At 53.1% G+C, this 55,536-nt stretch overlaps 2 protein-coding genes across 2 annotated transcripts; one reads left to right on the top strand and one right to left on the bottom strand.

The window, feature by feature from the left end:
- Positions 1 to 12,241: 12,241 nt before the first annotated feature.
- Positions 12,242 to 24,712, bottom strand: LOC130017158 (zinc finger protein PLAGL2). Its single transcript, XM_056107869.1, has 3 exons — positions 24,568 to 24,712; positions 18,483 to 18,856; positions 12,242 to 13,596 (listed from the first exon to the last, which is right to left on the bottom strand). Exons 2-3 carry the CDS (start codon positions 18,740 to 18,742, stop codon positions 12,363 to 12,365), a joined length of 1,494 nt encoding a protein of 497 aa, XP_055963844.1. The 5' UTR covers positions 18,743 to 18,856; positions 24,568 to 24,712; the 3' UTR covers positions 12,242 to 12,362.
- A 162-nt stretch (positions 24,713 to 24,874) lies between these two features.
- On the top strand, positions 24,875 to 48,788 carry LOC130017156 (GDP-fucose protein O-fucosyltransferase 1). The gene is made up of 7 exons (XM_056107867.1): positions 24,875 to 25,055; positions 27,045 to 27,166; positions 33,536 to 33,718; positions 35,949 to 36,061; positions 42,902 to 43,094; positions 44,713 to 44,955; positions 48,473 to 48,788. Exons 1-7 carry the CDS (start codon positions 24,896 to 24,898, stop codon positions 48,659 to 48,661), a joined length of 1,203 nt encoding a protein of 400 aa, XP_055963842.1. The 5' UTR covers positions 24,875 to 24,895; the 3' UTR covers positions 48,662 to 48,788.
- The last annotated feature ends 6,748 nt before the right edge of the window (positions 48,789 to 55,536 follow it).

The following is a 55,536-nucleotide window of genomic DNA, read 5'->3' as shown; positions in this document are numbered from 1 at the left end:
ATGGGAACGAACGGGGCAGGCCTGGCTCCTACATCGATAACCCTGGCCGCCCCCCACCCCACCATCCCCCTCACCCCAAGGATATCCACTCTTCAGTGGCCAGCCATCAAACCCACCATGGGATGAGGGTTGAAGGAACAGCCACACGGCCTGGCTCCAGCAGCTTTGGGATTCCTACCACGAGACAGAGCCAGGAACACTCACGCCCTTCACCCCCAACCCAGCGTCTGCCCCAGGCCCCACCGACTGCACCAATCAGACCAGTGAACTCCGCCTCACCACGGTCACGCCGCAGCGCCAGGTGGCACCCAGGAATCCGGCGGCAGGAAAGGGACCCTGCGCCGATGATGAGTTCTTTTGTTCGTTCCAATCGTGGGTTTTTTTTTTTTCCCGAAGAGATTCTCTTGTGGGGGTTTGTGGGGGAAATGGACTCATAAAGAGTTCGATTATCATCCATTTTTCTGACTTTTTAAATCATCGTTATTATTTTTAATTAAGAAAAATGCCTGTATGCCTTTTTTTGATCCCGTTGTAAATAAATATGCCATTGTCCTATTGCCCGGTGTCTTGCATCTCTTGCTGTGGTTCGGAATCGGACATGAGGCGGCTTCCTCAAGCGGGTGAAGCTGCCTGTGTCTCGCCAGCTTAGTCCTACCTCAAGCCTTTCAAGGCTCAGTCCGCTGTTGCTGGCCTGCTTCGGGCCGTCCACAGCAGCTGCCTCCCAGCTGCTCAGCTCCTGCAGTTGCATTTAGAAGTGTTTGCCCAGGACTGGAGCCATAGTACAGCGGTTAGGGCGTTTGCCTTGCATGTGACTGACCCGGGGTTCGATTCCCAGCATCCCGTATGGTCCCCGAGCACTGCCAGGAGTAATTCCTGAGTGCAGAGCCAGGAATTCCTGTGCATCGCCGGGTGTGACCCCAAAAGACTGTCACTGTCACTGTCCTCCTGTTGTTCATCAATTTGCTCGAGTGGGCCCAGTAACGTCTCCGTTGTAACACTTGTTACTGTGTTTGGCATATCAAATAGGTCACGGGGAGCTTGCCAGGCTTTGCCATGCAGGCGAGATACTCTCGGTAGCTTGCCGTGCTCTCCGAGAGGGGCGGAGGAATCAAACTCGGGTTGGCCATGATGGCTGCATGCAAGGCAAATGCCCTACCGCTGTGCTATCACTCTATCCCACCCAAAAAGGGGGGAAAAAAAGAAGCATTTGCCCCTGGGACCCCAAAGTAGGAAACAGCTGGCAAGTGTAGATTTTGTTAGCAGTGAAACCTAGGATCTTATTTTCTCAGCTCCAGTACATCACTGTCAACTCATTTTCCCTCTCTGTCCTCACTCCTACAATACCTAGAAATAGGACAGAATACCTAGAAATAGGACCAGAGAGCTAGTACAGTGGGTAGGGCACTTGCCTTGCATGCAGTCAACCCAGGTTCAATCCCCAGCACCCCATATTGTCCTCTGAGCCCAGCAGGAGTGATGTCTGAGCACAGCACCAGAAGTAAGCACCATTGGTGTGGCCCCAAAATATAAAACCCCCAAAAGGAAAAGGACAGGCGAGAATTCACGGGCTTAAACGTCATCAAGGAAAGGAGCAGTTAGATCTCGAGTCTGGGTGTGTCCAGGGGCTCTGGCTGAGCTGCTCCTGTCCCTGTTAACTGTCAGTGGTCTTCGCTGTGCGGGAAAGGACACATAGTCACAGCAGTTTGGAAAACCCTGAGGGGAGGGGGGGAGCTTGGGTTCCTGTACTGCCACATACTCAAGGGGCATTAGAGATAGTTTCAGCACCCGCAGCATCGCTGGGAATGAGAATGAGGCGGGAACAGTGGGGAGTGGGAGGGGCGCAGAGGAAACAAGTGCTGCTCATGGAAGGGACTGTTCAAGCACTTTCCCGTGTTAGCCCACCGCATCGGGGCTCTGAGACCCTGGGCAGCCTCTGGAATCCATCCCCTTTTACAGACGAGGTAGCTGGAGTGGCCTGCTGTCACATGGAAGAGCTCAACACCACTGCCTCTCAGACCTGTACCTGATGCTCTCTCTCCCTACTCCTCCCTCCCTCTTTCCCTCCCTCCCTCCCTCCCTCCCTCCTTCCCTCCCTCCCTCCCTCCCTTCCTTCCTTCCTTCCTTCCTTTCTTCCTTGCCACACTCAGCAGTTCTGCAGGCTTATTCCTGGTTCTGCCCTTAGGGATCACTCTTGGCAATGTTCAGTGGACTAATGGGGTTCTGGAGATCGAACCCAGGTCAGGTCCATGCGAGACAAGCACCTTATGTGCTGCACTATCACTCCGACGCCTAAACTTGATATTTTTCTTTCTTTTTTTTTTTTTGTTTGTTTTTGGGCCACGCCTGGCGCGATGCTCAGGGTTTATTCCTGGCTCTGTACCCAGGAATTACTCCTGGTGGTGCTCAGGGGACCATATGGGATGCTGGGGGTTGAACCTGGGTCAGCCCTATAAATCTGATTTTCTAGTCACTGCTGCTTTGTTTTCATTCTGCACGGAAAGCCATCCCTCTTTTCTGTGTCAGTACTCCATTCCTTTCCTCTCTAAGCAGTATTCCAGTGACTAGCCAGACCATCATTTGTCTATCTGCAGCTAGTCCCTAAGGCAAGGGTACAAGTCCCAGGCTCTGCCTAAGTGAGCAGTGGTTGCCTCATACAGGAGTGGTTGCCTCCACTCTCAGGCTCGAGACCAAAGGGTTTGAATCATCTCTTATTTCCAGTACCAATTTGAGAGTTCCTGTTCACTTCATGACGATCAGTGTGCCTCACAGGTGCGTAACAATATTGCATAATGATTTTAGTATATATTTCCCTGGGGGCTGGAGGGAGGACCGGCAATAAGGTGCTTGCCTTGCATGCAGCCCACCCCTCTTCCATCCCCGGCACCAGATATGGCCCCCCACCAGGTGTCACTCCTGAGCTCTCAGAGCCAGGAGTCACCACTGAGCATTATTGTCTAAGAGCCCATATATATATATATATATATATATATATATATATATATATATACACACACACACACACACACATATTTTTTTTCCCTAGAGACACATGTTAGACATCCACGCGCTATTTGTCATCTATCTATGGCAAATCATCTGCCCCAATATTTTGCCTTTTTGGGTTGGGGCAGAGGAGCGGAGGTATTTGGCTGCACCTGGACATCTGCAGGGTATCCCTGGCGCTGTGCTCAGGAGTGACCCCTGGCAATACTTGGAGGACCATATGCAGTGTGGGAGATGGAATCGGATACCACCGCGTGAAAGGGAAGCGCCTGAACCCCCTCTGCTGTCCCTTCTACCCCATCTTTTGCCCCATTTTGAGTGCTAGGGTTTCTGGGCTTTGAATTTGTTGTGGTGCTCCCCAGTGGTGCTTGGGTGCTCAAGGATGTGAGCAGTGATGGACGTTAAACCCAGGACTCCCAAATGCAAGAGCTGAACCCTTCCTGGCCTGCTTTGTTGGCTAAAATCGCAATTTTCAGAGTGCTTCATATAGTCTGCTATTCAAGTCTTCTATTCTGTTTTCATTCTCTACGGTGTCTTTTGAATGAATTTTTTTTTAATTTTGAAAAAGTTCCACGTATCTGATTCTTTTATGGATTTTGTTTTTGGTATCCTACCTGCAACATCATTACCTAACTTAAGATCTCAGTTATTTGTGATAGTTTCATGATCAATGTTTAAATCTTACAAGTTTTCATTCCTGGTCTTGTTTTGGGGCCACCCCTGGTGGTGCTCATGGCATAACTCCTGGCCCTCCTGGTGGACTCAGGGGATCATCTGCTCTGCCGCTATACTTAGCTCTCTAGCCCCTAGATTTTATGGCTTTTCTTCTGATTTTTAAAATTATTTTTCTGTCGTTTTGGGAGTGCAGATGTTGGGGAAAGTGTGTGTGTGTGTGTGTGTGTGTGTGTGTGTGTGTGTGGCGGGGGGGGGGGGGGCGGGTCGCAGTTGTCCATAGCAACTGGATTATTTAGTTTGTCTTGGGGCTACGTCCGGCAGTGCTCAGGGTTGGCAGGTGCCCTCCCCCACTGTATTATCTCTCTGTCCCTCATGTAGTGCGGATTTGTTTCTGGCAGCTTCTTTCTGTTTTAGCAGACCTTTGATTTCTCTGAGTGTACATCTTACTAGGTTCTACCAAGACACCTGTGGAATTACAGTTGGCTTTATGTTAAATCTACAGATTGGTTTGGAAACAGTTGACATCTTTGCAATAGAGCCCTCAACAACACTGAAAATATGAGATCCAAACCGCAACCACCAGGCTTTAAAATGTGCCTGTTCATAATGGAATGGAAGCCAGAGGAATGCCTGAGGGTGATCTTTTCCGGACCATTCCAGTTGCTTCTGTGGGTATTGCTTTGCAGAAGCCCATGCCAAGATCGAGGGACTCAGAGGCTATTGCACCAGCTCCCACTTCTGTTATGGTTGTTCATACATTAACAACTGCTCTACTTGGTTCCTCGTGTTTGCAATACTGAGTTCTATCTTCAAGTCTGATGTATAGTAGGATGAAATATGTCACAGAGTGCTGAGAGTATGAAGATTTCCCGTAGTGTCATCCAGGTCACTGTTTCTCCTGTCTGTGAATTTTGTATCTTTGTATTTTTGCTCGTGGTATTGTAGTCATCTGCTGCTGTCTGGCTCTGCACTCAGACCTGGCTCTGCACTCAGGAGTCACTCCTGGCAGGGCACCTGTGACCGTATTGGATGCCAGGGATCAAACCCAGGTCGACCATGTGTAAGGCAAACGCCCTACCTGCTGTACTATTGCTCCAGCCCCAGTGATGCAATATCTTACAATTTCTAGTATTTAGGACTTCTTGCCTTTGGTCAGATTTCTTTTCCTTCAGCCCTTTCCCCCTTCAGCCCTTCCTCCCGTCGCCCTTTTACCTTCCCTTTCCCTTTCTTCCTTTCCTTTCCATTTACTTTTTTTGTTGTGTTCTGTTTGGGGGATTTTTTCGCAGTGCCCAGGACTGAACCGGGTTCTCTACCTCTCACGTGCAAGGCGAGTGCTCTGTTGCTGAGCCACATCCCAGCCCTGACAGTTCATGCCTTTGCTGCCATGTTAAATGATCCGTTTCTGTTTCTTATTTTTGACTCAATGTAGAATTACAATTTGTATTGATTCATCTTATTTCTGTAAAGCTTGCTAAATCCACTTTCATAGTGTTTTAGTTTACAGCAGATTTCTACATAGATGCTCATGTTGCCTGTGCATAGAGTTACACTTCTTTCCAATATGGGCACCTTCTGTTTTCCTTTATTGTACAGGTCATACCTTCCAATAAAGGGCTGAACAGGGACAGTTCTGCCTCTAAGGTGCTCCATTCTGTGTCATTTTTGAGCCCTGCCCAGCAGTTCTCAGGTCTGTTCCTAGTCAGTGCTTTAGAATATCTTGCTTTAAAAAAAAAATCCAATCTTACAATCTGCATTTTAATTGGAATACTTAAGGCCATTCAGGGGTGGCAGTGGGGACCCAGTGGCGCTCAGGGTCACTCCTGGCTGTGCTCAGGTACAGAATAGACTAACTCTTCAGGTGACCAGAAGTATCTCAGCCATCATTTGTTGGAGTGACTGACCCCAAATGGGTCAGAGTATTTGTTCTGGACTCAGATATAACAAAGGGCAGGTTGGAGTGCCTGTGCCTTCAGTGGGGCAGAGAAGGGAGTGGGCAAGGAAGGGTGACCAGCCCATCTCTCACCCAGCTGGAGTATCTCTGGGGGAGAAGGGCGCTGCTAATTACACCAGGACAGGAAGCACAACCTGGGGCCAGAGGTTCAGTGGGTTGGACACTCGCTGTGCACGTGGCTGTCCAGGCTGGATAGCACAAACTATGCATGCCCTTAGGGACCAGCGCTGTCACTGTGTTGAAGATCCTGAGCCGTGACAAAGGGGGTGGGGCGGGGGACCAGAGGGGACTGAGAGTGTCTCTCAGCTCGGCACCAACCCCCTCTCCTTGGGTGCACCAAGCCCATCTCCTCAGCTGCTTGGCCTCTTCAATTTATTTTCTGTTTCTGAGCAACCACTTTAGAGAAGAGAGAAAGGAAAGGGAAAGATCTGGCAGATATGCCCAGAACAAGCTCCAGAACCCCTCCCCGCCAAAAAAAAAAAAAAACCACCAAAGGGAGAGTGAGGGCACTGGATTGTGAGAGTGTGACAGGCTCAGGGAGGGAAGCTTCTGGAAGGGCCGGATCCACAGCAGGATGTGCAGAGTCCCTGGGGGACCGCAGACTCCTGCGCACAGACAGCTCTGAAGAGTCTTGTAGGTGTGGGGCAGGCAACAGGACTTGGAGCAGAAGTCAAGGTGGCGACAAGCAGGATGTGTAGCAGGCGGTCGCCTGAGCTAGGGCGGATGGCATGGTGGCGCTTCACACCCAACCTTGGGGACTCAAAACATTCCTGCTGCTTCGCCTCACCTCTGCCCGGCAGTCATGTGCTGTCCATGTGCCGTTCTGTCAGGGGTAAGGGGTTCCCAGCACTGCGGGGGGCAGCCTGGCTGTGGTCCAGGAGCACTGGAATGCCCCCGACTGGCTGACCACCTCCGAGGAATGCGAAGCCTGAGCTTCTGCCCTGTCTCCAGACGGAGGGGCAACGCTGCAGCGAGAACTGGACCTTGTGTCCATCCCTGCCAAGACTGGGAACCCTCACCTCCAGACCTATCAGGTGGCTCCCCACGGGGGCTGGCCGTGGGTGACAGATGTGGGCTGTGACCCACAAAACAGGAAGACAGAGGGTGAAGTTGGCGCTGGGTGCCCATGTGCCCATCTGGGGTCTAGGCCTCAGAGCCCACAGGATGGTTCCCGGGCTGTGCCCCTCCCTCCACCTTCTCCCTTGGCTCCACGTCCCCCTGGAAGGCCATTTTCCCGGCTTTGGTCGGTGGACTCCAGAGGCCGCTTCCCAACACCCTGAGCAGGCGAGCCGGTCCCAGGGTCAGCGCCTGCCCCCTTGCATGGGCGCTCAAAATATCTGAGATAATACAGTTGAAGGGGCTTGGCACGTGGCCCACCCAGGTCCAACTCCTGGCACCGAGTGTGGGTCCGCTGAGCCCCACTGGGAATGACCCCATACTCCATTCTTCCTGCCTCCCATATATGGAAGATAAGTAAGGTTGGAGTAGACAAATCTGGGGACAGTATTAAACTGAGCCAGGACAAACAGACACGTACCCTCCCAGCCCCCCCCCCCAAAGGTGCTGAATGTCCCTGAGCTACTGCAGCTACCCTGTCTAGGACCTCAGGGTAACATCTCGCTCTGTAGGACTTCGAGGGACCAGTGATAGTTCAGCAGGGAAGGCATTTGCCTTGCATGCAGCCGACCTGGGTTCGATCCTCAGCATCCCACATGGTCCCCCAAACACCGCCAGGAGTAATTCCTGAGTGCAGAGCCAGGAGTAACCCTGAGCATCGTCAGGAGTGACCCAAAAAACCAAACCAAACCCAAATGGGACCCCAAGTCTCAAGTGGGGGTCTGACCAGCCCCTGAAACCCCTCCCCCACCCTGCACCCACACACATGGGGTCTCCCTCCCAAACTCCTGGGGGCATCAATGCCCCCTCCCCCTCCACGTAGTGCCACCCCACCCTGAGCATCAGAACCAGTCACGAGGCCCCCTAGAGGGCAGAGTGGAGCCCCTTGGGGCCAGTGCTAGAGAGCTGACCCACTGGGGAACATTTTTCAAGCAAATGGAAGAGATGAAGGCCGAGCCTTTCTTTGTATACATATTAACACTTGTTAGTTCCCCCCAGTTCGTGGGCCAGACCAGCGACTGGCTTTGCTGGCTGCAGATCAGAGAAAGGCCAGGTGGATCTGAGGCCTGGATGGGAGGGTCTCGGGACCACAGCCTCGGCTAAGGCTGGCGGGCCAGGGCCACCCTGAGAGCGGCCTGGCAGCAGACCTCGCAACAGTCTGTTGGAGCCTTAGCAGCAGCACAGTGTGGGCACGGCCAGAGCCTCACTCTTACCAACTATGGCTCTGGGACGAGCTTCCCTTTCTCGTCCTAAGTTAGCCCGGATTTCCTTTGCGACACCCTGCCCCCTGCCTTGTCATCACTGGCTTATCGTGATCAGCCGTGGGGTAGCACAGACGCCCATGGAGGCCGCGAAGTGCCGCTGGGGCTTCTGTGGAGAGCTGGGCAGGGGTCCCCTTCCCCGGGACAGCTGTGTGCGGACAGGCCCCCAGTGGGGGCGGTTCCTTCCCATATTGGGGTCCAGCCACTTTTGTAGAGCCTGAGGGCATCACAAGCAGCCAAAGCAGGCAGAGGAGGAGGAGGAGGAGGAGGAGGCGGAGGAGGGATGCTAACCCAACTGTGCTTGAGACACTGCATTCACCCCAGATTGCTCCTACTTCCGGCATCTTCTGAGGTGAAATTTCACTGAGTCCATCTGCGTTTTCTGACCTTTGTAATCAAGATGACCAGTGAGAGAATGCCACTTACCTCCAACGCATTCAAGTCTTTCATCTCGAAGCAGGGAGCGAATCTTCGCGAGGCTGTGCCCTGCCCACCCCCGTGGAGACGAGAGATTCCTAGAGGTCCCAATTCCTCCCTCGGGCCCTGCCCCAGACAGGCGCACGGCTTCCACACACATCATTCAGAAGTTTTTAATAAACAACTTCATTATAAAAACTTTTGAAAATGTAATTCTGTAAAACATTGAAAAATCTACTTTAACAAAGATATGCCCTGTGCATTTTCTAATGGCACTTATACTTTACAATTAAAAACCTTGTTTTATATAAAGCCAAAAAATACTCCAAGAGGTTATTCACTGTGTTTACAAAGTGCTAGAAGGTTTTGTCTTGTATTTTTTTTTCTCTTTAAATAATCTGGCGTTACGAAAGAATGGCTCCAAAGCCGCAACCACTGTGGGGTCGGAGTGGGGCGGGAGAGGCGGCGCTTCGGGGGGGCCTAGTGCACTGGACAGTCGCCTGGACAGGTGGGGGCGCTCTTGCGGGAGGGCAGCGCTGCACTGCAGGGAAGGACCCCTGAGCTGCTCCCCCGCCCCCCGCGGAGGCACTGGATTATTGGGGGGCTCCTCCTGCCAGAGCCCTACACACTCTTTCCCTCGCCACACCCCCACTCTCCAGCGGGGCCGGCCACGGCCAACTTCTTCCACAGCAGGTTCAGAGTTCCAGGAGAGGCCAGGCTGGGGACCCCGAGACCGGGGCTGTTCTGGCCAACACCCGCCTAAGGCAAATTTTCTTATTACATAAATATCCTTGTTAAAAAGCAAAATATTGATCCTGTACAATATAAACTGTTAAAAAAAATCGTGCTTAAAAACAGCTCCTAGATAAGAGGGGAAGGTGGAGGGGGGCAGGGGTGGAGAAACACTACCTACCAAAAGGGAGGGGCCAGGCTTCAGGGGCAGTGGGGGGATTTCGGCTTAGGGTAATATCTACGAGCGAAAGAGTAATCACACCTGCGTCCCGGAATTTCCTAACAAAATGCCGTTTGTCAAAGGGGGGGAAGTCACAGGGGCGCCCTTCCCGCCCTCCCGGCCTTGGAGAGGAGTGCGGCTGAGGCGCTGTGCAGGGTGGAGGGCCAGCCCTGGGCAGGGCAGCTCACTGCCCACAGGGACTGCAGGGGTGCGAGGGAAGAGACCACACCCCTTCCTCCTGGTTCCCGTCTGGTCTCTGCCGAAGTGTCTTGGCTCCTGTGGTGGGTGGAAGCCCCTTTAGGTCTGTAGCCTTCCTAAGGGGCAGCAAGTGGATTTGGTACTGCATGGAGGACAAAGCTATTCTTCTCCTTTGAAAACTCAGGCCAATAAGCCTTTTTTTTTCCTTTTTTCTTAAATTTTGGGAAGGGAAGTTTAAGAAAGATCTGGGTAGCTATGGTCCCCAAAAATAAAAAAAGAAGAAGAAGAAGAAGAAGAAGACAGATGTTCTTCTGTATCAGCAAGGTTCACAGTGATAGGGAAATTCCTTGTGGGTGGTGAGGGCCTTGAAAGAGGAGGAAGAGGCAAAGAGGGCGAGGCGAGGAGGAACGAGCGGTATAGGCGCCTGGCTGGAAGGTCTTACATAGCTGCTTTGTCTGTCCTATGTATGAGCCTCCCAGCACCACTCACGGGGGAAAGACCTCAAGAACAGGAAGGAGCGGGCAGGGAGGGGGACTCCTCGTAAGTCCTTAGAGTCTGTGGCCAGAGCCCCCGTGCCTCTGTACCGGGTGGAGGCAGGGAGGGGCCGGGGAGGGGGCGGGGCTGCCGGGGGCAAGCAGAGAGAAACGGCCAGGAGGACGGCGGCAGCGAGCTCTGCGCAGCCCGGCATGCGCCATCCCCCACATACGAGTCCCAGTCACATGCACAGCATGTAGGAGGCGGCCGCGTACCGAGGTGGACGCTTCTAAAAACAAACCTTAATTAGTCCCTGGGACTCACTGAAACCAATTTTTAGAAGTAAATCACCTAGTCTGATCATAACCTTTCCAGACATCTTTATATCTGATTTCTTGTTTCAAAGGGAGCCCGCGCTACCCTGCCTAAGTCAAAACGTGCCGATTCGATCCACGAGGCTTCCAGTCAAGGACAGGGAGCTGTGTTTTAAGGCTTTCACCTCAAAGAGTGCTGGCCTCGGCGGGAACCGAAGCCCGGGTCTCAGACCTGATTAGTTCCTGATGATACACCAAAGTGATTCCTAGTCGAAAGAGGGGAAGGAGGACGGTAGGAGATTGAGGCAGTTCCTTGGTAGTTTGTCCTGAAACCCTAGTGGAGAAGCCAGCAGGAGGCTGAGAGAAGGGCCTGGAGTTGCTGGCTACATCTATAGGCGTTAACAGTAAAGAGGTAGAAGTGTGTTTCTGAATCAGAGTGGAGGTGTCTCAAGAGGGTCCCATCGTGGTGGTCCCTGAGCTGCCTCCTTTCCATGAATGGGAAGAGTGAAGCCCATGCAGAACTGAGATGAAGCAGGAATGGGTGTTCAGCTGGGCAAGGACCGTGCTGTCATGTGGCAGGAAGCCCCACAAGTCAGAAGAGAAGAACAAATCATTGGAGGAAATCTTGCTGGGTACTGACAATAAAACTGAAGGGGAGGAGGGGTTCTGCACAACAAGAGGAAGGTGTCATTTCTTCAGTGGGAACAGAGAAGCACAATGGCCCTGCGTCTACAGGGAGACCAGCACGTGTGCAGGGGTGAGGAGGAACGGTATAGGTAAGAAACAAAGGTGGGAGGGAGGTGATGATGTACCCATACGTTAGGCCCAGTCCTAACTTTCAGAAATATCCTTCTTCCAACAATTCCACGACTTCCTGGAAAAGGAACAGTTGAGAGAGAGACAAGTGAGGTGTTCACACCCTCCCCTGTGCTCTCCACACCATCCCAGAACCCGAGTTCCTCCTTCCAGGATGAATGACACAGGCTCATGATGTTTGGGGCAGGGGCCGGGGAGCAGGGAGGTGATGGAGTGGGGGTGTCTTGTATTTCTTCCCCTCTCTGGTTCGAAGGGAGGAGGGGGTCATGATGGACTTGGAGAGCAACAGAACTGCAGACCTGTGAGAAGACCGCTCCGACGTTCTCGCCAGGCTCCTGCCATCGCTGCGGGGGAGGCCAGCACACAGAGTCATGGAAGATGGCAGAGAGTGAAGCAGTCCAAAGTCAGTTTATTTCCCCACAGGGGAAAAATGTGACCTCAAATGAAGAGAAGTCAGCGAGACCCGACTCCGCCTTGTAAACAGGGCTCCAGTTGACACCAGGTACCAAGTGGTTCTGGCTGGTGCCAACTGGAATGGACTGGTGGGAATGGATTCACAGTGTTTGAACAATGTTCACTGCAATCACTCTAAGGCTAACAGCTCGGCAAGGGAGGTGAAATGGTGTGTCTGAGGCGACTGTGTAAACGGTACCGTTGCTGGACAACACTGACTGAAATTGGAGGTGTTGACAGAGAGGGCGGGGTGCGGGGGAAGGACAGAGACCCTCTCTCCGGTCCATTGACTGGGAACAGGCAATGGAGCAGTGGCCCGCTGCAGCATGAGGCGTCTGCAGTTGGGGACCAGAAGGCAGGCTTCTCGGGCTAGTTCTCGCGAGGTCATCCAACGTGAATCCCTCTATGTCTCCAAGAGGCCTCTCCCTCCTCCGGAGAGAAGGGGGTTCTGACGCTTTAGAGAGGGAGGGGGTCAGGTGCGACTCCCATTTCAGACAAGACAAAAAGGAAAGTAAAAATACCTGAAGTCCTATGGTACGAGATCTTTTCATGGGGCCGGGGCTCAGAGCTCCTCCTGAAATTGATCTGAGAGCCTGAACCGCAAACCAAGTGCTCCGAACAGATACTGGAATCTTTCTCTTGGAACCCAGCTCTGAATGCTCAGCTGCCTTCGTGGGAGATGCAGATGGGGTGGGTGCCGAAGCTCCCTGACAAGAGAGCCTCCGGGGGCGCTACTGGAATGCCTGGTGGAAACGAGGCAGCGTGGTGGTGCTCAGGCCAGACGTGAAGACAGGCGGCAGGGAGTGCAGAGGCCCGAAGCTCAGCGGGGCTCCGGCTCCCGGGGGATCCTGAGGCTGGCCTTGCAGAGTGGTGAGCAGGGGCTGCGCCTCTGCCTGGGAATAGCCCATCACCAGGCCTCCGGTGGCCCCGGGGGGGTTGCACGGGGGCAGGTTGAGGGGGAGAAAGCCCAGCAGGTGGGAGAAGTCCACGTTAGCAGCGCAGAGGGCCTCAGGCAGGTTGGCGGGGCTCTTGGCGAGCAGTGCTTCATCGAGGAGGGCTGCCGCTGCCGCCGCCGGCTGAGGGGAGGCGGGCTGGGGCTCGGCGGACGGGAGAGACAGGCTTCCGGGAAGCTCCGCCAGGAAACTATCCACCTCCACTTTGGGCAATTTGTCGGGCAAGTATGAGGTAGATCCGAGCTGGTATTTTGGAGGAAGCTGAGCGGGGGAAGAGATGGGCGAGGATTCCAGCGGGTAGCTCATGCCCATGGGCAGCGTGTTGTGCACCAGGGAGTGTGGCACGCCCGCACTGGGCATGGGAGGGATGTGGGCGCCGTACATGCCCATGGGCAGCATGCCGGGGAAGGCCTTGGCGCCCATCACGTCCCGCGAGGCCATGCACAGCACGGGGCTCAGCTCTTCCTTCACGCTGACGGCAGAGCCGCAGCTGAGGAGGCCAAGCATGTCCACGGGTTCCGTCTTGATCTTGAGCAGCTCCTGCGAGTGGCTCTTCTTCACGTGGCGGGTCAGGTGGTCCTTGCGGCCGAACCGCTGGGCACAGTACTGGCACAGGAAGTCCTTCCGGCCCGTGTGCACCACCAGGTGCCGCCGCACATCCTTCCGTGTGTAGAAGCGCCGGTCACAGTGGTCACAGGGGTGCTTCTTCTCCTTCACCCCGCCCGCGACCCGGCGCGAGTGGGCCTTCAGGTGCTCGAGCAGGGCCTGGGTGCTCTCAAAGGCCTGCAGGCACACCTTGCAGCTGAGGTCGCCGCTGCTGGCCGCGTGCATGGCCAGGTGGCGCCGGTAGCCGAGCTTCGTGTTGTAATTCTTCCCACACTCGGAGCAGTGCAGGGCCTCTTTGTTGGGGTCGTGGGTCTGCAAATGGTTCCGCAGATGGTCCTTGCGGTGGAACATTTTATCACAGTACATGCACTGGTGGGGTTTCTGAGCTGAGTGGGTGGCCATGTGCCTGCAGCGGGGGGAGAAAGAGAAAAGGGTCAGGCCTGTCTATTAGGCACAAAAATGACAGCAGAGCCACAGAGTCAAATGGAATGGGACGCCAACGGATTTCTACAGATGACCTTCACCACGTGAAATCATCTGGTTTAGGGTGTGGGGGAAAAGGTTTTAGGACCAGACCCAGCAGTGCTGGGAGTTATTCCCAACTCTGTGCTTTGTGGGGAGGGAGGGTCTCCTCTAGCAGTACTTGGTGGACCAAGCGGCGCGAGAACCAGGATCAGCTTCAATCAAGGAAAAGGCCTCAATCCCCCTGTACTATCTCTCTGGTCTCTCTGCTACGCTATGCTCTATAGTAGTTGTAATAGCAAAAAAACAAACAGACAAAAACAATCTAAATGTCCATCAATAGCATCGACAGAGAAATAGATATATGCTAAGTCCACAGTATAACTCAAATTTAAAAAAAAACAAACAAGCTTTTAAGATATAACAGAGAAAAGGCAATAAAATAGAATGCTGCTAAGTATAACAAAGGAAAACCATGTATGTTTGCTCTTCCTAAATATTTCTGGAAAGGCTATACAAAAAAGCAACAGTTTTGGGGGCAGGAGAGATGGTACAGTGGGCAGGGTGCTTGCTTTGCATGCGAATAACCCAGATTTGATCCCTGTCATCCCCATATGGTCCCAGAGCCCCACCAGGAGTGATCCCTGAATACAGAGCCAGGAGTAAGCTATGAGCACCGCCACCGCCAGGTGTGGCCCCCCCAAAAAAATATTCTACTTACGGTAAAAAGAAATGGCCAGTTTATAGGTGATATAATGAAGAACTGTTGTATATCTCTTGGCACCATTAAAATTTTGAATGTATACGTACTTCCTTTGCTTCTTTTGTTTTTGGGTCATACTTGGCAGTGCTCTAGGGCAACTCCTGGCACTCCAGTGCTCAGAGGTCACTCCTGGCAGTGACCAGGGGAATGTGACAGACAGCAAGGCCCCCGGATCCCAAGCATGTGTTCCAGTTCTTTGTGCTCTCTCCCCAATCCTGTGTTTTCTTTTCTTTCTGGTGGGATGAGAAGGACATTGGAGCTAAACCTGAGGAGCTCTGGGACTACTCCTGGCAATGCTCAGGGGACCATGTCGTGCTGGGGGCTGAGCTAGGCCTCCCACATGCCAAGCAAGCACTCAGCCCTTTGGAGCGCGCTCTGATTCACCTTCGCAAATGTTATGTGAAAAATTTTAATGACACAATAAAGGGAAAGTAAAATATATCTAAACTTCCTGAGCTGGAACAATTTCCCAGGATACAAGGAATTAACTCAAAAGAGGAGATCCAGGAGAGTCAGGCTGGCCGCTCAACGAGCTGGAGTGCCCATGCTGCACGCCGGAGGCCAAGTCTGATTCCCATCACAAAGGGCCCTTCAGCACAGCCCGGTGTCCCACGAGTGGCTCCAGGCACAGCTGGGCCTGAGCACTGGCAGAGAAGGTCAGTTTCACTCAGTGGCTCCTGGGACTCCTGAGAACTACTTTGGGGGAAATAGGAAAGGCAGAAAAACTTTTTTTGTTGTTGTTTTTTGATGATTAGCCTAGCATGTGTGAAGGTCAGAGTGCAATCTCTGGCACAGGTGCACTCTCCCGCACCCTACACCCTGGCTCTGCTGGGTGTGGTCCTAAGTGGCCTCACCAGGCCTGAGCACTAAACTGTTCCTATACCATCTAACCAAACATCTCTAGGAGCACCTCTGCGATCGGGAAGCACCACAGGGGGTGTACCAGTGGTCTTATAAAAAAAATTTTAAAAGGAAGCTTAATATAGCACTATCCTATAATACCTTTTGGAAATAAAAAGGGACGGGAATATACAGAGCCAGAAAGACGGTACAGCGAGTTGGGGGCTTGCTTTGCAGGCAGTCAACTCGGGTTCGATCCCGAGTACCCTACATGGTCCCCCAAGCCCTCCCTGGAGTGCTCTCTAAGCACAGAACCAGGAATAAGCCCTGAGCACAACCAGTGTTTCTTCCCCCTGCCCCCCACCCCCCCAAAAAAGGGAATGGGAATACGTATTTGAATGTTTCAGCAAGGGAGTCCAGAATGAGACTCAGTGGTAGAAAGAAGGCCTTGCATACGAAGGACTGGATTTGATCCTTGACTGCACATGGGCAAACATGAGCAAGCACGCGCGCATATGCATACACAGACACACACACACACACACACACACACACACACACACACACACACACAGAGGCTGAGGTATGCAGAAGGCCTGGGTTCTATTACTGGCAGAGTCTGCTGAGCACCACCAAGAGTGGCCCCAAGCACCGTCAGGAAGCGTGAGGGAGAATAGGGGAGGGGAGGAGTTGGGGGAGAGGGGAGGAGAGGGGAGGAAGGGAAGGAAAAGAAAAGAAAAAGGATCCACCGAAAAATGACCCTCCCTTCTGAGGAGGAGAATGGCTTCAATATGAGGACAATTCATCCGGCCTATTTGTACTGTATAACCAGAAACATTTAAACATTTAAAATTGTTTCTACATTCCTTGGTCCCCCCTCCTCTCAGTTGGTTGGACAGCAGCTTGGAGTCCGGGAATTGCAGTCCAGAGCTCATTAGTACTTTCACTGTCAACTCAGCCAGGCTGCAAGGGCGGCCCCTTTAACAGGCCCTGCGCGAGCTGTCATTAAGTGCTCAGCAGTAAAAGGTGCAGTGCAGGCTGAATGCCCACAGCGGTTAGGCAGGGCAGAGGCTGAATTTAAACACAGCCCTTCTGGAGACCCGGATTCACCTAGGAGTGCCAAGCTCTTCTCGAGGGCACTTAGTCGCCTCTCCACGAGGAGAGTAGCCATTCCCACTGGCTCCGGGACCTGCTGGGACAGATCTGACACGGGAATGTCAGACAAGGCTGTGCTGAGTGGTTCATTTCTCTTATTTTGGAGGTAAGAAAACTGAGGACCAAAGGGGCTTTAGTAATCTGCCGAAGATCAAACTGACGCAAGGGAGTCAGAAATCCTACCTCATGGAACAGACCCTTTCCTGCAGCAACATTCACATGGTCACTCATAAAGTCAAAAGGGACAGCAAACTGGGGTCCAGCGAAGCACAAAAGCACAAGAACAGGGCCAGAGCCAGCCCAGCAGGTACCACGATCTTTCCCTTCAAGTACTCGATCACACACAACCCTGAGACTGTGACTGACAACGGGTACCCGAAACGGCAGAAAGCCAAAGAGACAATGGGGGGCTATCACTTGTTTGCTACTTAGGAAGCCAGTAGACGACAATGGCCAGCACCCCCACCTCTTCTGGGTCCCTACTCCATCACTAGCTTAGCATCTATGGCAGGTATGTACAGGGGCTCAATCGATTCTGGATGGAGAGAGGCGGATAAATGCCTGTGCATCAGCAGTCTAGCTCATTCACAGAGAGCAAGCTCATGGTTTTCTATCGGAAAGGTAAGGACGAAACAAAATTGGCTTCTAACCCCCTGCGCTTATTTATTTTGGTTTTGGGGCCACACCCCAAAACCGGCTGTGCACAGGGGTTATTCCCGGTCACTCTTGGCTCCGCACGCAGGGATCACTCCTGGCAGGCTCAGGGGACGGTATGGGATGCCCAGGGATCTAACCGGGTTGGCCGCATGCAGGGCAAGTACCTACCCACTGTACTATATCGCTCCAGCCCCAGGCCTCCTCCTCCTCAAGTTGCTCTACTCTACACCTCGTTTCACTAGGACTTTCGGAGTCCATTTTACTTTAAGTAGGGATTCATGGGCTTAAGAGACTCAGGAAAGCGCCAGCAGGGGTGGGAAGCATCTGGCTACGGCAAAGGCCCACAAGGTTCTGCAGTCTGGCCCTGCTACAGGACAGGGACAGACAGACGTGCTTCGTGCACTTCCCGAGGACTGCCGGCACACCAGACGGGCAGACCGGTGTCATGTTCTAAACAGCTGCTTCCCCAGCTGTGCTCTACCAACACAGGACCAACCACCTGAACAGGCTGGCTCAGAAGAGGCACTGCAGGACCCAAGAGGCTGGGTGACCGGGAGGAAATTACTTCCCTGCCTGAGCCTCTACTCTGAATTTACAGGCTGGACCACACGGATTCCTTTCCTTTCCTTTTTTTTTTTTTTTGGTATTGGGGCTACACCAGGCAGTCTTCAGGGGCTACTCGTGGCTCCGTGTTCAGGGGACCATGGGATGAGGCTGGGGTGTGCCCTCCACATGCAAAGCACGCACGTTAAGCCTGTTGCTCTCTCTCTTTCCCTCCTCTGCCTGCTAATGTCCAAAGACTAATTGCTAACTTCTGACCGAGTCTCACTATTACCTGAGTCTCACTATTACCTCACTACTGCTCCCACCACTTACGGGGTGGGGCAAGTAATACTGAAAAAATGTATTCAGTCTAGTTTGCTCATTGCTGTGTAACACACACCCAGGTTCTAGTTTCTGAATACAAAATAGCTCAGGGGCTGAGGAAACAGTACAGCGGTTACTTGCATGCAGCCACCCCGTACTTGATCCCCAGCACCACATGGCCTCCAAGTGTCACCAGGTATAGCCCTGGAGCCCTGAGGGGATTCTGGTGCCTGAGGAGCACTGCATCCTTGGGCCCAAAAACTGAACCACTGAGCAGCTTGGAGGAGCATCTCCAGAAGTGACCCCTGGAGTTTGGGAATCTGCTCTCTCCTCTCCACGCACGCGCGCGCACACACACACACACACACACACACACACACACACACACACTTCTTTTAGTGAATAAAAAATACTAAGTAATCTCCCAAGGCTGGTGTTCAGGGTCCATTTACGGGACAAATTCACCTGCTTTTTATGCCACTGGTAATGTCCCGCATTCAGTGGGGTCTTGGGAACCTTGGGCAGGAAGAGGGACAATTCTCACCTACCTATACAGCTTGTACTTGGAGGCAAAAGCCTTGCCACAGTGCAGCTGGGGGCAGCTATATGGTCTCTGCTCTGGGTGGGGGAGGCTGTGAGGTCTCAGCTTCTCCCCGTTCGAAAAAGATGTCCCCGAGATTTCACATTGGCACTTCACTTGACTCTCCACCTCCCGGCCCCGCGGCCTGGGAACTAATTTCCAGCCCACTTCTTCCTCCTGCTTTGCATCTTGAATCCAGGGGGGGACGCTGGTGAAAAATGTGGTCATGGCAAGGCTAACGGCGCAGGGCCATGTCACTCAGGAAGCCTCCCCGTCAGCTCCACATGGGTTCTCTGCTCTGTCACGGCCTCCAACGCAGCCTTCAGAAAACAATCTCTTCACCTGAAACAGCAGAATGCCTGGGGTTAGGGCCCGATACCACTGAGACAGGAGCGCCGGAGGCGGTTCGAGCCCCATGGAATCCCAGACCTTCCACGCAGAAGCCATGCAACACTCAGCCAACTGGTTACTCTCTGAGCAGCTCGTTTATGAAAGTGGCCCCAGAAACTATCTCCTAAGTGTATTTGAGGATCAAATTGTGATAATCATATAAGAATTCTGCCGCTAGTAAGTGCTTAGTGGTAGCTAATATTACCAGTATCACTCAGTCTAACAAGAAACAAGCTCATCTGAGGAAGTTCAACCCCCCAATCCCAAACTTTCTCTTCTGATTCACTTCTGCATCCTGTCTTTTGGGGTGGAGGGGAGGGCATACCCGGCGATGCTCGGGGGACCATCTGGGATGCTGGGGAATCAAATCCGGGTCGGTTGCGTGCAAGGCAAACGCCCTCCCAGCTGTACTCTCTCAGGCCCCCACTCCATCCTTTCTACTAAGCCTAAAGCCAGTAGCTCCTCCTTGACCCTTCCTCTCCCTCACCCACAACTTTCCAACTTTCCACAATTCTCCTCCTCATAGAGGTGCTAAAGTGCAATAAAATGCCCAAAAGGCAACAGATGAGAGGAAAAGGCTTTTTTTTTTTTTTTTTTTTTAGGCCACACAGGGCGGTGCTGCTCAGGCTTACTCCTGGCTCTGCACACAGGGATCACTCCTGACAGGGCTCAGGGGCCCATATGGGCGGGATATCGAAACTGGGTCGTATGTCAGGCAAGCACCTTACCACCTACTCACCCACTCTCTCCTGCCCCCCCCAAAAAAAGACTTTTAAGGAAATGGACGCCCTGCAGAGTCACCCTTGGATCACCTGTTTCTCAGCAACAGCACCAACAGCAAGGGGTTCTGTCCCGAGGAGGAAAGGACACGGTTTCCCCTGCAGCCTATCTGGAGGCATCCCAACCTCCACTACTTCTTTTGGTCCAGGGGCCCAAAACCTCCAACACCACAAACTGCTGCATGCCCTGCTAGAGACCTTCCTAGTATATACGCAGTTCCCGATTCGGAGCAGGTGACAGGCTTGACTTTAGAACTGAGTCTCCTTCAGACTCACAACGCCCTGAGAGCTCGGATTATTTCTCTTTCATCCCCACACACCTTGCATATAGAAAATGAATCTGGACTTTCTTTTAGATGAGCAAACTAATCACTGAATAATAAGTTGATCCTCAGAGTCTTAACTCAGAGTCTGGAAATTCTGGTTCAAACGGGGCTTATAGCCCTTCTAAAATGAAGAGCCAAAATCTTGATTCCCGAACCTTTCCCTTGTGGGGAGCAGAGGGATGGACATGAGCAAAGTGAGACACAATTTCTTTTCCTGTATGAATTCAGAGCAAGAGCATTTGGGAATCACCATCCTCAATCTCAAAAGGGGAGATTATCCTCAGTTCCAAGCTCATCGGAAGCTGCCAGCCACAAGGCAACTTGCTACAACAGAAGGTGACCCCTTGAAGAGGTCATGCCCAAATCCGGTCATCCTCATGGCCAGATTGTCCACGTAAAGGGAACAAAAGTGGTGCCTGGGGATTGGCCATGTGGATCTGGGGAAGGCGCCAACCGTGCATACTGTGGGCCACGGAACGCTGGCTCAGCTCATCAGCACCCACTGCTTCCAGTGACTATTCACCCAACAGACTGCCCGGAACAAGAGGATGGGATCAGCGGGTTCATGCCCCAGAGAGCCCTGCTCATCCCTCCCATGAGCTCTGTCCTGGTCAGGAACCGGTCCGCGTGCTGAAGAAACAGTGCCATGTAATATGATCAGCATTTCCCCATCACGAGTGGAGATTTGCCTAGAAAGTGCTGCACAAAGGTAGCTGCACTGTGCATGAGTCACACGCGAGGGAGGGGTAGGCGGCACACAAACTAGTCCCACTTGAGCCTTCAAATCATCGTGGCCTATTTGCCTGCTGCACTACAGACCTCAAAGGCTTCTGCTGGCTGCCTTTCATTGTTTGAGTCCCCTCCTTCTTCAGGAGGGTGGAATTACCTGTTTATAATACCAGTGATTACAATATACTCTTGGAACTGGGCAGAGAACGAGCATGGAGTTTGAAGAGGCAAACTAGACGGTTTGGAGGGAATTTCCTCTCCCCGGCAGCCTCTGGCAAGTTGGAAGTGACAGCCAGAGGGAAGCAAGATGCATCAGTCTGGCTGATGGGGGGGGGGGGGGGGGGGGGGGGGGGGCGGGGAGCTGAGCCCTGGAAATTCCGCACAAACTCAGAAAGAGAACAGTACATCCCCCACCTCCCACACGTCCACCTCATCTACTCTCCCCAACAAGCACAAACAAGAAACGGCAGCGTAGAGTGCTGCTACTGAAAGGGTGAGTAATGGGCTTCTAGGAAAGAGGGGCTCATAGGCCGACACTGACAGAACCAAGGAGGAAGGCTACCGCCACGTGCTTGCCTTGATCTGCGTTTAATGGGGCTACGGCCTTAAAATGAAAACCACCAACACCCCGATCCTACTCCCAGCCCCCCCCCCCCAAACCGCCCCCTCCCTCAGCTATTAAAAAGCCCCAGTGGACGTCCTTACCCAGTCACCAGACAGGTCTGCCGCATAGCCCAAACTGTCAGGGTTTCCTTAAGAGCCTCTTTTTGGAAACCTAGTTTGCCTCCCTCCGGTCTCTGCAAAGTCCTCTGACGCGGGGAGACCCCAAGGCTCGCCCCCTCAGAGGGCCTATTCCTTCAGACTTCTTCCTGAGCCAAACTGTGAGCTTCTCTTTCAAAGCTGTTCTTCTGGTCTCTTGCTCTCCCCTTAACTATAGGGAAGCTGACAGAACCTGTTCCCATAAAACAAACACAATCAATCCCTCCCAGTTACTGATATAGCTAAGTTTTCAGCCTGCGATTCCGTCTGGGGCCTGGTCTGAAGAGGTAGCATGGAAAGAACCTTGGACCTGCTATCAGAAGAGCTGCCTCTCACTGGCCCTGAAACCATGGGCAGGTTCCTTTGCTCCACCTCAGTTTCCTCAATTTCCAAAGCAGGAATTTATTATCCGTACCGAGGTAAGGTTCGCGTGGAGGACAGGTGAAACAATGCCCTTGAAAAATCAGACACAGGTGCGATAGTACAGCAGGTAGGGCGTTTACCTTGCACACGGCCGACCTGGGTTCGATCCCTGGCATCCCATATGGTCCCTTGAGCTCTATCAGGAGTACTTCCTGAGTGCAGAGCCAGGAGTAACTCCCAAGCATTGCTGGGTGTGACCCAAAAAGCAAAAACACTAACAACTAAATAAACTTGAGGAATATTACCATTAAAAAAAAATCAGACACAGACACGTGCTGAGAACAGGCGGGGCCACTGTGGAGGCCTGGGCTGGTCTGCCTCTTGCGCTCAGGGCGGGAGGAGTCCTTCTTCCCCCGTTCTTGAATGTTTCTTCTCAGACCTCAGAGCTTCCTTCCCTTCCCAGAGTCTCCCCCCCAAATACGGTCTTCCCCTTTTCCCTCGCAGCTCTCCTCGGAGCAGGCGCCCCTTTCTCTACCTCCCGTCGTCCCTAAGAACTGCTAGGGCAGGGTTCTTTCTTGCCCAGATGTCCACACTAGAAACCCCTTCTACGGAGGCTCCACGCACCAGATACCAACACCTCTGGGAACTCTGGCCAGCCCTCCGGGGAAGCTGAATCAGAGACAAACTGCTCCCCGTCGGCCGGTCCTTTGTTGTATGTCATGATGCCTGCTGCCCTCTGATGAAACTATAGTTTTTATGGTGTTACATCATCTCTATAGAAACTTCGTTCTTTCTCCATTATTAGCCTGTTTCCTCATCGCTAAAGCTAAAAATACTTACCTCACAGACTTGTTGTAAGGATTATTTTAGTCAGGTATGCAAAGGGCTCAACATAGGGCTTGGCGAGCTGTAAGTCCTCAACAAAAGGCAGCTATTATCTTTGCCTTTGTATCGAGTTGCACGTTCCCACCTTCAGCCGCCACACTTGAATTCTCCCAATCCCACCGCCCCCCCCCCACCAAAACGGCCGAGAGAGATCAAGCCCCCTGCAGCACAGAAAGGGTTAATCCTAGAGTTCTTTAACTAAAGAGACCCACAGAGGATTAACAGCTCCACTCCGTGACTACCCTAAAATAGCTTTTATCCCTCCTGCCCAAGAGCTACTTGGGGATCTGAAGAACTCAATTCAACACCTGCCGAGGAGGAGGAAACACACCCAGGAAAGTTCCTTGGGGTGGACAGACTCTTCCCTTAAGCGGAACCCAAAATAGCAACTGGGAAATTATAAATAGACTTGGAGGAGAAAGAAACCAGGTCCTGACCTGGGCACCAGCAACAAATCGGAAAGACACTGCGTGGCCAGCCAAAGGAGAGATGGGGAGTGGGAGAGCTGACCCCCAACTCTCTCCCTCCCTCTCTCTCTCTCTCTCTCTCTCTCTCTCTCTCTCTCTCTCTCTCTCACACACACACACACACACACACACACACACACACACACACACCCCAGAGTGGTGGGAGAATTAAATTACAGGGAGGCTGGAGAGTCTCAATGACTTGCATCATTCCAGGAGACATCAAACAGGATTAGCAGGGGCCGGGCTGACTGCTGGCTGCGGCGCCTCTGTCAGTGGCGATGGGCCCGCGCGCTGCGTCCCTTTGATTCCCGCCTGCCTCGGGTGCCCCTGCCTCCCACTCCCAGGGCTGCCCCGAGCAAATGGCCGCGGTTCACACTGCAGCCCCATTCCCACCGAGTGGAAACCCGAGGAGACCCGATACCTGGTCCCCCACCCCCACCCCCCCTACTGCGGGGTGGGGGGGGCGCTCTCACCTGGGGGGGGGGGGGGGAGAGGGGTGGCCTGGGGAAAGGTTAGGAAACCAAGGCTAGGCTCCACCAGGTCCTGGCTGACAGGTGGAACAACACACGGCCAAGAGCCAGGCCCGGCCAGCAGGTGAAAGCACCCGCTCCCAGCACCACTTGTGCGCCCCAAAACCATCCCGGAGGCGCGCTGGGGGCCCTTTCCCGACCCATCCGCTGGCGGCCGAGGGGGGGAGATGGAAGTGGGCCACGGTGGGGGGTAAGATCCAGGAATTCAGGATCAAGTGGTGCGGAGGGGGGAGCTCCAGGCTGCGAAGGGAGCGAACGATCTGGGTCTCTAGGGGACCCCCCAAATAAATGGGGTGGGGGGCAGCTACGATGGGGCTGGAGAGTCCCACGGGGGGCTGCCTGGAGGTGCCCGCGATCGCCAAGTTTTATTGGGGGGGGGGGAGAGTAACTAGAGATCGGGCTGACTCGGGCGCCCCGGAGCCGGGCACTCGAGAGAAGTCTCCGAAGCGGGGGCCACGGCCCCGGGAGGCGCGGGCGGGGGTCCGAGGGCCGCGGAGGGGGCTGAGTGGACGCGGGTAGGCGTGTCTCCGCGCGGGGAGCAGGTGCAGCTTATCGGAGTCCCCCGGCCCCGGGTCCCGGGGCCGGCCGCCACGCGTTGCGGGGGTCTCCGGGGCGCCCGGGGCCGGGGCCGGGGGTCCCGGGAGCGCGGCCCCCCGGATCCGGGCGCGGGGTCGGCCCCGGGCCTAGCCGGGCCTGGGCGGACGCCGTGGGAGCCCCGGGTGGGGGTGTGGGCGGCCGCGCCGAGGGGCCCGCGCCGAGGGGCCCGCGAGACGGCCTCCCGCCCCGCTCCCCGCCGCCCCCGGCGCCCAGGCCGGCACTCACCGCGCTCGGGGCCCCGCGCTGCGGGCCGGGCCGCGCTCGGGCTCCGCCAGGCCCGCTCAGGCCCCGGTAGTGGCGGCGGTCGGGCCATTGTGCGGTGCATTGTGGGAGTCGCGCGAGCGGGCGCTCGGGCAGGGAGGGGGCGGTGCCGCGGGCTCTCGATGGTCCCGCCCGCCCGCCGGCTAGAGCGGCCGGGGCGGCGCGCGGGCGGCGCGCGGGGGCCGCCGGGAGCGGGGCGGGCGCTCGCGCCGCCTCCGCCTCCTCCTCTCGCCTCCTCCCCGCCTCCGGGCCGCCCCGGAGCCGCGCGCGCGCCCCAGCCCCGGAGCCGACGATGGGCGCCGCCGCGTGGGCATCGCCGCCCCTGCCACCGCGTGTGTCTCTCCCGCTGCTGCTGCTGTTGCTGCTGCTGCTGCTGCTGCCGCCGCCGCTCCCGGGGCTGCCCGCGGGCTCCTGGGACCCGGCCGGCTACCTGCTCTACTGCCCATGCATGGGTAAGGCCTCCCGAGCCCCCTGCTCAGACGGGGAAACTGAGGCCCAGAGAGATGCAGGCTCTCGGAGGGGCAGGGGAGAGCCCCGCGAGGGGTCGGCCCCGGTGGCCCGGCTGCTGACGAGCTCGTGTCCAGCACGTGAGAGACTCCGGGCTCGAGTCCCGCCCGAGTCGGTGCAATTAGTGGACTTGCCACCGCTTAACCCAGCCCCGCGCCGGGAGAGCCTTTCACTCATTCAGCAAAACACTTCGAGGACACCTGGGTCCGGCCCTGTCCCCTGCTCGGGGGCCGCGGCCGGAGAGGACCGAAAACGCCGTGCCCTTAGTAGAGCTTTTTCCCTTGCAGGAGGCAGACCATAAAAGAGAAACATTGAAGAAGAAGGGGGGGAAAGTCAATACATAGTATCTTAGAAACAGAAGCAGGCGATGGGGAAATAAACGTCTGTGCAGAGAGTGTTTGGGGCGGGCCGCGGAGAGCGGTCTCCACGGGCTGGGCGGTCATTCACTAAAAGTCATCCTGAAATTCCTCCAGACTCCCTGACCATCATCGCTTGGCTCTTCCTCACCCATCCTCTCCATCTCTCCCTGCTTCTCTGATTCTCCGCCCGCAGCCACATTTCCTCCTCTCTGTTCTTGCTGCATACTCGCATCCTGCTGGCTTTGTCATTTTCCCTTTCTTCATCCTCTTCCCCCAGACCAACTCCTTATCAGTGCCACCAAGAACTCCTTCCTGGCCTCATCCCAGTTAATCTTGTTTCTCCATTACTAAACTGATCTCCTATCTCTCTTCAAATGATTGAAACTTAACCACTGTATTTGTTTGCAATATCATCCTAGAGGACCAAGACCTGTCCTCTTCTAATTTGTGTTTGGGGGCTACATTTGGTAGTGATCAGGGGAGCATGTGATCGCCAGGACTCAAACCCGGGGCTCTTGCATGCAGACCGTGCACTCCCGCCCTCTGAGCCATCTCCCTTCACAGACCTTGTCCTTCACTCCTGAATCCCAGTCTGTAGCCTCAAGTGTGGTGCATGGTGGCCTCTCAGTAATATTTGTGAATGGAATGTATGCATGTCCTGCTAGGACTGGCACAAAGAAATCAGTCCTGGGGCATTCACAGGTTGAGGAAACAGCCAGGACTAACTTGGGAAATGGGAAAGGGCTCTGCAGGAAAAGTATAAACCAGAAGGAGCACAGATCCACCGTGGAAGACATACGGCTGGTGGCCGAGCATGGCGGGGTTAGTGGAGGAGCAGTGGAATAAGATGCTTCCCCCATGCTCTAGTGAGTGAAAAATAGAAGTGGAAGAACATGTCCAGGCGCAGGGAGATCAAGAGCGAAGGCTGGGGAAGAGATGGAAAGGATAGACCTTTTCTTTAACCTTTAAAGGTCTTTAACCTTTTCCTCCTGTGACCCCTTTTCACCTGGGAAATGCCGCAAGGGTGAATGCTGTCAGAATCACCTCCAGTTCATGATGCAGTTGCTTTTGAATGACTGTTTGGTCCTCGTGTCTTCAGAAACCTTCTACTAGTGCCAAGTTTTCCAAGAATTCCCACCTTCAGTTCTCAGACCCCATGTGGGTCTGTGAATTGCCCTTTAAGAATTACAGCCAGAGAGATAGAACAGTGAGTATCGTGCCTGCCTGGCACATGGCTGACCCAGGTGTGATCCCTAGTACTGCGTATAGTGTGCCCCGAGCCCCACCAGGAGTGATCGCTGAGCACAGAGCCAGAAATAGGCCATGAGTGATGATGGGTGTGGCCCTCCCCTCACCTCCAAAAATAAAAAGTAAAAGTTAAGTACTAGAGCACGGGGAAGCTACAAGGAATATGGAGTAATGAAAGCAGATGGGACAGAGTCTGGAGCATTAACCTTCAGACCCAGGAGTCTGATGCCCTGTTGCCTCTCGGTGGTGTCCTTGCCCCCTGCCCACGGCTCTGAGTCCTTTCTGAGTTCCGAGTGTCCCAGGTCTCACCTGCAATATACCACCCAGGGCGCTTCGGGAACCAGGCTGATCACTTCTTGGGCTCCCTGGCATTTGCAAAACTGCTGAATCGTACCCTGGCTGTGCCTCCTTGGATTGAGTATCAGCACCACAAGCCTCCATTCACCAATGTAAGTATCTCCCGATGGCCTCATCTCTGACCCGCGCCCCTCCATCCTGCTGTCTCTTTTGGACTCCCGGTCCTTCCTTCTGTGCCAAACTTCTGGTCTTATACTGGCACCCCCTTTCTGCACGCTGCCTCCCATCTTCCCCCAAATAATCACGACTCTCCTGGGCGCAGGGTACTATTGCCATGTATTGCCTTCACTCCGTGAGGACTAGCGCTTTCCTCCTTGTCACTCCTTGGAAGGACACTGAGGTTTCAGCGAGGCCAAGCAACTTGCCCTGGCTCACATCATTTGTGTGTAGTAGGGCTGGAAGCCATGCCCAGGTCTGTGTGGTTTCAGAGCCCGTGACCCGGGCTGATGTCTCCGTTTCCAACCCTGCCTGGTCTCACCTTCTGTGCATCCCACAGTTCAAGGGTGATTGGTGCTATCATCCACTTTGGGCTTTTGTTCCCCCCACCCTTCCCCTTCCTTGTTGCCCCAGTGACCAGAGCCGGGGTGGGGGTGGGGGAGTTACACACCCCTGACTAGGGTTCTCATTTGCTTGTGGTTCTTGCAAGGGGTTGTGCACTTTAATTGCAGTGTTTGCCAACCTGCGCATGTGGGGTCACGGTCCTGCCCACAGTGCTCACCGTGCTTGCCAGGAGTCGCACACACTTGAGTTGTGGTGCTGGCACTGGTCTGCTGCGTTGGCTGGAGATCACATGCTTGTTGCAGCATCGGGGGTCCCCAAGTTGCAGAGCCTCTGCGCCCGGCTCTCTGGATGCTGTCAGCACTGAGGAGCAAGCTCAGACCATGAGGCTTTCCAGCAGGCAATGGCTGCTACTGGGCCATCTCCCACCTCTGGGGTCCCTTCTATCACAATCCCTCCACTCCCCTCCCTTCCCCTTCTCTCCTCTCCCTTTCCGTCCTCCCCCCTCCCCTTTACTCCCCTTCCCCTTTTCCCCCTCCCCTTCCCTCCCCTTCTCCCTCCTCCTCCCCTTCCCCTTCATTTTTCCTCATTATTGATGTGTACATGCAATGTTCAGCACTCAGTTGCGCTCTCTCTCTCTCTCTCTCTCTCTCTCTCACACACACACATACACACACACACACACACACACACACGGTTGTGCTCCTTGCACATTTAGTTGTGCTCCCCGAGACCCAGATCCTTGTAGCTGTGAGTGCACGTGTGCTCACCAGCATTGCCGTCTTTTGCTCATGCTTGCCAGGGGTCTCTGCAGTGCACCCACACCTGCTTCCTGGACTCTCACTCCTGGTCGCTGTGCTTGCACATCTGTCTTCAGTGGCCATGCTCAGGCTCGCACACACCTGTCTGAGGTGCAGCTGGACATTGTGCCGGGCTTGGCACACATGGTGGAGCAAGGATGGGACTCCAGGCCTCACACGCAGCAAGCGCCCCACCACTGAGCCGGTCCCTCGACCCGCGCTCCCCATGATCAGGTGGTTTTGATTTTTGAACCATATCTGGTAGTGCTCAGGGCTTATCCTGGCTCTCTGCTCAGGGATTACCCCTGGTGGGGCTCAAGAGACTTTATGCAGTGCCCAGGATCAAACTCATGCCAGCCACGTACAGCGCAAATGCTCTATCGTTTGTACTATCTCTCCAGCCCCCCCCCATAATCCGTTTTGGAGGAGGAATTGAAGCTCAGCCGAATTAATAAGCTACCCAAAGCCACAAGCCCAGGTGGTCTGGCTCCAGTGTCACCTGTCAGTCACTCTGTCAAGGGACTTTTGGCTCGGCGTCTGCCAGCTCCTTGCTTGTTGTTTGTGTTCCTCACTGGTCCTGCATGTCATTTGCTTGTTTCATTCCATTTTGTTTTGCTTGTTGTTGTTGTTGTTGTTGCTGCTATTTTGGGTCACACCTGCCTCTGCACTCAGGAATCACTCCTGATGGTGCTCGGGGGACCATATGAGATGCTGGGGATCGAACCCAAGTCGGCCCCATGCAAGGCAAACTCCCTGCCCGCTGTGCTATCGCTCCGGCCCTGTTTTGCTTTTTTGTTCCATTTTGTGGACACACCTGGTGGTGCTCTGGAGATCACGTGGAGCTGGCAATGGAGTCAGGGCCTCTCACAGGCAAAGCCTGTGCTCCAGTCCTTTGAACTGTCTGCCTGGCCCCATCTCTGTTTGCTCTGAATGCAACAGGGGACCCAATAGAAGGAACAGAATTCATATTTAATAAATTAACTTTAAAAGTTTTTAATAATCAGGGCTGGAGCCATAATACAGAGGGGTGAAGAGCTTCCCTTACAGGCAGCTGACCTGGGTGTGATCCCTGGCAAGCACATGTGTTCCCCTGAGCCCACCAGGAGTGATCTGTGAGCACAGAGCCAGGAGTAAGCCCTGAGTAGCCCTGGGTATGACCCAAAACTGAACAAAAACCAAAAGAAAAAAAAGTTTTTAATGAACTTTTAAAAATTCCCTCCAAGACTGTGATCATCCTGGCCACCTCTCCTCCGCACAGGTTCCCTTTCCCCTCTGCATGTTTAGGGAGGTCATTAAGAAGTAGAAGTTGTGGGGCTGGAGCCATAGCACAGTGGGTAGGGCATTTGCCTTGCACATGGCCGACCCGGGTTCAATCCCAGGCGTCCCATCTAGTCCCCCGAGCACTGCCAGGAGTAATTCCTGAGTCAGAACCAGGAGCATCGATCCCTGAGCATCGCTGGGTGTGACACAAAAAGAAAAAAAAAAGAAGTTGATGGGGGGTGGGAGGGATACTGGGATCAGTGGTGGTGGAGAATGGGCACTGGTGGGGGGATGGGTATTCGATCATTGTATAACTGAAACCCAAGCACAAAAATTTGTAAGTCTACAACTGTACCTCATGGTATTTCACTAATAAAAATTTTTTTAAAAAAAGAAGTAGAAATTGAAAGCCAGGAAGATCACAGCCTGGCTACTCTGCTGACTGTCCGCAGAGCTGGGCAGATGCTTGATCTCTTCGTGCCTCAGTCTCCTCTCCCTTCAGACAGGCTGCTTGTAATTGTTACCTCCTGCCCGCATGAGCTAATGATTGTGGCATGCCTTGATGCCATCCATGCGCCTCCCTCCCAGAACCAGCTGAGGTGAGAAGTGCTGAGAGACAGGAAGTGCTCTGTCGCTGCCATCCCAGAGGCAGTGAGGTTTGGCTGTTCTCCTTTGGGCACTGCCTCGTCATCTCTCTCTGGCCGCGTAGCTCTCGCTTGCTTTGCCTTCTCAGTCAAGAGTCTCCGGGAGGTTCCCGCTCTGGCCTGCTGCAGGTGCTTAGTGGCCCCGGGGAGCTTCCCGTTCCCACTGGGACCGTTCTCTCTGATGTCACCAGGGACCTGAGAGTTGCCAAATCCTTGTTGCTATTGTTGCTGTGTGATGGCCGGAGGTCAGGCCCAGTTGTTGCCATGCCCACAGCCTTGGTTGTGCCCTTTACCTACTATTAGCTCTTGACTCACCTTTAGTTTGCACTATTCGACTATGGAGCTCACAACAGCTCAGCTACAGTGCTCACTGAGGGTGGCGCTTTTTTTTTTTTTTTTTTTTTTGCTTTTTGGGTCACACCCAGCGATGCACACGAGTTACTCCTGGTTCATGCACTCAGGAATTACTCCTGGCGGGGCTCGGGGGACCATATGGGGTGCTGGGAATCGAACCTAGGTTGGCTGCGTGCAAGGCAAACGCCCTACCCGCTGTGCTGTTGCTCCATCCCCTGAGGGTGGCGCATTTAAGGGTGATGTGCACAGCCTTTTCCTTTCCCTTCCCCCCACCTCCACAGTGGTTAGGCGGCAGGGGGCATGGGGATAGAAGCTGGGGCTCCCACATGGAAGCGTGCTCTAGAGCCCTTGATGCCTTCTCTCTAGCCTCATGCATTCTCAGTGGTGGGGTTCTGGAGATCACACACTGTGCTGTGGCACTGGCAATCCCGAACAGTGGAGCTGCTGAGGTCACACTTAGATGGTTTGGGAGTTCCTAGGAGAGAAGTCTGAGTCTCACTCCTCCCGTGCTTGCAAGGCGGGTGCTCTGTTGGCTGAGCTGTCCCCTGGCCCTTCCTTTGAAGTCTTTATCTTAGTAGATCCCCTGGTGGCACCTGCTCCCGTGAGCTTCCCTCCTTCCCATTCTTCCCCGCTCCCCAGCATCACCTGGTATTGCTCCAGCCCTGGCCCTTTAGCCTCTTCCTATTGTGCTGTACGATATTTGCTTGGCTCTGGGTTTCTGTTGACTCCACTATTCCCCCATGCACCTCCCTGATTGATCTGTGTCCAGAGAAACAGGCCTGTTTTTCTAACTCCTAGGCCCTGAGTCTTCTTGGATGTTGCACAGAAAATCTCAGCTTCGCAAAGCCAGCACTGAACTTGCCATCTTTCCCCACCCACTTGCCTCATGTCCTGTATTCCCAGCCCGGGTTTGGCACCTCCAGTCACCTGGGTACCCAGCCCAAGGCACCTATAAGCCTAGTGAGGCTAAATGTTTCCCCCGCCTCCCTTTACATCTTCTAACTGCCTCATGCCTAATCCATCTCTCGATTGGACCTGTAGAGTGGCTCAGAATATATGCTGAATAAGTGTGTGAACAGGTAAAGGCATCGGTGCCGTATGCCCCTAAGCCCTGTCCCCACTGTATCTTACCATCAGTTCCCTCTTTTCTCTGCTGCCAGCGTAATCTTTCAGAGAGGCGAATCTTCCCAGTGGTGGAGGCCCAGCGTTCCATCCCTAGCAACAAAACAAAAGAAAAGGAAAATCTCGTTATTTCAGTTTAAAACCCTTCTGTAGTTGCTAACAAGTGAAGCTTCCTGAAGCTTGTTCTTCAGAGCTCCAACAGCTTGTCTGTGGAAAGAGTCAGTGATGCAGATAGTTTGGGAAACTGTTCTTGATTCTCTGTCTCTCCCCAATTGGAGTTCCAGGACCAGGGATGTAGCTCAATGGTAAAGCACTTGCCTTGCATATGGAAAGCCCTGGATTCAGTTCCCCGCAGTGCAAAATTGGTAAAAAAAAAAAAAAAAAAAAAAAAAAAAAAAAAAAAAACCGAAGATCCAAAATATACCAGCATTTTGCTTTTTTTTTTGGGTCACGCCCAGCGATGCACAGGGGTTACTCCTGGTTCTGCACTCAGGAGTTATTCCTGGCGGTGCTCAGGAGACCATATGGAATGCTGGGAATCGAACGTGGGTCGGCCGCGTGCAAGTCAAACGCCCTACTCACCGTGCTATCTCTCCAGCCCCTCTACCAGCATTTTGAAGGTCCTGAGAAGTCCTGTGTAGTCAAGAATCGGGCTGTATTCCCCAGGCCTGCTCAACTTGAGAGCATTTTCACTGCAGGACTCTTTCTCCGCTGGAACTTGTGGAATGTGTTTGGGAAACGCTAGGCTGTACGATGAAGTTCAGTTTGTGCTCCACGGTGTCTTAAGCCTGTTAGACCTAGAAAAATGCAAAGAGAAGTACAATCAGTAGTCATGCAGTTACCTCTGTACAGTTGGTATTCATGCAGTGGGATAACCATTAGCGTTTTCTCACCTTTGCTTTATCTTTTTTTTGTAAGAAATAAATAAGATGGGACAGCTAAAGTCATTAAAAGATTCAAATCTCTCTCGTCTTCTCAGGCCAATCCTAGTGCCTCCCATACCATAGAGGCAACCTCCTTCTGAGTTGATTGCCTTTGGTGTGACACTTTCCAACTTCTGTCTTGTAGTTCATGACACTGAGCATCCTTTTCGTTTTTTCTTTCTTGTTCCCAAGTTACACTTCTACCACCAGTTCATTTCCTTGCATCCTATTTTAGTTTCTTTCTTGGTCCAAACCCGGCAGTGCTCATGGGTTACTTCTGGCTCTGCACTTCGGAATTACTCCTAACTGTACTTGCGGGACCACATGGGATGGCAGGAATTGAATCTGTGTTGGTCGCATGCAAGGCAAGAGCCCTACCTGCTGTACTATCGCTCTGGTCCCTTCTTGCATTCTTTCCCATAACTATCATCAGACTTTTCAATTTTTGCTGGTATCATGAGTGAGAAATGAATCATTGTCATTTGCTTTTTCCTGTTAGTGAATTGGCATGTCTTTTGCGTGTTTTGGCTTATTTGGGTTTCCTTTGGTGTGAGTTGATCTCTCCTTCCCTTTGCCATATTTTCTCTTGTGTCATTTGTCTTTTTCCTTACAGAAAAGGATCCACATGTTTTTTTTTTCCTTATAGAAAAGCATATCGGTGTCTCTCGCACAGTTTTGAATGCAAGAGGTACCGCTATATTCTCTAGTTTTGCAGATATCTTTTCCAGCCTATTTCCGTCCTCACTGGTATCTTTTGCCAAAAGTTTGTCATTAGCATGTAGCACAGGCTGCCTGGTTCTTGGCATACAATGTAATGCTGATAAGTGTCTCTGCCCTTCCTTTATCCCCTCTTCCTGTAGCTGCATGTGCCCTACCAGAAGTACTTCAAGCTGGAGCCTCTCCAGGCCTACCACCGGGTCATCAGCCTGGAAGACTTCATGGAGAAGCTGGCCCCCACCCACTGGCCGCCCGAGAGGCGGGTGGCATACTGCTTTGAGGTGGCAGCCCAGAGAAGCCCGGATAAGAAAACATGCCCCATGAAGGTGGGTCTGGGCAGGACCGTTTCTGCCTGTCTCATGTCCTGCGGGCCCTTGAGAGGCTGGGTGATGACAAAATGTGGGCGAGGGCACCAGGAGAGCTTAGAGGAGAGAGTTTGAGATTTCAGTCCCGATTCTGAGCTGCTGTCATCTCCTGGGCAGGGGACTTGGCTTCCTCTGGGCTTTTGCTTCTGCCTTTGAAGTCACGATGTCAGTGCCTGCTCTGGCTTGCCCATCACGTATCACGAAAGCTGGTGTCAGGGCTCGGTGCTTGGTGCAGGGCAGTTGGCAGTCGTCGGTGATGCTCACTTAGCTCTTCCTGGGGCCTGCTGCCATGCGGAGCGGTGCCCACGCTCATCATTGGCGTCTCACTCTCCTCGAGGAAAAGACTAGCAATATCCTCGTTTTATTTATTTATTTTTGGTTTTGTTGTTTGGGGCCACATCAGGTGGTGTTCACGGCTTCCATCTGGCGCTGTACTCAGGGATCACTCCTGGCGGGGCTCAGGGTGCTGGGAATCAAACCTAGGTCCGCTGTGTGCAAGGCAAGCATCCTACCTGCTATACTATCTCTACAGCGGGTATCCCCTTTTCCCCCCGTTTTATAGAGAGAGCTCTAAGTGCAATACAGACTGATTTTTATGTGTGTGTGTTTGTGTGTATAAAACGATATATATATATAAAATGGTGGAGTCATAGCACAGCGGGTAGGGCGTTTGCCTTGCACACGGCCAACCTGGGTTCGATTCCTCCGACCCTCTCGGAGAGCCCGGGAAGCTACTGAGAGTATCCATCCCCGACGACAAAGCCTGGCAAGCTCCCCGTGGTGCATTTGACATGCCAAAAATAGTAATAACAAGTCTCACAATGGGGACATTACTGGTGCCTGCTAGAGCAAATTGATGAACAACGGGAGGACAGTGCTACAGTACTATATATAAAACGTTATTGGTAGGTGGGTCATGGTCTCCCAGATGGTGTTCAGGAGGCCCAGGGGCCCCTCACAGCAATTCTCAGCCCATCCTCCTGGTTGTCCAGACCCAAGAATGGGGTGCTGCTCTAGTCCTGCTATGTCGGGCTGGGATTACCTGGGCCATCCCGGTGGTGCTTGGGGGCCTCCAGAGATGCTTCAGGGACTGTGTGGTACCAGGAATCAAACCCAGACCAGCCACAAGCAAGGCCTGTGCCTCAGCCCTTGTCCTATCCATCCAGCACCTATGTGATTAGGTTACCCCTGGCCTCGTGGCGGTGGAGCTGGGGTTCAGCCTTTCCTACACTGATGCCATGTTCACCCTCTTGCAGCGTTCCTACCTCTCAGCAGGGAGAAACGTGTGGGTTTCTGGCAGTTTGAGAATAAGACAATCCCCAAGTGGCCTCCCGTGTCTAGAGCTAGGGAGGGTGGTGGGAAGCACGAGTCATTTGAGGAAGAAGAGCTGGCTCCCAGCCTTGACACTGCCCTCCCCTGCCGTGTGACCTTCAGCAAACACCCTCACCTGTCTGGACCCTGCTTTCGCCGTGAAAAGAAGGGCCTTGAGGGTCTCATCTTCAGCGCCTCTCCAAAGCTCTTACTCCAGAGAGTCCCACACTTATCCGGCCCGCTGTCCTCTCTTCAGGAGAAAAACAACTCCAGTGCTCCTCTGGAGATCTACCTTCTTTAAATGAAAAACAGAAAGTGCCCCCACCACCCCCTCCCCAAGCCGCACCCAAGACTACTGACTCCTGCCACCTCTGAATCATCCCAGCTCCCCCTGGGGGCAATATCACCCGCTTTGGGAAAGGCTGTTCTAATCCATGGCCCCAAATTGATGAACTGCTTCCTCCCCAGACACTCCCAGTGCTGCAGGGTCAGGGGCTGGTGAGCAGGAGCATCGCTTCCCGACACTGGGATGGGCATCTCCTGCTGGAACCCAGACCGCAGGGCACACGCCCCCTCAGGCAGAGAACCTCTTTCTCTTTCTGTTTCCTGCTGAGGCCGCCCCAAGGGTAGGGCACCACCACGACCACCCTGACAGTGCTCGGAGGCCCCCAGGCCTCTACCCATGGTATCTTGGTGCTCAGCGGGCCGAGCGGTGCTGGGAATTGAACTCAGAGCCTCACGCAGGCTAGGCATGTGTTCTCCTGGACCTCTGAGGTCTATTTCAGTGCGAATCAAATTGTTCTCCCATCCACTTGCTCCCTTCCTATCGGGCTGTCCCTTCAGTGCCCTCAGTAAGCCTGTGACCATCCTCTTTCTGCAGGAAGGAAACCCCTTTGGGCCGTTTTGGGATCAGTTTCAAGTGAGCTTCAACCAGTCAGAGCTTTTTTCAGGCATTTCCTTCAGCGCATCCTACAAGGACCAATGGATCCAGAGGTACCTGGAGGGGCCGGCGGTGATGGGTCTCGGAGAGGGGCATGGGGAGCCGTGGGCAGGGAGCAGCGTGCTAGCACTAATCCTTCTACCACACCTTGATGAGACCAAAGGTATGGCTGTGTGTCTGTTGAACTTGGGATCCAGTGAGATCCGTCCCCACCTCAGCGCCTGATACCGTGGAACATTGACCCGCCGTGAGGTTGAGCAAGAGTTTATCAGCCGATAAAGGATGTCATAAAAAGAGGCTTGTGCAGTCACATGAATCTTGATTTCCTCCTCGAGGCGTGAGAATCACTCCCCGAGTCACCTTCCCCTTCACAAGGTGAAAATTGGAAGCAGCTTCTAGAGACGAACGGGTGACTGCAGGCGCAGACTGAGAAATGATGTCATCCTGATAATAATTGGATGTGCTTTATTAAGTACACTCCAGTATGCCCTATTAAAAAAAATAGGTTAGCAGGACACTAGCACATACTGTGAAATATTTATGGAGCGTCTGTCATGTATGAGACATAGTACTCAAAGACCAGAGGCGATATATATAAAAATGAGGAAGACCCAGCCCCGCCTTCAGACAACTGCAGTCGAGATAGGCTGATCATCGCCTGAACAGTGCTGTGATCCTTGATGCCTGTAGTCTGGCGAGGTGGGGGTGTGAGCTGTGAAGTCCGCCATGGGCTGGGAACCGTGTGGAGTTTATGAATTCGTGAAGAATCACATTGCTTGGTATTTAATGGGCCAAAGATAGGCTGGTGTGAGAAATGAACCCAGCTCGGGAAGACAGATCTGCACTCAGTCCCAGTCCTGCTTCTTCCCCGGGGGAGCCTGAGCCGGCATGTCCAGTTGTCTGTCTGGTCTGAGTGTCCCCGTGGAAGAATGGGGAGGAGAACTCCCTTGTGGCTGCGGCGCACGGCACACAGCCAGGGCCCAGCTAGCATTTGCTGTGACTGTTGTCCATGTGCTCTGTTTCGTCAGAGCCTTCAAGATGTTTCCCCAAGCGGCTCCTCGAACCCATCTCCACTAGGTGAGGAAACCGGAGCTGCTAGAAGTTAATGGACAAGCCAAGTCAGGCAGTGGTTGAGGAGGCTGTTGGGGCTGGGGTCTTTCTGGAAGCGTTTTAATAGATCATAAAAGCTAATGTTTAACTTGTGCCCATGGTGTGCCAGAGATGGGTCTTAAGTTTTCACGTCGTTGTGTCTCCTAAGGTAATCACTCATTTAATCCTCCCGCAAATCTGTGGGGCAGGTGTTCTTGTCATAAGGAAATTGAGGCCCAGAGGAGTGGCATCACTAGCTCAAGGTCATGGAGCTTGAGGTGGATGATGTGGGATTTGATCCTGACTCCAGAGTACTCCGTGATCAGCCCTGAAGCAGAGAGCCATTCCTTAGCAGCTCCAGGTCCTGCTTGGTTTGTGTGTTTGGAGCTGGGAGGGGGTGGGCCATACCCAGTGGTGCTCAAGGCTCCGTGCTCAGGGACCACTCTAGGCAGTGCGTGGCGGGAACCGTAGGTCGTGCTCTGAACCAGGTTGGCCCTGTGCGAGGCCAGCACCTTAGCACATCCTGTCTCTCCGGCCCCAGTTCCTTTGGGACTTGCCTGCAGAACTAGTTCGTGAGCCAGTGACCAAGACCGCTGAGAAACGAAGGTCCAAGTGCCCCTCATTACGGCTTAGGTGGGCAATCCCGTTTGATTGGTTTTCTTGGTTCTCCGGTGGCGTGCGGTGAGGCTGTCCTCACCATGCGGCTTCTTGCCGAGCCCTCACTTGTTGGTGATGCAGTGAGGCACCCCGGAGCCTCAGATGGGCTTTGGTTTCTGCAGAGGACCCCACCCTCATGACCTCAGCTAGATCTGACGGCTTCCCATGGCTGCGCCTCCTGGCTCCATGGCACGGGGATGAGGCTTCGGAATAACTAGGGTGGAAACTTTGGGGGTGCAGGGTGTAAACCTGCAGCCAGAGGGGGGGCAGAACCCTTTCTGAGGGCTGGTGGAAAGGGGGTTCTTCATGGTGGGACATCAGAAGCAAGACAGGGAGGGGCAAGCTTGGTGTGTGTGTGTGTGTGTGTGTGTGTGTGTGTGTGTATAGCAGAATGCAGGGTGTTCCCCTCCCGGCTGTTGCTGCATAATAAACCTCTCCCAGACTCAGTGACTCAGCCTTAGCTCCGTGGGTCGGCTCTTTTGTTTGTTTTCTTGATGAAATCCCAACTGTACAGCATTTCGGTCTACATTAAACATCTCATTTCTTGGCATGAATGCCCTTTCGAATCCCCACCACAGGTCTGGTGGAAGATTTTGTTTTGTTTTGTTTTGTTTTGTTTTGTTTTGTTTTGTTTTGTTTGGAAGCCACACCAGGCGGTGCTCAGGGCTCACTCCTGGCTCTGCGCTATCCAGGGATAGTTCCTGGTGGGGTTCTGTGAACTATATGGCATGCCAGAGATTGAACCCAGCTTGGCCTCATGCTATCACACTGGTCCCAGAATTTTATTTATTTATTTTAATAATAAAGGAAATGAAATTTACTCAGAGTCTCGGCACCCTTCCAAAAACACTGAGCATTTTACTGACTCTCCTTCCACTCCAGGCCAGTTCTGTCTGTTTTGGTTTTGAGCCAAACCTGTGATGTGCTCCTTGCGGCCAGGGGTCAGGCTCAGGCTTCCATATGCAAAGCTCGTACCTGGCTGGCCTGTGTCTGATCCCCGGCACCCCATGTGGTGTGAGCCATGTGAGCCCCACCAGGAGTGACCCCTGAGCGCAGAGCCCAGAGTAAGCCCTGAGTACCGCTGGGCATGGTTGCCCCCACCCCCCAAAACACAGCATGCTCTCCAGTGCTTTGAACTGTCTCCCTGTCCCATCTCCAGACATTGTTTTGCTTTGTTTTGTTTTGTTTTTATGGGGGCAGGGGCTTATATTTGGACCAGACCCTTCTGAGCGCTCTCGGCTCTGAGCTCAGGACCCCTAGCAGTGCATGGGGACCATATGTAGCAACCTCTCCCACAGCAAAGCACATTACCTCCAGGAGGACACTAATCTTGACATCTCAATGAGAGCATAAACTCTGGTTTCCCTTTTCCAGTCTTCCTGGCAAGATCTCTGAGCTCATTCTCGAATATTCATCATATCTCCTGTCTCTTAAGGCCTGTGCTAGTAACTGGGAACCAGAATCACCACAGCCAGCTTTGAAGACGCTTGTTGACTGGGTTGGGGAGGATGGGCGTGCAGTGTTGGAGTTAAAACAGGGCAAAGGGGGCCGGAACAATAGTACAATAGGTAGGGCATTTGCCTTGCACACAGCTGACCTGGCACAGTCCCAGACATCCCTATGTTCCTCTAAGCACCACCAGGAGCCATTCCTGAAGGCAGAACCAGGAGTAACCCTTGCATATCACTGGGTGTGATGACCCGCCCCCCCACCAAAAAAATTTAGAAACAGAGGAAGGGGGGCCGCGGAGCCACAGTACATTAGGTAAGGACCAGCTTAGTTCTTTGAATCTCTGATCACTGAATGAGCTCTGAGCCCCTTCCCAATAGCATCTGGCAGAGGGATGGTCTTCTGCCCCAGCCCAGGTTTTAGGGGACCAAAAGCTCTTACTTCCTATCATTGGAGGCACCTTGTCAGTCTCTACTGAGCTATCATTCCGGCAGGGCTCGGGAGAGACCATATGTGGTGCTGGGGATTGAACCCAGGTCGACTGCATGCAAGGCAAGTGCCCTGCCCCCTCTACCATCTCCCCAGCCCTGAAGAGCGTGTTCTGTAGAGCCAGGCCCTCGGGCTGCAGGTGTAGGAGTCCTGGCTGACGAGGCTGCCCAGGTGCCCCCCCACCCCCGGCCCCACAGTCAGGCAGGGAGGACAGCAAAGGAAAAGTGGGGCAGGCTCCCCCTCCTCAGAACCGAGGTTCAGGAGTGGGGCCTGGGGGGGAGAAGTGTGGCAGGTGTTTGGGGAGCAAGACCTTTGGTCTAGGGGTGAAGGGCCCTGCCCGAGGCAGCCCAGTCATGTGAGAGCGAAACCACCTCTTTGTCCCGCAGGACGGGACAAGATCGGAAAACTGCTGTTCATGACTACAAATGAGAAAATCTCTAGAGGGACGAACACGAGCACGTGACCCGAGGTATCTACACAGCCCTATCTCTAAAACGGAGATGGAAATTCTTGAAATTCTGAGATGGGGCCAGAGAGATAGCACAGGGGTTAAGGTGCTTGCCTGGCAAGCAGCTGACTTCTGTTCTATCCCTGACACCACATACAGTCTCCTGAACACTGCCAGGAGTGATCCCTGAGCACAGAGTCAGGAGTAAGCCCTGATAACCCCCCCCAAAAAAAAGAAAAAAATTGACATGAATTATAAACAATATGATAACGGTATTGTTGTTGGTGGTGGTGACACTAATAGAATTTTCTAGCTGCCAAGCATTGTTCTAAATGCTCCATTCATATTAGTCTATTAAACTTTCTCAACAAATTAAATTGGAGCTATTAGCTTTATTTTTCGGATGAGAAAACTGAGGCACAGAATGGCTATGTCATCCACCGAAGTTAATAAATGGTCGGAGTTAGTAAATGAGTCCAGTAATTTTCACCCATGAGCGCTGGCCTGTGGGTATAAAAAGGTTCACACTGGCACAGTCAACCTTGGAACAAGGCCGCCTGGCTCTGTCCAGAAGCACACAGGATAATATCTATAAAAATAGCAAACGTGTAATTGTGCATAAAATTGCAGCATCTGGAAAGAGGAAAAAGACAGAGTAGAACTTCTGTCAGTATGTGCTTTTTTTTTTTTTGGTTTGGGTTTGTTTGAGGGCTCCACCAGCAGCGCTGGGGTCGGGGTGCTTCTTCCACCCTCGTGCCCAGGAATTCTCACTCCCCAGTGGTGCTCAGGAGACCTCGTGTTCCTGGAGAGCAAACCCGGATCTCCCACATGCAAACATGCTCTCCAAGCCCACTGGGCCGTCTCTGCAGACCCCGCACATGTGTATTGTTAGAGATTATTTCCTTTAGGAAAAAAGAAACAGGTGGACCATAATAGATAAAAGTAAAAAAAAAAAATTCAAAATTCTGAAGGACTTGAAATATTTTGTTTTATTTTGGGGGGCCCATCCAGCAGTTCTCAGGGGTTACTTCTGGTTCTGCACTTAGGGATCACTTCTGGCAGGGTTCGGGGGACCATATAGAGTGCCATATGGAGATTAAACTCAGGCGAGCCCCCCCAAATACTTAATAATTTTGAATTGAAAATTTTGTGGAGACAATTATAGAAACACATGCTTCTTCCACCCTAGTGCCCAGGAATCCTGGCTCCCAGTGGTGCTTATAACTGCTCTTATAATGTGCAGTTATAAAAAATAAATAAAGAGATTCCACATGCCCTTTACCCAGTGTTCCCAGCGGTGACACTTTGCTGGATTGTCATGTCACAAGTAGAACGTGGTCACACTCATAATCCACCATCGTGTGCAACTTTCCTATTTTCCTTCTGCTTACATGTGTGTGTCTGTGTTTGTGTGTGTGTGTCTGTGTGTGTGTGTGTGTCCAGTTCTATTCCATTTTATCACTGTGTGGGTTCCTGTGCCCTCCATCGTAGTCAAGATCTATCACAACAATCCTCATGTGGCCAGTTTATTACCACACCCACCTCCCGAGGTTTCTCACTAGCCCCTGACAACACTAGTCACTTCTCCATTTTCAGCCCTCCTCACTAGCTTGTCATTTCAAAAGCACTCATCATGTGGGATCACGACGCAGTATATAATCTGTTGGAATTGGTTTTTCCGTTTGGCAGGATTTCTTTGTGGTCCATACTATCTGTTGCCGGTATCAGTCTATACCACAATAGCATTTCCTGGGACGGATGCCTGCAGTCTTTTTCACTGTTGACTTGTGGAGAGAGCTCGAGTTGTTTCCAGTTTGGGTTGTTTGGAATCAGGCAGCGACGAACCTTTATGTATGGGCTCCCTTGGGGCTGCTGTCGGCCTCTGCTCCCCAGCGTCCGAGCCACAAGTTCATTTGCTGGGGCACACCGTTGGTGCAGGCCGCTTCATGAGAAACTACCCCAGTGTCTTAGAGACGCCTGTTTCATAACATTAGGTAAGGGTTTTGTTGGGCCAAGGGGAAGCATTTCAGCAAGACACGTGCAGCCACCAGGAGTTCCTGGTGCTGCAGGAGAATTCACGCCTTCCTGGGACAGACTTGGGGCTGTGCTGGCTCCAGGTTTGCTCCCATCCATTCCATCAAGGAGTGTTTCTCAAACTCTTCCATGTGCCAGAGTTTGTTCCTGGAGGCAGTGCCTCACTAAGACCAAGCCGGCCGTGCTTCCCAGGGATATTGGGATCCCACAGCAGGGCAGGGAGCCTGCTTGTCCTGCTCCCCACAGAGCCCAAGCACATGGCAGGCCGTCAGAGGGAAGGGCTGGGCATTGAGTGAAGGATTTCGGCCCGTGCACATGTTCCCTCTGGCGTATGCACTGTCCGTCGCCTGGTGTGCACAGCTGCCATGTGGGCCAAAGGGCAAAGGCTTCATCCAGACGTGCCACCCTGGAGTCAGTGAGTGCGCCCCAGCGGGAAGCATGACCTACGAAGGGCTGGAATGCTCCACAGTAACTTTGTGATTATTAAACAAGCAGCGAGGGCTATAAATTCCGCGCGGCAGGACGGCATTGTGTATCGGGCCCGCCGTCACCGCCCTGGCGTCTTATCAGCCCCCTGGCGGTTTCACAACCTGCCTCGCGTCTTGCGTGTCACCGAGGCCCCTCTGCAGGGTCTCCGGGACGTGGTGCCCTGCCATCCTTTTCCCTGTGGGATCAAGGCCAGATTCAGTGCCTCTTCTAACATCCCCTCCTTCTGTCTCCTGCCTAGATTTCCTCCGAAGGAGCATCCCGTGCTGGCCCTGCCCGGAGCCCCGGCCCAGTTCCCGGTGCTAGAAGAGCATAGAGTCCTCCAGAAGTACATGGTCTGGTCAGATGAGATGGTCAAGATGGGGGAGGCCCACATCCGTGCCCACCTCACGCGGCCCTACGTGGGCATTCACCTGCGCATTGGCTCTGACTGGGTAAAGCACCACCCCCCCTCTCCCCCCACCCCACCACCACCATCGGTTCTCGTGTCCCCGAGTAGGGTCTCTGTGTCTGTGAACTCCACAGCGGGACTCCCCGTTCAGCATGAGTCACGGCAGAGCAAGGACTTGCTCCATCCTTGGGCCTGTGTCTATGATCCTGCCCCAAGTGTGTCAGAGCGGGGATTCTCCAAGGCCGATTTGCCAGGACTCCCCTAGGCAGGCCCCGTTTGTGTCCTCGTTTGTGCCACTCTGGGTCAGGCAGTGAGTCAGGAATGAGTCTCAGCCCCAGGCTCTCCTGTCCCGGCTCAGGGCTTAGCCGGAGAAACACGAGCCTGGGAGGAGAGGTGAAGCTCACGGCAGAGGAGCCTAAATTCAGAGGCTGCTGCTTGGGTGAAGACCCCACTTTGTATAACTTCCTGTGAGAAAAACTGGCCCCAGGCCAGAGCAGTAGTAGGTAGGGCGCTTGCCTGGCATGCAGCTGACCCAGGTTTGATCCCCAGCACCCCATATTGTTCCCTGAGCCTGCGAGGAGTCACCCCTGAGCACAGAGCCAGGGGTAATCCTTGATCATGGCCAGGTATGGCCAAAAACCAAATAAATAAATAAATAAAACAACTGGACCCATGTAGACAAGCTCCCTCATGTACCTAAGAATATGAATGTGCATGTGAAGAGAACTTGTTGAAGACGTGAAAACTACTAAGTATAGAAATTAGACCAAAATTCCAGTTAAGGAAGTAATCAAACATTTATTTACCCACCAGATTCCCTTCTGCCTCCCTCCGGCTTCCACAAAGGAAATAGGCCAGGCCCAGAGTATTTTATGAGTGGTTTAAGCCAGACCTTCAAGGAATAGATAGCTCTTATCTGTATTTTCCTAGAACATAAAAAGATATAATATGCTAATTTTTTAATGAAGCAAGCATTATATGAATACCAAGCTCAGATAAGGTCAGTTCAGAAAATTATAGCCCATTATCGCAAACTTAGATCATAAGAAAAAATAATCTTAGTAAGGAAAAACCCAGTGACATGTTCAAGAGCCTTACAAGTCAACTTTGTCCGTGGAAGGCAGTGAAATTTCTTATATCAACACCCAGCAAAGAAAAATCATGTAGTCACCTCAGTTGAAGCCAAGAAAATATTTGATAAAAGTCAACACCCATTCATGATGGGGGGTGGAGGGTGGGGGTGGACTTGGGCGAACCAGGAATAGAAAGGTCCCACCTTAACTTGATAAAGGTTATCTCACGCAAACCCACTGCAAACATGTGCTTCGTGAGAGTTATCAGGAATGTCCCCACTGAAGCCAGAGATCAGATAAGGCTGCCCATTATAACCCCTGACTGCAGAATTCTACTGCAAGGCCCAGATACCGCAGTCAGGCCAAGAAAACAAATTGTCATCAGAAGCCCATGCCCCACTCCCCAGAAAGAAAGGGCCTCTGTTACCACCCTGCACGCATCTTCCTCTTTCCTCCCCTTGGGCTTTTGTGAACAACAGTTGGGCTCATCCAGCAGCCACTGCCTTCACCCCCAGCCCCCGTATCAGTTACTGCTTCCGGGGAGGCGGGGGGAGGGGGTGCTTCTTATCATTCGCTGTGTCCCCGCAGAAGAACGCGTGTGCCATGCTGAAGGACGGCAGCGCAGGCTCCCACTTCATGGCGTCGCCCCAGTGCGTGGGCTACCACCGCAGCACGGCCGCCCCGCTCACCCCGACCATGTGCCTCCCGGACCTGAAGGAGATCAGGCGGGCGCTGCAGCTCTGGGTGGAGGCCGTCGGCGCCCAGTCGGTCTACGTCGCCACGGACTCCGAGAGCTACGTGCCCGAGATCCAGCAACTCTTCAAGGGGAAGGTAGGCCCAGCCCCGGTGGGACCCCATCCCCCACGATCTAGCCCTCGACCTCCAAGTAGGATGATTTTCTTGACCAGCCAGCTCCTCCTCCAACTCTGACCCTTCCTTCAGAGCCCAGCTCAGCACCTCTGCACAGTGACCCTCCAGGCTGCCCTCGGCCTTTGTTACCAGGGCAGCATCACGGCCCTTCCTCGCATCTGATGCCCTTCCTAGTTTATGTGAGGCCCGTGCTGAAACACACCTGCTGGGCCATAGTGATAGTACAGTGGGTAGGGTGTTTGCCTTGCATGCAGTCAACCCGGGTTCAATCCCCAACACCTGCTACCATCCCCCTGAGCCTTCCAGGAGTGATCCCTGAACACAGAGCCAGGAGTGAGCCCTGAGCATTGCTAGGTGTGGCCCAAAAAAAACAGCAAGAAAAGATTCCAGCCCCCCCCCCCCCCCCACACACACACACACACTAGAAAAATACATTTGTCTCTTCTCCCTCCTCCCTCCGCTTCCCTACCCCCTACTCCCCACCCCCAAGTACTGGCTCCCTGCTGGCAGGATTCACAGCTCACACAGTTAGATTTCTCTGTGTCTCCTGGTTCTTTGGCCGCCCCAGGCCTTGCAGGCCTCAATGTCTAAGTGCCTGACACACCACGAACACTTCTCAGATGCCTGTTGGTTCAGGCGAGCAAGAGTGGGCCCTGGCAGGGCCAGAGAGATGGTACAGCCGGGAGGGTGCGTGCCTTCACCCAGCAGACGCAGGTTTGATCCCCAGCATCCCATAGGGTCCCCCAGGCCCTCCAGGAGTGACCCCTAAACAACAACAGCCAAAAGAGTGGGCCCTTGCAAGCTGGGGTCCGGCGCAGAGAGCGGGAGCTCCTGCCGAGCTTCATGGCCATTGTCCCCCACACACCCAGCAGGAGGTGGCCCCCAGCAGAGTGTGGGTTCTGGCTGGAGAACCTGTGGAGCAGAGGGAGGGCGAAGAGGAACTTGGGAGCCAGGGCACCCCCGGCCTCTCCGTGCCGCCCGCCTGGGCTGCTGCTTCCTGTCTGCGAGATGGGCCTGAGATAGTGTCTATCTCTCAGCGCCATTCTGGAGATCAGGGATACAGACTTCCCAAGTGTCTGAGCACAGATAAGGGCTCAGGAAAGTAGCCTTCCTGGGGCGAGAGGGTGCTGGATGGACAAAGGGCAGAGCAGCGCTGGGCCTCGGGCCAGGCGCGCAAGGAGGAATGGCCCGTGTGCTGCTGGAACAGTGACGAGCAGGGAAGGAGGTGTCTGGCAAGCCATCCGACTGGTTTTTTGGTTTGTTTTTGTTTGGGGGCCACACCCAGTGGTGCTCAGGGCTTACTCCTGACTGCACTCAGGGATCACTTCTGGTGGGGCTCCGGGGACCATATGGGGTGCCGGAGATTAAACCCAGGTCTGCCACCTGTGAGCCCTGTACTCTCTCCAGCCCCCTTAGAGATCAGGCCCGTGGACCGAATGCAAGCCCTAAGTGATTGTGGGGGCATATGGCCGTGTGTGTGTGTGTGTGTGTGTGTGTGTGGCGGGGGTCTTCCTGTTTCTCTTTACCCCCGAGACAGGCGGGAAGGACCAGGAGGGCCATGTCAGGGCCTTTTGGTCTCCCAACTGCCCTTAAAAGAAAACCATCAACTGGGAGTGTCCCCCCCCCAACCCCTCCATTTTATAGCTGAGGAAAACAAAGTTGTAAGGAGGCTCAGATTTACCCTCAAGGCCTCCCAGCTAATTACAGTGGGCCTGACACTGAACCGGTAAGTTTCAGGATGTGGGTGGAATCTTTCTGGGGATTTTAGCCACTAAACCGGTAGAATTGCTTTGCTGCCAACCGAGTGGCAAGAAGGTGATCTTGGCTACATCAGAAATCTCTGTGTGACAGCACAGCACTTTCAGCCCCGATTCTGCTCTGTGCTGAAGCCTTTGGAGAGTCCCAGGGAGTTTTTTGTGAGTTGTTTTGTTTTTTTTTCTTTTTTTTAGAGTTGTAACACCTTCAGCTTCTGCCATTTTCTATTTCCTGTTCCTGTCACTGCTCTCACCCTTTGTTGCTTCTCGGTCCCTTCTCTGGGCGCGTAGGGCATCCCCTTCCTTCCGAGCAAAGCGTCTTCTCTCAGGCTGGACCCGGGGTCAGCGGGATGTGGTCATCCCTGGGATCCCCTGCCTCCCTCAGGAGAAGAGCCTGCAGAGATCTATAATACAGGTCTCAAGAGAGATCCAGGAGTGGGGGCGGGTGGGGGGTGGGGTTGTCATTCATTCATTTGGCCACTCAGCCACTCCAGTTAAAGAGGTGAGTCCCCACCAGCAGTGACAGTCGGGCACAGGAGACAGGCATTCGTCCCAGAATCACCAAGGAGTCACACTTGCAGTCAGTGTTACCTGCTCAGAAGTCAGGGATGTGGTTGGGTGAGTGTATTGACAGGCAGAGGACCCTGGCCAGGGAGGGGTCTGGAGGCCAGGAAGGGTCTCTCCAGAGAGGGAAGACTCAGCTCCAGAGGAAGGATTAAGGAGGTGTTAACCAAGCAGACAAGCGTCCCCAGATAGAGGGAGAGACATAAGAGCCGAGCGGGGGGCATCTGATAGGTTGGAGGTGGAACCCACTAAGGGATAGGGGAGATCTGAAGGCTGTGGAGGGTGGTGGACGATGACCTTGTGGTCCTCATTCAAGATCCACTCTCTTGGGGCTAGAGTGATAGTACAGTGGTTAGGGCACTTGCCTTAAATGCTGCTGACCGTGGACCATCGTCCAATTCCTGGTCCCCCAAGTAATCCCTGAGCATCATCCGGTATGATACCCCCCCTCAAAAAAAAATCCAAAACTACCACTTGGGGACTAGGGAGATAGTACAGGAGTTAAAGCATTTGCCTTGCATGTGTTGTGGCATCAGTGGTGACCCTGGTTCAAGTCCCCAACACCACATAGGGTCACCTCACCAAAAAATGAAAAATGAATAAATGGTTCCCTCTGGCTGATCTGAGACTAGAGTGGGAGAGGCAGGAAGATACAGGGCCAGAGGCAAGCGGCCGTCTGGCTGTTCTCAGGGAGGGGTGAGCCTGAGGAGAAGGTTGCGCCTTTGTCCATCGTCTTGGGAAGAGGATGGACAGGCCTATGGGATCCCTGGCCTCTGGGCAGCAGAAGCAGATGAGCAGGGTGCTGTATGGTCACATCGTGGCTTGGGGGTCCCAGCTTGTTGGGCTTAGCTTCTCGAGACAGGTGCTGGGGTCTTCTAGGTCTGGTAGGGAAGGAGAGGGAGGGAGAAGGCGCTCCAGGCCCGGGGATTCCACGTGCGCTGCTCAGAGCTAATCCGCAGAGGCAGACGGTAGAGAACAGCCTGGGGTGGGGACCCAGGCAGCTGCAGGCTCAGCCCCACACCTGCATCCTCTGCGAGCTTCCTTTTGTGTGTCTGACTGGTCAGAGGAAGGGGGCTGGGGGGCTCAGAGTGCCCGCAGGCCCGGCGCCGTATCTCCTGGGCCCTGGGCACCATGGCCGTGACACACTCTCCGTCTTGCAGGTGAAGGTGGTAGCCCTGAAGCCTGAGGTGGCTCAAATCGACCTGTACATCCTCGGCCGAGCCGACCACTTTATCGGCAACTGCGTCTCCTCCTTCACTGCCTTCGTGAAGCGGGAGCGGGACCTCCAGGGCAGGCCGTCCTCTTTCTTCGGCATGGACAGCCCCCCGCAGCTGCGGGATGAGTTCTGACCAGGTCTGACCTGGCCCCTCTGGCCAGGCCTCCCGGGACTGATCCACAAGGGAGCACACGCCCCCCACTGCCTGTCAGCCCCGGAGAAAAGTCACCAGGGACTTCCTGGAGGAGGAAGACCAGCCGTCTCCCAGGACACAAATGTCCACACTCAGGCAGCCCACGCATGCGTCTCCCTGCCACCTGCCTCACGTGCTTTCCGTGTCTCTCGTGGGCCTGTCTCACCAGAGCATGGCTGTGCGGCCTCTGCCTTCTTCTGTCTGCCCCAAGAAGCCCAGGGCACTGCACCTCTGCAGAGAGCTTTGACATCTATTCCTAGGTCTCCAGAGAAGGTTTATAGTTTTGATACGCAATTGTGACTCCCTAAGCTCACCCTTATTTTTTGAAAAGTCAGTGTTCTTGAGCAGAGGTACCTCAAGTGACCTTAACGGAAGGGGAGATGCAGCCAGGGGTGGGGTGGGTCTGAGGATCTGGTGACCACATCTTCAGATGAGCCCCAGTGGGGCTGTCAGACTCCTCCCCCGCCCCGCCCCACCCCGCGCCTATCCAAAGCCATTGTTGATGTCCCCCTCCTAGACCATCTCCAGGGTTAAGAGCACAACCTCTCCACTAACCCTGGCAAACACCGGACCAGCAGATGCTCTTCATCCCAGTGGCACGTGGTTCTCCCCAGAAGGTTCCCACCAGGAGGGCCCCTGGGCCAGGCCATCTAGCACGGCTCTCAGCACCATCAGGGTTTCACGCTGTGTCTGTCACCAGAGGCCAGCAGGCCTGGCCAGGTCCTGCTGATGGCAGCTCTTTCCCCTTCCACACGCTTGTTTCCTGGGTTCAGGCTGTAGACTTTTGCCATCACGTGGGGCGCCAGCATCTTCCAGTCCAGCCTCTGCACCTCGAGCCCCCAGACCCTCTCCTTAGCGAGGTTTACCTAAGCTTCTGGCCATAGAGAGGACTTGCAGGACAGAGGCATCCCCAGAACTGCCATTTGGAAGCCAATGCAGCCCCACCTGTCCTGTGTGACCCCTGGTGGGAAAGTCCCCAGATGCTGCAGTTCTAATAATCCAGACTCCTGAGGCCTGTGGATTTGAGGGGTGGGGTTTGTATGGCTCAAAAACGAGTTTCTTCTTTGCCATATGACCCCCTTCAGCCCTCAGTGCAGCGGCCCCTCCCTGGCTGTCCTCAGGGAAGACACCTGATTTGTCCGGAGGGCTGGGTCAGAGGTCACAGGAGGGCTTGAACACCACAGGTGGCATTATTTGCTGCTTGGAGAGATGCAGTAGGATGGGCACCTGGACCTTCTTCTGCAGAACCACAGTGGTCTGGGCTGCACCCAGAGCCCACAGGCCCCGGCCTCCCCTGGATCTTGGCGGAAAGCAGGGCGCGCTGGTCGCTCCCACTTCCTGGATCACAGTTCACGGCCCACACTCACTGTGCACCTGAGTGTTTGGTCTCTAAGGGGCCATCCAACCCTGCTGATTAGCATCTGCCGTAATCCCAGCCTGTGTTTCTGGAAGAAAGAGCACTGGAATTTCATCGGAGGGAGCCAGTCGTGTTCCATAGAGGAAGCACTTGGTTCCTCTTTGACCCAGTTTCCTCACCATAAAATGGTGATAAGACTTCCAGAGATGTTGAAAGGCTCAGAAGCAGATAATGCACGTCTGAGAGCACCAGAGGAGAAGCCACGGGCACTCCAGGCCTGCTGATGAGTCGCGCTGCTCCTCCGCGCCAGCTCTGTGCTTGACAAGGGCTTGGTGGGCAGTCTCTAACCGTGTCCCCACCTCAGGCCTGGGATACAGCCCCATTTCCCCTCTCTGCTCTAGACAGAGTCAGTGCTCAGAGAAGTTTCAGTGCGTCCTCCAAGGCCTTACAGCGTAGTAGGGGAAGCAGAATATGACTTCCCCACACCAGCTCCCAGGATGCCTTGCTGTTCTGGGCGTTCGTGGAGGTGCAGGGGGGAAGATGACCGAACACCTGAGCTTCTGCTGGGTTCCCACTGCGGGCCAACTACTGCCAGGAGGTTTCCGGGGATGGGGCACTCACCCCAAAAACAGCACCCACAAGAAACCTGCAGCATTCTTGAATGGCTGCATCCTTGCGATCCATCAGATATTTATGGATCACCCACTGTATATGATTGGGAAATGGCACTGCAGGGTACTGGGGATTCACCCAAGGCTCCGATTAAAGGAATATGTGTTCAAGTAAGTAGAAGACACGGAACCAGTGTCATCGGAAGTGATGAGTAGTACTGGAAAGAGAAGTGAAAGGTTTGGCAGCAAGGGGTGGCAGAGCCAAGAGCAGTTTCACGTAGGGAGCTCAGGGAAGGCCTCTGTGAACAGGGACAAGGGCAGAGGCGGGGGAACGTTCAGTCAGGTCTTCTGGCTAAGGCCCTGAAGCTGAAGTGCGTGGGGTTTTTTTGTTGTTATTGTTTTTGCTGGGGGTTAGGGGAGGCAACGCCTGGCACTCAGGGCTTATTACTCCTGGCTCTTCACTCAGGGGTCACTCTTGGCAGTGCTTGGGGGCCATATGGGGTTATAGAATTGGATACCAAGTCTGCATGGCCAGTACCTTCACCCACTGCACTCGCTGGCCCCATGGAGCAGGTGTTTGAAATTGGCCCATAAGGCTCGATACGGCAGGAAGAAGGTAAGGGAGAAGCAGGTGAGACAAGACAGTGGGGCTCAAGCAGAGGTCCTTGCAGCATAGTTGACAGGAGATTCTAGCTTTATAAATCATTTTAGGAGATGTGCGTCTTGGCAGCATTTTAATCTTGCAGTGTAGACAATTCGGTGCCCTGGTGTTCACTGAAGAGCGTATCATTTTCCTTGTTGCTACTCAGCCTTGAAGAATGTTTTTTTGTTTTGTTCTTTGTTTGGGGGTCATGCCCAGCAATGCTCAGGGGTTACTCCTGGCTCTGCACTCAGGAATTACTCCTGGCGGTGCTCGGAGGACCATTTGGGATGTCAGGGATCAAACCTGGGTCGGCCATATGCAAGGCAAGTGCCCTACCTGCTGTTACTCCAGTTCTTTGAAGAATGTTTTTAATGATGGAGCACTCATTAACAAGTGACCCATTGCTTAGTATTATCCTGTTTTAAGAACCTAATATGTTCCTGATTTTCACTGTCATTTGAAAAATCCCTTTGTAGGGTTTTTTGCCACATCTAAGTTTTTTTTTTAATTATGTCCCCTGAAGTGAATTTGTTAGATCAAAGATTTAAAAACTAAAAATCTTTGATATGCAATGGTGGTGGAAAATGCACTGGTGGAGGGGTGGGTGCTCGAGCATTGTTTGACTGAAACACAATCATGCAAATTTGTAACTGTATCTCACAGTGATCCAATAAAACTTCTTAAAAAAAAATCTTTGTTATGGAAAAGCAAGTTACATAAAGGTTGTATAATAAAATTAATTTACAGTTTCAACCATTGTTACAATTTCTCTAATATCACTTTATTGTCTAGCCTACCCCCTAATTCATTTCCTGTAGTCATTTAAAGAAAATCTGAATATGCCCAGAAGGATTTGCTAGCACGATGAATCAGGGCTCTTAGAAATGAGCTAAGTCTTGTGAGATTTGGGCCCCAGAAACAAGGTGAGTGAGTGGTCCCTGACTGACCTACAGGGTGACCTCGGTGTGGGTCACTCACCTCCTGCTTCCACTGGTTGGCTGTTTCTCAGAATTGGTCTCCTCAAGTCCCCTTCCAGCAATCCACCCAGAATTGAAGAATCAGAACGTGCCCTCCCTGCTGTACTATTGCCCCAGGCCAAAGCCTCTTAAGTTTTGATCCATGGGCTGGGGAAACAGGCCCAGTGACATCCATACCTCTAGAGATGCCAGTCAGTACCCAGGAATCTGCATCTTACAACACACCGATGCATGGTTTTGATCCCCAGTGGCCTGAGAGACTTCTTTACTTCTGGGGCCATGTCCAGCAGTGTTCACAGCTTACTCCTGGCTCTGTGCTCAGAAGCCAGTGAATACTGACAGGGCTTGGCACTGGAGATTGAACCCACATCAGTCACATGCAAGACGAGTGCCTTCCCCACTATACTGTTGCTCCAGGCCCATGCCTCTTAAATTGTAATCCTTGGCCCGGGGAACTAGGTCCAGTGACGTCCTTAGCTCTAGGAGATGCCAGGCAGTGAGTGCTGTTAGAGCTGGGATGTCGATTGAGCATGGGCACTGGATAGAATCCACAGCTAGAGAGTTCAACCCTTGATCAGTAGGTTTCATTTTCTAGAATGAGTCTGAGCATGTAGAAGTAAAACTATGAAACTATGGCAGTTACTTATTTTAAAAGTCAAGTAGAGGGCAGGAGAGATAGTACAGTGGGTAAAGCATTTGCCCTGCACGCAGCCAATCTGGATTTGATCCCTGGCACTGCATAGGGTTCCTTGTGCCCTGCCAGGAGTGAGCCCTTAATGGGTGTTGGAACATGATATGACCGAAATCCAATTATAAACAACTTTGTAACTGTATCTCACTGTGATTCAATTTAAAAAAATTAGTATAACTTAAAAAAATAAATAAGGAGTGATCCCTGAGCACAGTCAGAAGTAAGTCCTGAGCACAACTGAATGTGGACCCCCACACACACCCACACACAAAGGAGGGGGACAGGATAGGGGAGGCCGGGGGAAGAGTTAAAGCTTAGGAAATAATAATAATAAGGTTTTGCTGTTCCCCAAATAAGATTTTCTTTCCTCCCTTCTTTCTCCACCCTTGGTTAAATTGATGGGGGAAAAAATGTTGCCCAAAGGCAAATCCTGCACTCAGGATTATGTTGTCAGAATTTATTCAAATTCTTCCTTGACACCTGGTATACTTTAGGGTTGGGCCTTCTCCCTTGAAATAATGTGATTTAAGGACAAGCAGGTTTGTTATGTTTTCACATCTAATCCTTTATTGATCATCAGCCCAGGGATAGATACTAAGCCCAACCAGGTAAACAGTGGGAAGGGGAGGAACAAAGGCATTTCCCAGAAACCTCCTGGCCCCGTGCAGTGACTTAGCATAACTGGGGAACAATGCCCACTCAGGTGGCAGAGGAAAAGCCACCCGAGGAGCCTCCCGAGGATACCCAGCCTTCCCTGAAAACGTACCTTTAAAAAAGAAACAGCCACTTGTCTAGCTAATTGACAGTTATTATGTGGGGGAAAGATTGCCCCTCTTGGACCGTGTACAAGATGACTCAAGAAATACAAGGCATTAGAGGAAGAAGAGAATTATTTTCCCCATTTTTTTCTCAATCCTGCTAACGATGCCAAAAAGAAAACCTCAGTTTGATTCATTGCACGTGTTATTAAATCTTTTACCTTGTTAATAATCTGCCCTGCTGGGGCCAGAGAAATAGTATTGTGGGTGGGTCATTTGCCTTGCACGTGGCTGATTCGGGTTCAATCCCTGGCACCCTTCTGTGACCCCTGAGCCACGTCAGGAGTGATTCCCCAATGCAGAGCCTAAACCCTGAGCACAGCCAGGTATGGCCCAACAACCAAAGGGAAAAAAAAATTTTTTTTAACTTCTGTAATAATCTCATGAGAATTTAATATCACTGTCTGTTACTAATACTTCCATTGATTTTTGGTGTGGCTAAAGAAAAAAATTCTTTCTGGGCTGGAGAGATAGTACAAAGTACACTTGGGGCATGTGTCTTAGCACCAGCAATATTGGTTCAAAACCTGGCACCACATATGGTCTCCTAAGAACCACCAGGAGTGACCCCTGCGCACAGGAACAGGTTAGATTCTGAGCACTACAGATATGCCCCCCCCCCACCACCACCACACACACACATTGCAAATAATCCTACTGTGATTGTAAAAATATCTGTTACGGGATCCTGAACGCAATAAAGTTGAGAGATGCGTCGATGAAAAAATAACAATCTTGTCTGGCCCTTGCTCTTTTTTGCCTATAACATCCCGTTGGGACTTCTCCTCGGATATGCAGATTGTTTTCATTCTTTCTGCCATCCTCCTCACACTCTATATCTTGCATTTACCCTTTTGGGAGACATTCAAGTTTGACTCTGGGGGGGTCATGACAAGTTGCCCTGCAGACGGTGCTCCATTATCCCGGGGACAGCTTGACAGAGCAGTCTCAGTGCGAGCTCAGGTGCTGGATCCTCCTGAGGTTTGTCATCAGACACTGGCCAGGGCTACCCCCAGGGGCTCACGGGGCCCTTGGCTGGTGGCGGGAGACGGGGGCTCATTTCCACAAGCTTGCTCGGCACTGCAACCAGCTTCGCCGCAGTGTGTGATTCAATAGACCGAGGCAGAAGCTGCAGTGCCTCCAGACCAGCCTCAGGAGTCATGCACCATCACTTCTGCAATTTGAATTAGTCACCCGGGAGAGGCAGCCCTGTGGGGTTTCTATCCAAGGAGGTAAGGATCTCTGGGCCAGCTCCTCTGGCTACCGGGAGCTTTTGGTTTTGTATGTTTTAACTAACAGTAAAATTTACTCCTGTGTATGTATGTGTGTGTGTGTGTGTGTGTGTGTGCGCGTGTGTGTGCGCGCGCACACTTACACGTGCGTATGTACGTGCACATGAAGTTCTATGAATTTTAACACGTGTGGATTTGCATAACCACCACCACAGACAGGATACAGAGCAGTTCTATCATCCCTCAAAAAACCCTGGTGTTTCCCTTTGCAGTGACACACTCTCCCCAGACCTACCCTGCGGTGACCGCTGATTGATCCATCACTGTTGTTTCATCTTTCTGAGAATGTCACACAGAGATAATTTCACCTACGCTGCTTTTTGTAAAAGCAGCTCGGAATAGTGCCACAGAGCTTCGTCTGCTTGGTGGCAGGTATTCAATAGTTCATTCCTTTTTTTTTATTGTGAGCCCTATTCGACTGGGCAA

Source organism: Sorex fumeus, unplaced genomic scaffold, assembly GCF_029834395.1.
Source record: "Sorex fumeus unplaced genomic scaffold, SorFum_2.1 ptg000178l, whole genome shotgun sequence".
Taxonomy (NCBI): Eukaryota; Metazoa; Chordata; class Mammalia; order Eulipotyphla; family Soricidae; genus Sorex; species Sorex fumeus.
This window is presented reverse-complemented; position numbering and strand designations above follow the sequence as displayed.

Bases quoted from the DNA above. Each gene is read 5' to 3' on its own strand.
- LOC130017158 (XM_056107869.1), bottom strand. From the start codon at position 18,742: ATGACCACATTTTTCACCAGCGTCCCCCCCTGGATTCAAGATGCAAAG. The intron at 13,597-18,482 runs GTAGGTGAGAAT...CCCCCGCTGCAG, and splicing joins TCCAAGTACAAGCTGTATAG to GCACATGGCCACCCACTCAG.
- LOC130017156 (XM_056107867.1), top strand. From the start codon at position 24,896: ATGGGCGCCGCCGCGTGGGCATCGCCGCCCCTGCCACCGCGTGTGTCT. The intron at 27,167-33,535 runs GTAAGTATCTCC...CTCTTCCTGTAG, and splicing joins ACAAGCCTCCATTCACCAAT to CTGCATGTGCCCTACCAGAA. The intron at 43,095-44,712 runs GTAAAGCACCAC...GTGTCCCCGCAG, and splicing joins TGCGCATTGGCTCTGACTGG to AAGAACGCGTGTGCCATGCT.